Source organism: Toxotes jaculatrix, chromosome 21 (assembly GCF_017976425.1).
Source record: "Toxotes jaculatrix isolate fToxJac2 chromosome 21, fToxJac2.pri, whole genome shotgun sequence".
NCBI classification, from domain to species: Eukaryota; Metazoa; Chordata; class Actinopteri; family Toxotidae; genus Toxotes; species Toxotes jaculatrix.
In genome coordinates this window covers 3,930,755-3,984,811 of record NC_054414.1, presented here as the reverse complement: position 1 = coordinate 3,984,811, position 54,057 = coordinate 3,930,755, and the positions used below count along the sequence as shown (strand labels likewise).

The 54,057-nt window shown below is 43.8% G+C and overlaps 3 protein-coding genes and 1 long non-coding RNA gene across 4 annotated transcripts; all 4 read left to right on the top strand.

Annotated features, from left to right (window-relative positions):
- Positions 1-7,053: 7,053 nt before the first annotated feature.
- Positions 7,054-9,472, top strand: LOC121175607 (transmembrane protein 94-like). Its single transcript, XM_041029416.1, has 5 exons — positions 7,054-7,331; positions 7,473-7,785; positions 8,883-9,056; positions 9,183-9,285; positions 9,451-9,472. Exons 2-5 carry the CDS (start codon positions 7,482-7,484, stop codon positions 9,470-9,472), a joined length of 603 nt encoding a protein of 200 aa, XP_040885350.1. The 5' UTR covers positions 7,054-7,331; positions 7,473-7,481.
- Positions 9,473-9,568: 96 nt separating this feature from the next.
- LOC121201059 lies at positions 9,569-10,888 on the top strand. The gene is made up of 4 exons (XR_005896581.1): positions 9,569-9,619; positions 9,807-9,906; positions 10,198-10,306; positions 10,773-10,888. It is a non-coding gene; the product is annotated as an uncharacterized LOC121201059 (long non-coding RNA).
- An 11-nt stretch (positions 10,889-10,899) lies between these two features.
- On the top strand, positions 10,900-25,761 carry LOC121175606 (transmembrane protein 94-like). Its single transcript, XM_041029415.1, has 7 exons — positions 10,900-10,962; positions 11,053-11,130; positions 11,307-11,392; positions 11,483-11,564; positions 11,943-12,088; positions 25,208-25,281; positions 25,694-25,761. Exons 1-7 carry the CDS (start codon positions 10,942-10,944, stop codon positions 25,759-25,761), a joined length of 555 nt encoding a protein of 184 aa, XP_040885349.1. The 5' UTR covers positions 10,900-10,941.
- A 1,816-nt stretch (positions 25,762-27,577) lies between these two features.
- On the top strand, positions 27,578-52,709 carry LOC121175605 (transmembrane protein 94-like). The gene is made up of 18 exons (XM_041029414.1): positions 27,578-27,604; positions 30,449-30,604; positions 30,711-30,932; positions 31,074-31,386; positions 32,472-32,645; positions 32,888-32,990; positions 33,337-33,536; positions 33,647-33,828; positions 34,195-34,294; positions 34,574-34,682; positions 35,165-35,354; positions 35,444-35,521; positions 35,698-35,783; positions 35,858-35,939; positions 36,318-36,478; positions 36,606-36,700; positions 36,847-36,940; positions 52,677-52,709. Exons 1-18 carry the CDS (start codon positions 27,578-27,580, stop codon positions 52,693-52,695), a joined length of 2,391 nt encoding a protein of 796 aa, XP_040885348.1. The 3' UTR covers positions 52,696-52,709.
- Positions 52,710-54,057: the final 1,348 nt, after the last annotated feature.

Here is a 54,057-nt window from a genome sequence, read left to right as displayed (position 1 = left end):
CAGATTGTGCTTGGACAAAAGTCTTGTCGCATACAAAAATAATGTGCTTTACAAATTATTCTTTATTTTGAATACACAAACATGCTACAATAACATCAGAACATAAAGTCATGGTGCCTTGGAAAAAAGAATTAATATCGTGTATGACTCCCATGAGCTTGGAGGACTGCATCCATACGTCTCTGCAATGACTGAGATAGCTTATTGATAAAGTCATCTGGAATGGCAAAGAAAACAGTCTTGCAGGACTCCCACAGTTCATCCTCCAAGCCTCCTCCTTCATCTTACCCCAGACATGCTCAATGATGTTCATGTCTGGTGACTGGGCTGGCCAATCCTGGAGCACCTTGACCTGCTTCACTTTCAGGAACTTTGATGAGAAGGAGTGCCATCCTGCTGAAGAATTTGCCCTCTCTTGTGATTTGGAATGTGATGGGCAGCAAGAATTTCTTGATAGTTCAGGCTGTTGATGTTGCCATCCACTCTGCAGATCTCTTGCACACCCTTACTGGATGTAATCCCAAACCATGATTTTTCCTCCACCAAACTTGACTGTTTTCTGGTTGAATCTTGGGTCCATGTGGGTTCCATCAGATCTTCTGCAGTATTTGCAGCTATTGGGATGCAGTTAAAGGATAATTCATCAGAAAAATCAACTTTCTGCCACTTTTCCACTGTCCATCCTTTCTGCAAGGTATATGACTTTTCTTTGTTTACAGCCATCTGTGAGGACTGCCAGAGAGTAAATGTAGTTGTAATAATTTGAGTTTTAGGTCAATTTTTAGACAAATAGTTGATATGTAGATGAAACAGTGCAGGCTGTGCTGTGTGGATGTCAGATTCTCAGGCTTTAAACTGTGAGGTGTTAGATGCACCACTTAGACTTGATAGACTTTTAAAAACTCTGTCCTTTTCTTGTTTAAACAGACCAAACCTATGTTAGAGAGCTGTATGTTTTGGCTGTTGGCCTGTGGTGTCTGGGTGCCATAGTGTAAGAGTTTAAACTGTGAGGTGTTGGATGCAATAGTAAGACTTATAGGTAACCATTAGCTGTACCACTTTGACTTTAGACATGAATTAAATAAGTAGATGTGTGTAATAGTTGGCTTTATATGTCTGACTTGTTTGGTATGACCACATGTATGTTAGAGTTTGGCACTGTGACTTTTAGACTGTGGTGTGTGGACGCCAGGCTGAGTTTAAACCCAGATGTGATAGAGTGACAGATGTTCAGTGTTTTTACACATATCCATTAATGTCTCTCTCTTTCCAGCTGTATGTGGCTGAGTGGGGCTCTGGCTTGGATGAGGCCATATCCAGGGTGGAGCTCAGGTACGCCCCCTGCTGAATGTGGAAGTGTAGCAGAATGTTTCAAATAGGTTTGACTGTTTGTACCTGGATCTGATGTAGAGTGTGTTTGTCCTGTGCAGGATGGAGGAGCTGATCCAGAGGACCATGAGAAACAAGGTGAGAGAGAGCATGTTGGTCAGTGTTTCTACAGATATGCATGCATTCATTTCTCTGAGTGTGTCTGAGTGTGTGAGCATACACAACACATACAGCTGTTACGTGCCTGGATGGCCCGTGTGCTTTTTTTTCCTCTTTCTCCTCCCCTGCCCTGCTTCACAGTGTTCCAGGTGCAGATTGCCTTTTTCCTCTGGTGGCATCAGGCAGTAGAGTAAGTGTGGTGGGTGTTTGTGGACAGGTGAGTTTGGGGGACCCTGTACATTTAGCAGCATGTAGGAATTATTGTTGTATAAACACACTAGGGTTATTGGTTGGTGCCACCCCCCTGTATTTTGTTCTCTTTATCTTTTTAGCGAGCTCAGCCAGGTCTTTTGTTTCCTTTGTTTTCTCAGGTAGTCAGTAATCTAGGCCTGGTTTTATTGGAACTTTTTTGGTTTTGTTTGGCACAACCACTGGTCCACATCTCCCCCACTTTTTCCATTTTGTTCCATTTTGATGTTTTCAAATAAACTAACTGTAATGATGCCACCTACACTGACTCTGTTCATTTGCTTTGGTTGCTTGTGTTACAGACCTGAAATCCCGAGCTTCCACCAACTAAGGTTGGAACACAAGTGGGGTCTCCTCAGGGATACTTTTTCCCAGGGTCAATATAAACCAACCAAAGAATTTTGAAGAGTCCTTGTAGTTTCTGTCCAGAAAACTAGTCTTAAAAAGCAAATTCAAAACACAATAGTGGAAAAACTTGCTGAGTTGAAGGTTCTGCTTGTTCCTATTAACCCTGTTTCAGCTGAGTTAGGGGAGGAAGTTGTTGGTCCAAGTGTTTCCTCTCTTTCTGATGGTAAAAGGGAACAGGCTGTACATGATACACCCCGAGGTGCTAGGATTGAGAGTGAAGCTGTTCCAGCCACTTTTCCTCGCTTTGACCCTTTTTCCCCAGGGTCGTCTGGCTCCAGTTCAGATGCAAGGATCAAGGTCACAATCGCTCGTCTCCAGCTGGAAGCACAGGAAAAGGAGAGGGTACGTAGAGCGGATTATGACCTTAGACTACAAGTTTGCAAGTTGGAGATAGAGGCTGAAAAAGAGATTAAGTTACGCCAGCTTGAATTGGAGGCCATGAAAATTTCTTCTGTACAGATTTCACAAGGGTCTGACAATTCTGTATCTCCACTGGTCCTGACAAAGCCAAGCTTTGATGTGAGTAGGAATATATCCTTGGTGCCCACATTTTGGGAGGCGGAGGTTGACTCCTGTTTTACAGCATTTGAGAGGATTGCTACAGCACTAAAGTGGTCTGAGGAGATGTGGCCTGTCCTGCTTCATTGCAAGCTCATAGGTAAGGCACAGGAGGTTGTGTCTTCCTTGTCGTGAACAGATAACTTGTGTTATAATGTGCTTAAAGAATCCATACTGCGTGCTTATGAGCTGGTGATAAAATGTGTTTTTATCTTCTGTCCCAGACAAAGTTCCTATGTCACGCCCAGCGGGGTCTAGTTCTGGTCACCCTCCTGTTGAAAAGGTTGAAAAGGCTAGGGGTCCATGGTCACCTCCCCGTGTACATCCTGAGTGCTTCTACTGTCAGAAAAAAGCTCACTTGATAGCTGATTGCCTATCACTAAAGCATAAACAACCCTCTAATCTCCAACAGCATGAGGCTGTCGGACGTCCACGTCCAGACATCAGTTGAGGACAACAAGCCTGACCCCTGTTTTAAGCCTTTCATTTCTGAGGGCTTTGTTTCATTAAGTGGGGATCCAAAAGATCAGCAGCCAGTAAAAATCCTGACACACAGGTGGATCCCAGTCCATTATCCGTGAAGGCATTTTATCTTTGTCACCTATGTCATATTGTGGCTTGAGTGCAGCTGTTCAGGGTGTGGGGATGAAATTTGTCTCTGCTCCATTGCATAATATACATCTTCAGTCTCCTCTGGTCAGTGGGCTCTTTAAAGTTGCAGTCCTTCCAGCTTTACCAGTAAAAGGGATTGACTTTATTTTGTGGAATGATTTAGCTGGGGGTAAGGTTGTGCCTGATTGATTCAAGCCCAGGGACAGACATTGCCCAAGAATACCCTGAGATCTTCCCAGCATGTGTGGTTACCAGGGCCCCATCGAGGAATAATGACCTTGACCCGTCTGATTCTTTCCTAGTCACAGGGCAGTCCCCTGACAGCCACTTTACTGAGGCTGAGAGCCAGCCTGATCAGTCAGTGTCACCTCTCTCCACCTGAAAAGAGTTTATTTCAGCCCAAAACACTGATATAACTCTCTCAAAATGTCTCTCTTCTGTTGTTGAGCAGGAAGAGGCTCAGTAAAAGGAAGTGGCTTACCTTCTTGACGGTGGCTTGTTGATGCGTCGCTGGGCTGGTGAGGACTGGAGCGTGACCTACCAGGTGGTTGTGCCTACAGTCTACCATACACAGGTACTCTCTTTAGCTCATGACCACTCTTGGTCAGGACACATGGGCATTACAAAAACTTATCACAGAGTCCTTAAACATTTCTTTTGGCCAGGACTCAAGTCTGATGTTGTTAACTATTGTCGTTCCTGCCATGTATACCAGGTTGTTGGCAAACCAAACCAGGTGATCCCCCTGCTCCCTTGCATCCCATTCCAGTGACAGGTGAGCTGTTTGATAAAGTCCTCACTGATTGTGTGGGTCCACTGCCAAAAACTAAAGCTGGGAATCAACCATTATGTGTGCCTCCACTATTGGAGGCATACATAATTTTTTTGTTTTTTTTTTGTTTTTTTTTTTGTTCCTTTGTGTTCAGCAGGTAGCTGCATCTGGCTGAGTGGGGCTCCAGCTTAGATGAGTCTTTTGAGGTTTTTGCTGCAGGTGGGCAGAGCTGATCCAGAGGACCCTTTGAGACCAGGTGCATGAAGGCCACATTGTGCAGTGTTTCTACCAGTATGCATGCATCCATGACTGAGTGAGAGAATGTTTGTATTAAAATCAGAAAGAAGGAAGTGCCTGCTTTTGTCTTTAATGCACTTTAGATGGGACTTAGATTAGTTGGGGGAGCACTGGGGTCCAACTAGGTTTAGAGTAGGGGTGTGCCCGATTCATAGATTAATCGTGACGCGACACTTGACGATTCAGAATCGATTCATAAATGTTCAAAAATCGATTCTTTTAATAACGGAAGGAAAATGCAGCGGTCGGAACGAAAAAAAAGTAGCGCGTGCCCCCCGGACATATTATAGGGCCCTATGATTTGCGCGATCACTGAATCGCGGAATTGGATTAAAATCTATGAATATATTAAATCTGAATCTATTTTTAACGCGGAATTTGACATAATTTGAGTGCAATGCTGTTTTCGTGTGGAAGAGGAACGTGTGTCAGGGGAAAACTGCACGGAGGGAAGCAAATCTGGGTGGCACAACAGACTAAGCCCCTCCCCCTTCAAAACAATTCAAGCATGGCGAAGCGGCTGCCTACGGCTCTGTGTTCGTCGGCGAAAAAACTGCGAAACTCGACGCGAACTGCTCGGCTCTGTACTGAGGGGTTAGCGTCGAGTGTTGCTTATTCTGTCAACACTGTTGACTGGAAACGTAAGAATACGCGCAGTGACCGGATAGTGTCCAAAATCCTTATGAGAAACAATCTGACTGACATTCACATACAATAAGATTTAAAAGGATTACTTTCTGGACATGTAAATCAAGATATCAGATTGTAATAGAAGTGGAAATATTGTCAATTTCCTTTCCCTCTTTTTTCTTTTCTTTTTTAACAGATATTTTTTTCCTGTACATGTTCATAATAAAATAATCAAATCAGAATCATGTCAGTACAGCCACACAATATATATTTTTAGTATTATTATTATTGTTTTTAGAGGGATAAACGTGTTTTACTTCAATGAATAGATATGTAAAAATATACATTATTTTACAAGTAACTGAGAAACAAAGAAGGAAAAAAAGATTAATCGAGATGCATCGATAATCGGGGAATAATCGAATCGTAGCACTGTGAATCGTAATCGAATCGTGAGGTGACTGAGATGGCACACCCCTAGTTTAGAGTGTATGTTTGCTATTTCCAGGCTGTTGCACCAGTGTTGGTATGTGGAAGCACATTATGCAGTTGGGATCCGGACAGAACTGTATATGTGTGGAAGCCCATCAGCAGGTAGTGTTGGAAGCACAGGCTGTGTTGTGTAGTTTAGTGTTGTCAGGCTTAGTTGTGGGTATTTGTCACTATATGGATGGCACTGGGGTCAGTGTGGGTTTAGTGTGTGTGAGACATAGTTGCTGCTTGATGGAGAATAAAACTTATGCATGCATTAATGTCTCCTTCTTTCTTTCTGTGTGCAGCTGCTTGTGGCTGAGTGGCCATCCAACTTTGAGGCCATGGGCAATGTGGAGCTCAGGTAAGGCCCCTGCTGCAGCTGGAAGTCAAGCAAAATATTACAAGTTTAAGAACTGACTTGATTAGTATCCAAAACCAATGTCTTTGTGTTTTTCAGCAGGAGGGAGGAGCTGAGTGAGAGGACCATTTGAGACCAGGTGAGCAAGAGCCACATTGTAGTGTTTCTACACTTATGCATGCACTAATTTTAGTCCGTGTGTGTTGTAGGTCTATGTGAGGTGGAGCCAGTGAAGGTGCTGCTGGTGAGGATAGAGCGCCATCGTGTGGGAGTGAGGGACACACTGCAATTGTTCGTGTGTTGTCAGAGCTCTTTGTGGTAAGTGGATTCAAAAAAAAGAAAATCAAGGACTGATTCAAAGGTGGTTTGTGTGCTGATGCTTCCTGTTTGTGTTTCTCTTGCAGGATGGCAGAGCTTATTTGGAGGGTCATGAGAGACCAGGTGAGACGTTGCATGTTGGTTAACATTGTTTAGTGTTTCTACACATGCATGCATTCATTTCTGTGTGTGTGTGTGAGAGAGAGAGAGTGCTAGGGTGAGTGATGGAAGTGCAGGTCTGTTTTTTTTTACATTTTAATTATTGTCACTTTATTTATGACCAATGACTTATGACTAATAGGTATGAATTTTATGCATTTATTTATTCAGACATGTTTATCCTCTCTAGTATATTGTATTAAGCGGCTCTCTTGCTTACTATATATATCTGAGTGTGTATATGCACTCATTTATGCAGGAGATGCTACGTTGTGTGTGGAGACACCTGGTTGGCGTCTTAAAGGGAGAGTCTCAGACACTGTGCTACACTTCCAGCCTTTTACACACTCTACCATTGACTGGTGTAGCCCACGGCAACATTTGGGCCATAAAAAGCCAGAAACCCTCATTATGCCCATAGACATGGAAACCATTTTATAGACTTGTTGCTGAGTGGACAGTATGTGTCTAATTTGCAGATATTGTGTGTGTATGTGTAGGTGCTGTGTTGTGTGGACAAACAGGGTATCCTGTCGTGGCCTAACCCCAGTCCAGAGACCGTGCTGTTCTTCAGCGGACGGGTCGAACCACCTCACAACAGCCAGGATGATCTCAGAGACGACCTGTCCGTCAACTCCTACTGCCGAATGGAGACGGATGACGACAGGGATGAGTTGTGTGTTTGTGTTTTCTCTGGCACCTTTTAGCCTCACCAGCAGCCCCAATTCACCACCTGATAAGGCACAGTGTTGTATCCACTCCTGACTAACTGTGACTGCTGTACAGGCCCAGGAGGGGCAGGCTCTGCTCTGTCTACCGGCAGAGTCCTCCACCCAGCTGGGGGAGGGGCCCGAGCCGAGCGAGACCTCACACGACAGCATTCGCTCATCTGACACGGCCCGGCTTCGGCGTTCCTGCCAGCCCGCACACAGTCGCACCAAACACCACTCTGGATCCAACGTGAGCTTCAGCCACGACACTGAGGGAGGCGAGGACGAGCAGGCCCAGGTAAAGCTTAGACCTGAAACTGTACCAGCCGTTGTGAAAATAGGAAACATGCTATTGATTCAGTAAGCTGATATAACTTTACTATTCCTGCTATGTTGTGATGGGTTGGTCTTTTCATTTCTGCCCCTTATTTGTCTCCAGGACTTTGCAATGGGCTGCCCAGAGGCGGAGGCAGAGGACTTTGTGTGTGACTACCACCTGGAGATGCTGAGCCTGTCACAGGACCAGCAGAACCCAACCAGCATCCAGTTTGATCATCTCTCCTGGCAGTGCCACCTGCCCTCCCTCAAGCCACTGGGCCTCAACATCATGCTGAACCTCTGCAACGCCAGCGTCACCCAGCAGCTCTGCCGCTTCTCTGACCACCTGTCCAACCTGGCTCTGCAGGAGAGCCACGGCTCTGTACTGCCTGTCTACGTACCCTGGGGGCTCTGTGAGCTCTCCAGGCTCATAGGTGAGCTTGGAATGATGGTGCTGCTTTGACATCTGGTTGGTTTAGAGCCACCTGTTAATACCATGACCTGGTTTGTCTCATAGTTTGGCTTTTTGTTAGGTCATGTGAAAACACAGTGATCAGAGGTTCAGAGGATTTTCTTCAGTGGTAAAAGCTGATCTGGCTTTCATCCCACTCAGCATGAACTCCAGATTACATTTTACCCCAGAATAAAGTCCTGGCATAGATTAAATTTCCGAGCACTGTGAGAAGATCTATTTCTCACATGGTCTTCATGATAAATTAAGGCTACAAACAAGTTGCTGCTATGTTGGATTGATGGACTGGAGTGGGAGTAATGCACCTCGCTGAACTGAGAGTGAACCATAATTAAAAAATGGCCCTCAAGGGCCCTTCCTATAGAGAGCTGCGAATTCCTGAGTTCCTGCTCAAATCCAGTTTGCTGTCCAAGTGGACACCCAGGTTTTTGTTCTCCTGTACCACCTCCACCATCTGTCCCCTAATGAAAAGAGGAGTAGCAGGAGTCCTGGGTCTCCTGAAGTCCTCCACCAGCTGCTTTGTTTTGCTGATGCTGAGCTGCAGGTGGTTCAGCTCACACCAGTCCACAAAACCAGCCACCGCCCTCTGGTGACACATCCTCCCCCCTGATGCATCCAGCAGCTGCAGAGATCTGAGAGCTTCTGTAGGTGGCAGGTCAGAATTCCGTACCTGAAGTCAGGGACAGGGTAAAGGGGACAGGACAGTCCCCTGTGGAGCTCCCGTCAGCAGTGGCTGCAAGCAGCAGGTTGTAGCAATCACAATCATAGGTTTAAACAGCTGAGACTCAGCGTCTGTCCCACTCCTCACCAGATGATGGCAGTGATGTGCAGAGTTGTTGTTGGCCAGTAAAGACATTCATCCATTTCCCAATGTTTAGGTGTTTCACTGTAGGCAGAGGCTCCGGGTTGGTGTGAAACATCATTTAAACTGATCATCAGTATCAGATGATGTGCTGTTTGTGGGAAGAAAGAGAAGTTTTCAGAACCAAATTAGATGATGTCTTATTATCTATTACCCTCATCTTTTCCTTTGTGTGTCTGTTTGTGTTTGTGTGTCAGGATTCACTCCCGGTGCAAGGGAGCTGTTCAAACAGGAGAACCACTTGGCTCTGTACCAGCTGCCATCTGGAGAGAAAACCAAGGAGTTAACCTCCCGCCACCTTCATTACTTCACCAAACGCCAGCCTCCCATGTCCCACCTCATCTCTCTGCTCGTACGAGACTCCTCCTCCAGTAAGTCTATACACACTTCAGTCAACCTGTGTTGTTCCACTGCTCGTTAAAAAAAAAAAGGTGTTTGTGTATTTTCATGTCTGCTAATGTTATTCTCACTGTCTTTCTCTAACCTCTCTGTTGTAGATAACATCCAGATGCTGTCACATGGCTCGGCTGACCTCATCCTGGAAGCCTGCACTGACTTCTGGAATGGAACTGATATCTACCCCCTGTCGGGCTCAGACAGGTGCCGTCACACTGATCGCTCTTCTGTGGCTGTAAATCTTGAGTCAGACACAAGTATCAAAGTTTCATAAGCACAGCACAGGTGATATCATCCATATCTACACTCAGCTGCCACTTTATTATCCATGAAGCTCATCATGTTCAGGTTTTCTTCAAACTGTTTTAGAGACGTTGCTTCAACGTTCTGATCATTTTGGAGGCTGCAGTTTGTGATGCTGTTGAACTGTACAGTATATACAGAGGTGTTTCTGTTATTTAACCTGCCCTCACTGATATCAATAGATTTCCAGCCCACAGACAGTGATGTGCCCAGCTTCCTGGAGGACTGCAACAGGGTAACAATACCTTTTATTAAAACCACTCAAGCTACAATGGAGAAATATCAGTATCTGTTTTTCATGCAGCTGTATAATACAGACAGATTCCTCTGTCTTATGCTTTGGTAACCAGCAGGAAATTGTGCTTTGTTTTGAAATTATTTTACATTAGTCTGAATCATTTTCTCTCCCTGCCCTTTGTCAGGCCAAGCTACCTCGTGGGATCCACCAGGTCCGTCCTCATCTGAAGAACATTGATAATGTGCCTCTTTTGGTGCCACTCTTCACTGACTGCACCCCTGACAGTGAGTATTCTTTATGTGTTTTATAGAATGAATCACTCTCCTTATGGGTAATTCCACTTTTTTGGAAAACTTTTTCATCTTACTTTTTAAAGATGTCCTCTGACTCCATTGTCTTCCTCTGCTCCTCAAGGGTGAAACAGATTCTAATAAGGAAAAGCGATGATTAATAACCAACGAGGCTTATTTCAAGGAAAGAATGAAAGATCTGTGTCACTGTCTGTGTCTTCGATATACTCAGTGTTTGCTTTAGAGTACTGTAGACATTTACTTACAGTGGAGTTCTCTTCACAGCCATGTGTGAGATGATGAAGATCATGCAGGAGAACAGGGAGGTTACATGCTGTCTGGGAAGCTCCGCCAATTTCCGCAACAGCCGCCTGTTCCTACAGAGTGACATCAGGTATACACTCATTAATGAAGTACATCCTGTTTTTTCAAATTTGAAAATCAATGTTAATGAGACTAGATTTTCATTTTTATCACAATTAAAAGCAGTAAATGTTGAATTCTGAAGCAATATTTCTGCTATTAAAAAATGAAAACTCATAGTAATACTATCTAGCCATGCAGAGAGTTGTAGTCTTGTTTGTCAGGGTTCAGGGATACCTGTCACTGAGATTCCTACATCCATCCCAAAACTTATTGTCCAGTACAAATGCAATCCCTTTCACCTCCATTGTACTAGATGGAGACAGATACCTCACTACTAGAGGTAAATGGGAAAATATTTTCTAGTTTGTGTGTACTGACCCTTTAACAGCTTGCCATAGTCCAGCAACATTGTTTTGACTGATTATACAATAATTATGTAACAAACTACTTCTCATTCTCAGTCCACATGATTTTTCATCGTCCTCTCTCCACAGCATCGCTCTGGACCCTCTGTACCCGTCTCAGTGTTCGTGGGAGACATTTGGCTATGCCACCGGAGGAGGCTTCAACGGAGACGCTGAGGGTCTGTCTCCTCTGAGGCTCTCAGGACAGCTGAACAGTCTGGGCTGCTCTGTCACCTTCCACCAAGGAGAGAGCGTCAGCATGGTCAAGCTCATAGAGCAGGTTGGACACACACACACACACAGATACACTAAGTCAGAACGAGACACTTATATATGAATTCATTTGCTTTTTTGGGTGAATCTTTTCCAGGCGCGACACACGACCTATGGCATCCGCAAATGCTTCCTCTTCCTGCTGCAGTGTCAGCTCAGTCTGGTCATCATCCAGGTGAGAGAGCACTTCACAAACTCAGAGCATGTGGATTTATATGGATTTATATGTACAAATACATTTCTCTGTGTGTATCATTGCTAACAGGCTAAAAGGCTAAAGACCTAATTAATATTGTGATGTACATTTCTGAATAAATAAATGAAGGAAGTGCTTCTGGTGTTTGTCCGTAGTTCTTAGCCTGTCTGGCTCAGCTTCCTCCTCCAATGAACACCACTGACATCCTCTGGCTGTCCTGCTTCAGCTGCCCACTTCTAAGGTACACGCATAATAAAACACTGTGAACTGACAACACTGTGTTATTTCACTGTGTTTATACATTATAGTAATGGTCCATTTGTGTTCTCAGTGTGTCACTTCTGGGGAAGCCTCCAGACACTTCAGTCATGGCAGTTGCCACAGGGAAGAACCTAGATACCATTCCAAGAAAGGTGGGATCCTGCCTCTCAGATCTTCCACATCTACTGAACCTAGAAGCCTCACTTACTGGATTATTACTGCTAAAGCTTAGACAAACATTTATATAATATTAATTAGTAGCATTTAGTGTACATACTGTGTAGTGATATAGTGGAAACTTCTTCCAGTCAAATGAAGTCTCTAGAAAAATATTCCAGGAGAAAACTTTCATAAAAGCAGTAATGATAATGATAAATACCACAGACAACAAACAGCTGCTCTTTCTGCACCTTGTGTATTTACTGCATCTACACTTGGGGCCATTGATCAAACATGAATGACTAGTTATGTATACATGTACTTCTGTGTGCTTTTTAATCTCCTTTAAACTGTTACTCCTCTTTGACCAGACCCAGAACTACTTCCTTGGCTGTTTCCTGTTGAAGTTTGCTCTGACAGTGTGTGCCTACCTGTTGGTCTTTGGGTTTACACTGCAGGAGGTCTGCCTAAGCAGAGGCAACAACACCACCATCACCTGCCACATACTCACAGCCAGGTAAAGAGAAGCACTGTCTCTAACTGTCCCACTGTCCTAAGTACACCAGCTGTACCAGCTGTGAGAACAGACACACTAGAATCGATGAGCTGATGAATAAAGTAACAGTTTTCCTGTGTGACTGCAGCTCTTCAGACGAGGCTCCTCAGTGGTTCAGTGAGCTGTCTAATGGCCTGCTGCTGACTCAGAAGGTCATGGCAGGGTTCCTCGTCTTACACACAGGTAGGAACTCTCTCTGTCATATTGAATACTGTACTGTAAGCTGTGGTCAAGCTTACTCGTGTCTTTTTATATGAGCCTCTGTGGAGAAAGAGTCCGTTCAGCAATACCTGGTGGTGTCTCACTGTACCTGTGGTGTAAGTTAGCACATCATTTGTATGCTCTATGGTTCATCTGTGCTTAAGCCAGTTTAGCTCTTACATCCTCAACTGTCCTGCTGTAACTGTAAGAGATTTTAATTTAGAACTCTGTGTCAGATATCACCCACTGCAGCACCACACAGAGTCGCTAAGTAGAAAGTTCTAGAGTGATCATCAGAAGAAAGACATCTTCATGTAGCTTGTTTCACAGTTCAGTGACTGACTAATAAAAGTGAAATCAAGTGAGCTCTTCCTACTGAGAGCTCACTCTGTGTGTATGTGTGGAACAAAAACATACCTGGAGATTTTGCTGAGTAGTTGTGATGGGAACGACCATGGGAGAGACCACGTGGGCAAAGGGGGAATGTGTGCTGCTGTTAATTCATCATGGTACACACGTGCTTTTTCAACTTTTGCACAGGACTTTTGCAGGAAATGCATCATTTGTGCAGCCAACAATACATCAGGGGCTCTTCATATGCCACCTGCTGGTCATCCACCTCCTGACAAACCCTTTGAACATTTAATGATGGATTTCATTGAACTAACACCAAGTGAAGGGAAAAGACACTGTCTTGTAATTGTTGACATGTTCAGCAAATGGGTTGAAGTTTTCCCCTCTTCCAAACAGGATGCTGGAGCTGTGGCTAAAGCACTGCTAACTGAAATTATTCCTAGGTGGGGAATTCCTTCAGTCATCAGCAGTGACAATGGACCAGGTTTTGTCAACCAAGCCCTGAAAGAAGTGTCAGACTATCTTGGGTTTGACAGACGTCATCATTGTTCATATCATCCAGTAGGTCCAGTTAGGCGCCCTCCCCTTACCACAGGTGCATGTGATGATGCTATGTTGAGATACTGTGCCAACTTGTCTACAACCTTATCAGCATTACATTCACAGGTGAAAAGTGCCCTGCCATCTGCAGCCACAGCAGTCCTCCACAACTTACAGCCTGGAGATTGGGTTCTCATCAAAGACCACAGACGCCGTCACTGGAAACCAAGGTGTTTCCAGGGCCAGGTTCTGCTGACCACTGAGACAGCTGGAAAGGTTGCAGAGAAGGCCACATGGGTACACGCCAGCCACTGCAAACGGGTTCCTGAACCAAAGGCCGACAGCCAGCCACCAGAGAATCAAAGCAAAGGAGGCCACATAAATTCTTTAGACCCAGAATAATGGTCTAGGGAAAACTGACTCATCCAGACGGTGAGGAAGACAACTGGGGTGCACGCCGTGCGCTGCCCCTAACCTGCAGCTGCGGTGGTCTGCAATATAAGAGTGAGGGGTGAAAGAGCGCCCTCCTCCACCAGTAGCATGCCAAGCTCCAACCAAGTGACTACAGAGTAAAGCTCTGTGTCACCAACAAGAGCAACAATGTAAGGTCTATTGATAGGTCAGTCACACACCAGATGGCCTCTCTGGCTGAGACTTGTGATGATGATGATATTGATGTTTTGACTGTTTGTATTTTTCCCAGCTTGCTATCAACCTAAGGACGTCTGTGTCCTACAAAAACAGCTAAATGCATATTTTAACATTTATCAGCTAATGATGTGTTTACTTAAACCCAAAGGAATGTAGTCACTGATCATATGATCAATTTGTATATACTTTGGTGTGGCCATTTTATGGCCAAAGGGGGAATTGTAATGCCAATTTATCATATAACCATATACTCTTTTATCAAGTATTCGTATATTCTCATGAACTCGTATATTCAATTCTGGGTGAAGTACATATAACATGACCTGTAGTGGCCTAATGTACTTTGTTTACTGTACTTTGTGAAGACACCTGTTATGTCTCCGGTGCCTCCGAGCACAACTTATCTCTATTTTTTGACCTTCAGATTATTTTGTCTCCCTGCCATCCTTGCCATGCTGGTATGTGAGAAACAGGCATAAGTACTCTTGTAACTTGTAACCTGGGGTCAGACCTCTGTAGCATTTGATGCTGCGTGAGCTCTGTCCTTTCTGCACAAATGGATTACTCTGTAAACCTTATTTTATAATAAAGCATCAAAAGACAATAACTGTCTAAAGAATTCTATTTCACTTCTCCAAAGGAGGAAAGTATTTTACCACCACATATACGTTGGATTTCCGACTGTGATTGGTTCACACAGTTAACGTGGACCCTCAGCAGCAGACGTCTGTATCACTGTTTTTTCAATCAGACCAGCCGTCTGTGTGGTGCTGTCATTATTTCAGATGGACATGAATTGAACATTGCTCCTGTGTACATGTGGGTTGGTGGTATTTCTTGGTAGTGCATTCATTTAGAACTAAATACCAGCTGTTTTTACACATATGGAAAGTCATTGTTGTCAGTGCTGGATTAGCCTTGTGGGGCAAAAATGAGCCTTGGGGCCCCAAGTGATTCATTTTATTTATTTCCAAAAAATGTTTTACATCCCAATATATAACCTCATTGAAATATAAAATTATATATATATTGTAATGTTATTCTTTTTTTTTTTTTTAACTTTTATTACGCTAGCATCAAATGACGTTCACATATTACATGTCGTAAGTTTACCTGAGGTTTTAAAATATTTCCCCCCGAAAAGAAATAATTGTCACTGTGGATTTTCTCCATATCACTCACAGCTGTTTCTAAACAAACCTGTAGTCCATCAAGTGATCGACACAATGAACCTGGAGCATTTGGGGGACGCTGAAGTTCTGAGGTCTGTCCAGCCTGGACTGTTTTCTCTATTGTTTTTGCTGGGGATTTGGAGGGTCTAAGCTCTGTGGATTTCACAACTAAAAACAAACTCTTCATTGATATTTTACAGGGTGATTCCAGGGTTCAGCATTTCCCCAGCAGAATTTAATCTCTGGTACTGTGGAGGTTTTGGAACTAAATCCAAATGCTTGTTGCAACATTCAAATTTACAGACAATATAAGTGAATGGTTAACTCCATGTATTTTTATTTTTTTAATTTTTAATTTATTTATTTTTTTAACGGTTTGTGGTGGGGAGACTTGGACTTCTGACCTCAGCCCTGTTTAGCCTGTGTGCTGGCTTTTGTGTGTGTGTGTGTGTGTGTGTGTGTGTGTGCGTGCGTGTGCCTGCTTCAGTTATTCCACGGCTACAAACGCTCTCTACAGTCACACCTTTAAAGTGGGGCTGTACGTGAATAGGTACTATTAGATTTTCTGGTTTTACAGCACTGAAGTACTCATGATCACTTTGTGGCTGAAACTACTGAAGATGGTTGTTAGACAAACATTACAATGCAAGAGAGCATTTCTCATTTCATTTTTTCTTTGCCCTGTTTTCTTCTTTATCGGTTTACATCATGACAAACATATGTGCTATGCTGCATGAAGAAGACCCAGGTGAATGCTCTGTCTTAATCAGTGTACTTGTTATCTATAGTTCTACTGTTTTATTCATTACACAGCATGGATACTTCACACTGTGTGTTAAAGCATGTGCCTCTGGTACAGCCTGCAGAGTCCATGCTAACATCCTGATAACATTACCATGCATAGGCTCGGAGCTGATGCCTCGTTAATTGTCACTTGATTTGTATGGTGGGCTGTTGGCTGATGGACTGTGATATAGCTGTTCACAAGATACAAGAAATGTATATAAGTGTAAGTGTCTATGTTCAGGACTTTTGACAAATTTGTTTGTGTATTGATTATGTCATGTTAATAAATATGTTCTTTTATTTACAGTCCTGCTCAAAGTTATTGGCACTGCTGAATTTTAAGTAGAGTTTAGAATAGCTTCAGAAATAAATGGAAATCAAGCAGTTTTGTAGAATCACAATATTTAATAAAATGTCCAGAGTTATTGAACAACAACAAAAATGCTTCCATATAGTGAAATCAAATTTACATACATAAAACATATGATGGACATAATTATTGGCATCCATTTGTTTTCATCTTCTTTTTCACAACCAAACCAAAATGTCTTTGGAACCTCACAGATTATTTTAGCCACGGCTAAACAAGGCCTTTCTTCTACAGAAATCTCTGCACGAATTTCACTAGAAAGCAGGACCAGAAGAGGATTTTCTGCAAGAAATATCTGAAAACTTTGTGCTGCAGTTTAATGGGACTGCCCGACACGCATTTGGAGTTGGAGGTGGTGAAAGCCATAGCTGAGGTTTGAACCTCGTCGTGCTACAGATGTCATTTTATGCCCATTCATTGCTACTGCAAGGAATCACTGGTATCCTTATTGGTGCGAGCGTGTTCAGTCTGATTGGATGTTGTATTATTCCCTGCATTAGAAGTGTCACTGATTGGATTCCTCCTCTTTATGATGATGATGTTTAGGTTTTGAGTGTTTGTATTTTCCCCCAGCTTGCTATCAACCTAAGGACGTCTGTGTCCTACAAAAACAGCTAAATGCATATTTTCACATATATCAGCGAATGATGTGTCTACTTAAACCTAAAGGAATGTAGTCACTGATCATATGATCAATTTGTATACTTTAGTGTGACGGACAGTTACTGCCTAAAGAATTTTATTTCACTTCTCATCAGGAAGAAAGTATATTTCCACCACACTTACATACATGTCGTCTGTGATAAAGGATATGAGAAAGCTTTGTAGATTCCAACAAAAGGGTTTTATTAAAGCTCAAGGTCTTAGATACATCACACTAAAACAGCATTTGTTTCTCAACAGCAGCCGTCCAGATTTTCAAGAAAAGATCACTCGCATAATAATTTTAACACAGTGTAGACTCCATCATTTTGTTCTGTCTTGTATATTCAGGCAGTAGTGTGGCCTTTTGGGCCAAAAGGGAGAAGCCTGCACCTTCAGAACTGAGCTTTTCCACCGGCGCTTCATGTTTGACATGTGGTCTGGCAGGAGCCAATCACCGCTACGTTTGGTGCAGTTGTCCAATCACCTCCTTGTCCTGGCGGAGTTTATTTGCATTCATGACCTTACGCATCTGAATATAATCGATCAGCTCTTCACGCAGATAAGAAGAGGAGCGTGTTCGTAATACGTGGTTGGTTGAAGTTTATATGATAATGTTTCAGTTTATATTACAAATATCAAAACTCTGTGACTCTACAATATCAACATACAGAGACAAAAGGGTCCGTGTATCTTCTGGGATTTTAATTTTCCTTCAAACGCTGATATTTAAAAAAATAAAATAAAGTGCTTATTTGATTTTCGTTTTAAAATACAAAAAACATTTTACTTTTTTGTGGGTCTTAAGGGAATCCTCGAAATTGAAAAATAACTTAGATTTTCTTTCTCTACTTAGCGTAACAAAATACAAAATCACAAAGAAGCAGAAACAAAGGACCGTTTTCTCGTGCCCACAGACCGGATGTTGTCATTGTTTTCTTCTTCTTTTGTTTAACGGAGACCTGCTGCTGCTACCGGCTGCAGGATTTTCGCCACCTACTGTTCTTTATTTATAATAATCTCGCGTTTGGGCGAACGGCAGAATCCAGCGGCCAGGAAGAAGGAGATAGCCTGGTTCCTGTCAGAGCGGCGCGCCCAACCAAAATGTCCCTGGAACCTTACAGCCAGATTATTTTAGCCACGGCTAAACAAGGCCTTTCTTCTACAGAAATCTTTGCACGAATTTAACAAGAAAGCGGGACCAGAAGAGGATTTTCTGCAAGAAATATCTGAAAAGTTTGTGCTGCAGTTTAATGGGACTGCCCGACACGCATTTGGAGTTGGAGGTGGTGAAAAGTCGTAGCTGAGGTTTGAACCTCGTCGTGCTACAGATGTCATTTTATGCCCATTCATCACTACTGCAAGGAATCACTGGTATCCTTATTGGTGCGAGCGTGTTCAGTCTGATTGGATGTTGTATTATTCCCTGCATTAGAAGTGTCATTGTAAGGTCTATAGGTCAATCACACACCAGATGGCCTCTCTGGCTGAGACTTGTCTTCTGTCAGATGTTGAAAACCCAACTGATTTATTTACTGATTGGATTCCTCCTCTTTATGATGATGATGATGATGATGATGATGTTTAGGTTTTGAGTTTTTGTATTTTCCCCCAGCTTGCTATCAACCTAAGGATGTCTGTGTCCTACAAAAACAGCTAAATGCATATTTTCACATATATCAGCTAATGATGTGTCTGATGTACTCACTGATCATATGATCAATTTGTATTCTTTAGTGTGACAGTTACTGTTTAGTTGTGGACTGGTCTGGTCTAACATTTCATTTGTCCATGTTTTTTCTCTCTCCCACAGGATCCTACTCTTCACCCCTCCAACATCATGTAAATTAGCATATTGTATAGTTTTTACTGTTTTTGTATTTTGTGTACTGTTTTTTTGTAAGTTTACTTAATTTTTTCTTTAGATTGTGATTGTATGATGTCTTTTAATGAGACTTTATTTGTTTTGAGGTCTTTATTATGTGTGTAAAAGTCCAAATAAACTCTGTTGTGTTGCCTCTTTTGATATTTCTTAACTCTTTTGCAGACACATTTCCCAATAAGGACTGTTGAATGGATTTGACAGTTTTACTGTGCATGAACTGAAACAATAAGACATGCCTCATGAACCTTAAACACTAAGTAAAATCAAGTGAGCTCTTCCTACTGAGGAGCAAAAACATAACTGGAGATTTTGCTGAGTAGTTGTGATGGGAAGGCCACAGGTGTCACACACCTTTGAAAGAAATTTAAGTAGGGAGCTTTTGGTAAACTGTTGATACTACTTCATATTGTAACATGGTTATAATGACCATGTTGGAAGACAATTGACAGAAGATTCACTGGTTGACTTTGCTTTTGAACATACCTTATATAACATCTATATCTATCTATATCTATCTATACCTATATATCTATATATCTATCTATATCTATATCTATATATATATGTTTTTGTGTGTATGCATAAATCTGGCCAATAAAACTGATTCAGATTGAAGTCTTTAATGCATAAAGCCATGGAGTCAGACTGAAAGTGAACCCCTGGTAATCTGTGCTCATTCCAAACACCTGTTCTGTGTTGGACCCCCATTCAGACGTTACTGCTGCTTTATGAGGGCAGTCACCGCAGGTCCCTCCTACCACTTCACTCATTAGTCCCGTCCAATCAGAGTCCAGTTTGAGCCGCGCCAAAACTCAGTCGCACCTGTTGCCCCTGCGCTAATCAAACCCATGTGACCGGGGAGGAGAGGGCTCAGCCAATAGCAGGGCAGAATCTTATGTTGTGCAGCTTATAAGGCGTTGGGGTAACACTTGCTCGATTTTGCTGTGGAATACAGGATGCATCCGTGATGTTCTGTTTTGTTGAAGCTCTTTTTCTGGTTAGTGGAGCGAACTGAACTCGTTACCTGTAGACAGAAGAAGCCTGTGTGTTCATGTTTAGCAGGTTATTTGTTATTGTGCTTCCTGGTGCACAGTGAAAGCTGTGGCTGAGAGCAGAGAGACGATTCAGGCCTAGTGGAGCTGGAACTTCGGCGTGAGCCCGAGACAGGAGGTTCACTGTCCGGAGCAGTCCAGAGGAAAAATGGCGGACGTGGAGGCCAGGTAAGGCCCACGCAGAACATTTAAAATGCAGAGCTTGAGTTGATTTGTGACCAGAGGCTAATATGTTTGATTATGTGTGTGTGTTTCCGCAGGACGAACGAAGGTATTCAGCGGAGCAGCCGAGACCATTTGGGAGATCTAAGTGTTGAAGTGCAGGCTTGTGTCTTTAGCTCGGTTGAGATGGGCTTTGTAACCAGTATAGCCGCTTAGGAGTTTGGGACTGGCCAAGTGTTGGCAAGGCTTAGTTGTGGATGGATTCAGTGTGTGGAAGAAACTCGGCCTGCATAGGTTTGGAGCGCGCGTTTGCTTTTGCTGGGCCGTTGCGTCGGTGTTGTCGGTAGGTGGAAGCATATATGCAGTTGTGGTCTGGACATAATTGTGTATATATGGAAGCCTATTGGCAGATAGTAGTGATGGCTCCGGCAACAGCGATGCGTCGGCGCATGCGTCGAACTCAGTGCAAAACCCGTGTCGGTGCGCTTATCGTTTAAATAAAGTCACATGACTGATATAGGAACTGACACTGACGCGCAAAACTGTTTATAAAGAAGCGCATATGTTAACGGGATGCAGCTGCCAAAAGAATCTCTGATCTTTTGCGGTTCATTGTCAAATTAATCAACAATTATGGAGCAGCCTCAAGCCAAAAGAAAGGTTTCCACCGTGTGGGACCATTTTGATCTCATATCGGATCCTCATCTGTTCCGTGTGAGCGGGTGTTTTCTACAGCTGGAGAAGTTGTATCAACAAAGTGTAACAGACTGAATTTCAAAACGGTTTTTTTTTTAATAAAAATTTGTTAAAAAAAAGAAAATCCCAGTCCACAAGCATCCTCATTCACAACATGTTCACTTAGATTTTCATGTTATGATACATGTTCACATTATTTATTGACTGTATCTAAAAATATCAAAGATTTTAAATTTAAATGAAGATATGAAAAAATACAATATAAAATACAATGACTTAAATTATATTATTGTATATACTAGGTTATCAAATCAGTGTCATTTGAGTCTGTCAACTAGGTTGCCTGTAGGGATTTTTAAGGTCCAGCAGGTGTCAGTATTCAGTGACACAGGATCGACACAGTATCAATACAGTTTGACAATGTGTCATGACGCCTCATCTACCCATCACTAGCAGATAGTGTTGGCAGCATGGGTTGAGTTGCATGTCTTGTTGCCAGGCTTAATTGTGGGTAACTGTTGGTGTGGATGGCCTTGGGTTAGGTGTAGGGTGTGTGTTCAGCAGTGTGGATGAGGCCATGGCCAGGGTAGGCCCTCAGCTGCACCTTGAAGTGTTGCTGAATGTTGAAAATTCCAGGTTAAATATCCAAAGCCTGTGTGTGCATGTGCCTTCTCTGCAGGAAGGATGAGCTGCTCTAGAGAATCATCAGAGGGTAAGAGAAAGCACATAAGTCAACATTGCTCAGTGTTTCTACATTTAAACATGTATTTGTGTGTGGAGCCCAGGTACGCCCCCTGCTGCCTGTGGAAGTGTTGTAAGATGTTTTAACTTCCAGAGTTTGACTTGCCTAGCACCTGTGGCTAATGTTGAGTGTGTTTCTTTGTGTGTTGTGCAGGATTGAGGAGCTGCTGATCCAGAGAGTCATGAGGATGAATGTTGGCCAATACTGCTCAGTGTTTCTACACTGAAGGATTCATTTGTGTACACTCCCCAGCAACCGTGTGTGCCCATCAGCAGGTAGTGTTGGAAGCACAGGCTGTGTTGTGTAGTTTAGTGTTGTCAGGCTTAGTTGTGGCTATTTGTCACTATATGGATGGCACTGGGGTCAGTGTGGGTTTAGTGTGTGTGAGACATAGTTGCTGCTTGATGGAGAATAAAACTTATGCATGCATTAATGTCTCCTTCTTTCTTTCTGTGTGCGGCTGCTTCTGGCTGAGTGGCCATCCAACTTTGAGGCCATGGGCAATGTGGAGCTCAGGTAAGGCCCCTGCTGCAGCTGGAAGTCAAGCAAAATATTACACGTTCAAGGACTGACTTGATTAGTATCCAAAACCAATGTCTTTGTGTTTTTCAGCAGGAGGGAGGAGCTGAGTGAGAGAGAGAGAGAGTGCTAGGGTGAGTGTTGGAAGTGCAGGCCTGTCTTCAGCTCAGTTTAGATGGGCTTTGTTCTGTATCCAGGTGCATTGGAGTATGGGTCTGGCTGAGTATTGTCAGGGCTCAGTTGTGGATGGATTCAGTGAGTGTGAAAAGCATTGAGGTCGGTGTAGGTTTAGAGTCTTTGTGCTTGTGTCAGTGTCGTCTGTAGGTGGAAGCATATATAGGGTTTTATTTTTTCCCAAATTCCGTTTTATTTTTTCCCCAAATTCCGTTTTTTCCGTTTTAATTTTGGGGAATTATGTTTTTTCCATTATAGTTTTTGGGAATCTACCCAAAACAGTGTGTTTTTAATATAAATGACTAAAATGTACACAAGTTAAATAGAAATTAAGTTAAATTTATTGAGATGACGGACAAGTATGCTTTCAGACAGTGGGCGGCATTATCTGTGACCACTGCCCAGACATCATTCAGATCCAGACTATTGTTATGGAGGGAGGCTAGTATGGCTTGGGAGACTGTTGAGCAGTTGCATCTATCCATGAAGACAACATCCACAAGAAAGTATTATTTCAGCTCTATTTGGACACTATATGGTCACTGTGCGTATTCTTACTTTTCCAGTCAACGGAGTGTTGCCAGAATATGCAACACTCAACGCTAACCCCTCAGTACAGAGCCGAGCAGTTCGTGTCGAGTTTCGCAGTTTAAATCCTTCGGGAAGACAGAGCCGTAAGCAGCCGCTTCGCTATGCATACATGGGCTTTGTTCTGTATCCAGGTGCATTGGAGTTTGGGTCTGGCTGAGTATTGTCAGGGCTCAGTTGTGGATGGATTCAGTGTGTGTGAAAAGCATTGAGGTCGGTGTAGGTTTACAGTGTTTATGCTTCTGTCAGTGTCGTCTGTAGGTGGAAGCATATATGCAGTTGTGATCTGGACACAACTGTGTATATGTGAAAGCCTATGAGTGTGTAGCTCTGTGTTGTGTATGTGGCTGTGGGTAGTTGTGTATGTGGCTATGGGTAGTTGTCAATGTGTGGAGGTCGCATGGGTCAGTGTGTGTGTGTGTGTGTGTGTTAGATGTAGCTGGCTCTTGATGTAGAAGCTGCCAATAGTTGTGTATTGTTGATGGAGCTGTGTGGCTCGGTGTTTAGGTGCTGTGCTTGGGCCTGTAGGTGTGAGTCTGTGTGTGGCTGTGTTTAACAGGTTCTGGTGGAGTCGGGCTCCAATTGTGGCGTGGGTCTGCAGGCTTGTCTTGATGAAGATTGGCATGAAGGTCATGGAGGAGGTCACAGTCAAAGTGGAGCTCAGGTAGGCCTCCTGCTGCATCTGGAGGTTTTGCTAAATGTTTCAAAATGCAAGGTTAGACTTTCTTTCTCCCTGTGGCTCATGTTTACTTTCTTTGTGCAGGATGGAGCAGCTGATGGAGAGGACCACGAGAGACAAGGTAAGAGCAAGCATGTTGCTCAACATCGCTCAGTCTTTTTTTTTTTTTTTCTTTTTTTTAAACACTTAGGGGTTCATTTGTGTCTCACTGTCTCTGTTTCTGTCTTCAATTCAGATAGTGTTGGATCAGAGACAGTTGGTGTGTGTCCTGGGACATGAAGAGGAAGAATTGTATAGAGCTTTGTCTCCTGTTGGTGTTGCGGACGGTGTGTTTGCAAATAAAGGATTGATTTGTACCCAGTGGCAGTTGTCTGTTGGTTGTGCTTACTTTGTGATGTACACACTGATTTCAAGGCTGCATGGACCTTGGAGAATGTGTCATGTTTAAACTTGACTGGCTCCACACTTTAGGTTAACATTTCAATGTTAGGTTTAAGACTTTTAGTTAATTCTTTGTTTAAATGGTTAGAGTCATCTGTGAGGACTGTCAGAGAGTAAATGTAATTGTAACATTTTCAGTTGAAGGTAACAGAAAATTTTTAGACAAATAGTTAATATGTAGATGAAACAGCGCAGGCTGTGCTGTGTGGATGCCAGATTCTCAGGCTTTAAACTGTGAGGTGTTAGATGCACCACTTAGACTTGATAGAGTTTTAAAAACTCTGTCCTTTTCTTGTTTAAACAGACCAAACCTATGTTAGAGAGCTGTATGTTTTGGCTGTTGGCCTGTGGTGTCTGGGTGCCATCGTGTAAGAGTTTAAACTGTGAGCTGTTGGATGCAATAGTAAGACTTATAGGTAACCATTAGCTGTACCACTTTGACTTTAGACATGAATTAAATAAGTAGATGTGTGTGTAATAGTTGGCTTTATATGTCTGACTTGTTTGGTATGACCACATGTATGTTAGAGTTTGGCACTGTGACTTTTAGACTGTGGTGTGTGGACGCCAGGCTGAGTTCAAACCCAGATGTGACAGAGTGACAGATGTTCAGTGTTTTTACACATATCCATTAATGTCTCTCTCTTTCCAGGTGTATGTGGCTGAGTGGGGCTCCAACATCCAAGTTGGATGAGGCCATATCCAGGGTGGAGCTCAGGTACGCCCCCTGCTGAATGTGGAAGTGTAGCAGAATGTTTCAAATAGGTTTGACTGTTTGTACCTGGATCTGATGTAGAGTGTGTTTGTCCTGTGCAGGATGGAGGAGCTGATCCAGAGGACCATGAGAAACAAGGTGAGAGAGAGCATGTTGGTCAGTGTTTCTACAGATATGCATGCATTCATTTCTCTGTGTGTGTCTGAGTGTGTGAGCATACACAACACATACAGCTGTAATGTGCCTGGATGGCCTGTGTGTGTGTTTTTTTCCTCTTTCTCCTCCCCTGCCCTGCTTCACAGTGTTCCAGTGCAGATTGCCTTTTTCCTCTGGTGGCATCAGGCAGTAGAGTAAGTGTGGTGGGTGTTTGTGGACAGGTGAGTTTGGGGGACCCTGTACATTTAGCAGCATGTAGGAATTATTGTTGTATAAACACACTAGGGTTATTGGTTGGTGCCACCCCCCTGTATTTTGTTCTCTTTATCTTTTTAGCGAGCTCAGCCAGGTCTTTTGTTTCCTTTGTTTTCTCAGGTAGTCAGTAATCTAGGCCTGGTTTTATTGGAACTTTTTTGGTTTTGTTTGGCACAACCACTGGTCCACATCTCCCCCACTTTTTCCATTTTGTTCCATTTTGATGTTTTCAAATAAACTAACTGTAATGATGCCACCTACACTGACTCTGTTCATTTGCTTTGGTTGCTTGTGTTACAGACCTGAAATCCAGAGCTTCCACCAACTAAGGTTGGAACACAAGTGGGGTCTCCTCAGGGATACTTTTTCCCAGGGTCAGTACAAACCAACCAAAGAATTTTCAAGAGTCCTTGTAGTTTGGTATTTGTGTAAGAAGGATGTTTGACTTGCAGGACTTCATTGATAATCCTTGCATTGAAAAAGTTCATTCATGTGGTAAAGATGATTTGCTTTGTATAACAGCTCATTATGGCATCCCTGTCCAGAAAACTAGTCTTAAAAAGGAAATTCAAAACACAATAGTGGAAAAACTTGCTGAGTTGAAGGTTCTGCTTGTTCCTATTAACCCTGTTTCAGCTGAGTTAGGGGAGGAAGTTGTTGGTCCAAGTGTTTCCTCTCTTTCTGATGGTAAAAGGGAACAGGCTGTACATGATACACTCCGAGGTGCTAGGATTGAGAGTGAAGCTGTTCCAGCCACTTTTCCTCGCTTTGACCCTTTTTCCCCAGGGTCGTCTGGCTCCAGTTCAGATGCAAGGATCAAGGTCAGAATCGCTCGTCTCCAGCTGGAAGCATAGGAAAAGGAGAGGGTACGTAGAGCGGATTATGACCTTAGATTACAAGTTTGCAAGTTGGAGATAGAGGCTGAAAAAGAGATTAAGTTACGCCAGCTTGAATTGGAGGCCATGAAAATTTCTTCTGTACAGATTTCACAAGGGTCTGACAATTCTGTATCTCCACTGGTCCTGACAAAGCCAAGCTTTGATGTGAGTAGGAATATATCCTTGGTGCCCACATTTTGGGAGGCGGAGGTTGACTCCTGTTTTACAGCATTTGAGAGGATTGCTACAGCACTAAAGTGGCCTGAGGAGATGTGGCCTGTCCTGCTTCATTGCAAGCTCATAGGTAAGACACAGGAGGTTGTGTCTTCCTTGTCGTTAACAGATAGCTTGTGTTATAATGTGCTTAAAGAATCCATACTGCGTGCTTATGAGCTGGTGATAAAATGTGTTTTTATCTTCTCGCCCAGACAAAGTTCCTATGTCACGCCCAGCGGGGTCTAGTTCTGGTCTCCCTCCTGTTGAAAAGGTTGAAAAGGCTAGGGCTCCATGGTCACCTCCCCGTGTACATCCTGAGTGCTTCTACTGTCAGAAAAAAGCTCACTTGATAGCTGATTGCCTATCACTAAAGCATAAACAACCCTCTAATCTCCAACAGCATGAGGCTGTCGGACGTCCACGTCCAGACAGCAGTTGAGGACAACAAGCCTGACCCCTGTTTTAAGCCTTTCATTTCTGAGGGCTTTGTTTCATTAAGTGGGGATCCAAAAGATCAGCAGCCAGTAAAAATCCTGACACACAGGTGGATCCCAGTCCATTATCCATGAAGGCATTTTATCTTTGTCACCTATGTCATATTGTGGCTTGAGTGCAGCTGTTCAGGGTGTGGGGATGAAATTTGTCTCTGCTCCATTGCATAATATACATCTTCAGTCTCCTCTGGTCAGTGGGCTCTTTAAAGTTGCAGTCCTTCCAGCTTTACCAGTAAAAGGGATTGACTTTATTTTGTGGAATGATTTAGCTGGGGGTAAGGTTGTGCCTGATTGATTCAAGCCCAGGGACAGACATTGCCCAACAATACCCTGAGATCTTCCCAGCATGTGTGGTTACCAGGGCCCCATCGAGGAATAATGACCTTGACCCGTCTGATTCTTTCTTAGTCACAGGGCAGTCCCCTGACAGCCACTTTACTGAGGCCGAGAGCCAGCCTGATCAGTCAGGGTCACCTCTCTCCACCTGAAAAGAGTTTATTTCAGCCCAAAACACTGATATAACTCTCTCAAAAATGTCTCTCTTCTGTTGTTGAGCAGGAAGAGGCTCAGAAAAAGAAAGTGGCTTACCTTCTTGACGGTGGCTTGTTGATGCGTCGCTGATGCTGGTGAGGACTGGAGCGTGACCTTACAGGTTGTTGTCCCTACAGTCTACCACACACAGGTACTCTCTTTAGCTCATGACCACTCTTGGTCAGGACACATGGGCATTACAAAAATTTATCACAGAGTCCTTAAACATTTCTTTTGGCCAGGACTCAAGTCTGATGTTGTTAACTATTGTTGTTCCTGCCATGTATACCAGGTTGTTGGCAAACCAAACCAGGTGATCCCCCTGCTCCCTTGCATCCCATTCCAGTGACAGGTGAGCCGTTTGATAAAGTCCTCACTGATTGTGTGGGTCCACTGCCAAAAACTAAAGCTGGGAATCAACCATTATGTGTGCCTCCACTATTGGAGGCACATATCATTTTTTTTATTGTTTTTTTATTGTTGTTTTTTTTGTTGTTGTTCCTTTGTGTTCAGCAGGTAGCTGCATCTGGCTGAGTGGGACTCCAACTTAGATGAGTCTTTTGAGGCTTTTGCTGCAGGTGGGCAGAGCTGATCCAGAGGACCCTTTGAGACCAGGTGCATGAAGGCCACATTGTGCAGTGTTTCTACCAGTATGCATGCATCCATGTCTGAGTGAGAGAATGTTTGTATTAAAATCAGAAAGAAGGAAGTGCCTGCTTTTGTCTTTAATGCACTTTAGATGGGACTTAGATTAGTTGGGGGGGCACTGGGGTCCAACTAGGTTTAGAGTAGGGGTGTGCCCGATTCATAGATTAATCGTGACGCGACACTTGACGATTCAGAATCGATTCATAAATGTTCAAAAATCGATTCTTTTAATAACGGAAGGAAAATGCAGCGGTCGGAACGAAAAAAAAGTAGCGCGTGCCCCCCGGACATATTATAGGGCCCTGTGATTTCCGCGATCACTGAATCGCGGAATTGGATTAAAACCTATTAATCTATTAAATCTGAATCTATTTTTAACGCGGAATATCGCGGAATTTGACATAATTTGAGTGCAATGCTGTTTTCGTGTGGAAGAGGAACGTGTGTCAGGGGAAAACTGCACGGAGGGAAGCAAATCTGGGTGGCACAACAAGCCCCTTCCACAGACTAAGCCCGCCCCCCTTCAAAACAATTCAAGCATGGCGAAGCGGCTGCCTACGGCTCTGTGTTCGTCGGCGAAAAAACTGCGAAACTCGACGCGAACTGCTCGGCTCTGTACTGAGGGGTTAGCGTCGAGTGTTGCATATTCTGTCAACACTGTTGACTGGAAACGTAAGAATACGTGCAGTGACCGGATAGTGTCCAAAATCCTTATAAGAAACAATCTGACTGACATGCACATACAATAAGATTTAAAAGGATTACTTTCTGGACATGTAAATCAAGATATCAGATTGTAATAGAAGTGGAAATATTGTCAATTTCCTTTCCCTATTTTTTCTTTTCTTTTTTTAACAGATATTTTTTTCATGTACATGTTCATAATAAAATAATCAAATCAGAATCATGTCAGTACAGCCACATAATATATATTTTTAGTATTATTATTATTGTTTTTAGAGAGATAAACGTGTTTTACTTCAATGAATCGATATGTAAAAATATACATTATTTTACAAGTAACTGAGAAAAGAAACATTCTATGTGGGGAAAAAAAGATTAATCGAGATGCATCGATAATCGGGGAATAATCGAATCGTAGCACTGTGAATCGTAATCGAATCGTGAGGTGACTGAGATGGCACACCCCTAGTTTAGAGTGTATGTTTGCTATTTCCAGGCTGTTGCACCAGTGTTGGTATGTGGAAGCACATTATGCAGTTGAGATCCGGACACAGCTGTATATGTGTGGAAGCCCATCAGCAGGTAGTGTTGGAAGCACAGGCTCTGTTGTGTAGTTTAGTGTTGTCAGGCTTAGTTGTGGCTATTTGTCACTATATGGATGGCACTGGGGTCAGTGTGGGTTTAGTGTGTGTGAGACATAGTTGCTGCTTGATGGAGAGTAAAACTTATGCATGCATTAATGTCTCCTTCTTTCTTTCTGTGTGCAGCTGCTTGTGGCTGAGTGGCCATCCAACTTTGAGGCCATGGGCAATGTGGAGCTCAGGTAAGGCCCCTGCTGCAGCTGGAAGTCAAGCAAAATATTACAAGTTCAAGGACTGACTTGATTAGTATCCAAAACCAATGTCTTTGTGTTTTTCAGCAGGAGGGAGGAGCTGAGTGAGAGGACCATTTGAGACCAGGTGAGCAAGAGCCACATTGTAGTGTTTCTACACTTATACATGCACTAATTTTAGTGAGTGAGTGTGTGTTGTAGGTGTATGTGAGGTGGAGCCAGTGAAGGTGCTGCTGGTGAGGAAAGAGCGCCATCGTGTGGGAGTGAGGGACACACTGCAATTGTTCGTGTGTTGTCAGAGCTCTTTGTGGTAAGTGGATAAAAAAAAAAGAAAATCAAGGGCTGTTTCAAAGGTGGTTTGTGTGCTGATGCTTCCTGTTTGTGTTTCTCTTGCAGGATGGCAGAGCTTATTTGGAGGGTCATGAGAGACCAGGTGAGACGTTGCATGTTGGTTAACATTGTTTAGTGTTTCTACACATGCATGCATTCATTTCTGTGTGTGTGTGTGTGAGAGAGAGAGAGAGAGAGTGCTAGGGTGAGTGTTGGAAGTGCAGGCCTGTCTTCAGCTCAGTTTAGATGGGCTTTGTTCTGTATCCAGGTGCATTGGAGTTTGGGTCTGGCTGAGTATTGTCAGGGCTCAGTTGTGGATGGATTCAGTGTGTGTGAAAAGCATTGAGGTCAGTGTAAGTTTAGAGTCTTTGTTTGTGTCAGTGTCGTCTGTAGGTGGAAGCATACAGACATTTATCTGTTTTAGAGCTGGTTTGGGCTTTTTAGGCAGAGCTATAAATTCAGCTTCTTCCTTATTACTTCAAGCTATTTTTTTTTACATTTTAATTATTGTCACTTTATTTATGACCAATGACTTATGACTAATAGGTATGAATTTTATGCATTTATTTATTCAGACATGTTTATCCTCTCTAATATATTGTATTAAGCAGCTCTCTTGCTTACTATATATATCTGAGTGTGTATATGCACTCATTTATGCAGGAGATGCTACGTTGTGTGTGGAGACACCTGGTTGGCGTCTTAAAGGGAGAGTCTCAGACACTGTGCTACACTTCCAGCCTTTTACACACTCTACCATTGACTGGTGTAGCCCACGGCAACATTTGGGCCATAAAAAGCCAGAAACCCTCATTATGCCCATAGACATGGAAACCATTTTATAGACTTGTTGCTGAGTGGACAGTATGTGTCTAATTTGCAGATATTGTGTGTGTATGTGTAGGTGCTGTGTTGTGTGGACAAACAGGGTATCCTGTCGTGGCCTAACCCCAGTCCAGAGACCGTGCTGTTCTTCAGCGGACGGGTCGAACCACCTCACAACAGCCAGGATGATCTCAGAGACGACCTGTCCGTCAACTCCTACTGCCGAATGGAGACGGATGACGACAGGGATGAGTTGTGTGTTTGTGTTTTCTCTGGCACCTTTTAGCCTCACCAGCAGCCCCAATTCACCACCTGATAAGGCACAGTGTTGTATCCACTCCTGACTAACTGTGACTGCTGTACAGGCCCAGGAGGGGCAGGCTCTGCTCTGTCTACCGGCAGAGTCCTCCACCCAGCTGGGGGAGGGGCCCGAGCCGAGCGAGACCTCACACGACAGCATTCGCTCATCTGACACGGCCCGGCTTCGGCGTTCCTGCCAGCCCGCACACAGTCGCACCAAACACCACTCTGGATCCAACGTGAGCTTCAGCCATGACACTGAGGGAGGCGAGGACGACCAGGCCCAGGTAAAGCTTAGACCTGAAACTGTACCAGCCGTTGTGAAAATAGGAAACATGCTATTGATTCAGTAAGCTGATGTAACTTTAATATTCCTGCTATGTTGTGATGGGTTGGTCTTTTCATTTCTGCCCCTTATTTGTCTCCAGGACTTTGCAATGGGCTGCCCAGAGGTGGAGGCAGAGGACTTTGTGTGTGACTACCACCTGGAGATGCTGAGCCTGTCACAGGACCAGCAGAACCCAACCAGCATCCAGTTTGATCATCTCTCCTGGCAGTGCCACCTGCCCTCCCTCAAGCCACTGGGCCTCAACATCATGCTGAACCTCTGCAACGCCAGCGTCACCCAGCAGCTCTGCCGCTTCTCTGACCACCTGTCCAACCTGGCTCTGCAGGAGAGCCACGGCTCTGTACTGCCTGTCTACGTACCCTGGGGACTCTGTGAGCTCTCCAGGCTCATAGGTGAGCTTGGAATGATGGTGCTGCTTTGACATCTGGTTGGTTTAGAGCCACCTGTTAATACCATGACCTAGTTTGTCTCATAGTTTGGCTTTTTGTTAGGTCATGTGAGAACACAGTGATCAGAGGTTCAGAGGATTTTTCTTCAGAGGTAAAAGCTGATCTGGCTTTCATCCCACTCAGCATGAACTCCAGATTACATTTTACCCCAGAATAAAGTCCTTGCATAGATTACATTTCCGAGCACTGTGAGAAGATCTATTTCTCACATGGTCTTCATGATAAATTAAGGCTACAAGCAAGTTGCTGCTATGTTGGATTGATGGACTGGAGTGGGAGTACTACACCTGGCTGAACTGCAAGTCAACCATAATTAAAAAATGGCCCTGAAGGGCCCTTCCTATAGCGAGCTGCGAGTTCCTGCTCAAATCCAGTTTGCTGTCCAAGTGGACACCCAGGTATTTGTTCTCGTGTACCTCCACCATCTGTCCCCTAATGAAAAGAGGAGTAGCAGGAGTCCTGGGTCTCCTGAAGTCCTCCACCAGCTGCTTTGTTTTGCTGATGCTGAGCTGCAGGTGGTTCAGCTCACACCAGTCCACAAAACCAGCCACCGCCCTCTGGTGACACATCCTCCCCCCTGATGCATCCAGCAGCTGCAGAGATCTGAGAGCTTCTGTAGGTGGCAGGTCAGAATGCCGTACCTGAAGTCCGAGGTGGACAGGGTAAAGGGGACAGGACAGTCCCCTGTGGAGCTCCCGTCAGCAGTGGCTGGAAGCAGCAGGTTGTAGCAATCACAATCATAGGTTTAAACAGCTGAGACTCAGCGTCTGTCCCACTCCTCACCAGATGATGGCAGTGATGTGCAGAGTTGTTGTTGGCCAGTAAAGACATTCAGCCATTTCCCAATGTTGAGGTGTTTCACTGTAGGCAGAGGCTCCGGGTTGGTGTGAAACATCATTTAAACTGATCATCAGTATCAGATGATGTGCTGTTTGTGGGAAGAAAGAGAAGTTTTCAGAACCAAATTAGATCATGTCTTATTATCTATTACCCTCATCTTTTCCTTTCTGTGTCTGTTTGTGTGTCAGGATTCACTCCCGGTGCAAGGGAGCTGTTCAAACAGGAGAACCACTTGGCTCTGTACCAGCTGCCATCTGGAGAGAAAACCAAGGAGTTAACCTCCCGCCACCTTCATTACTTCACCAAACGCCAGCCTCCCATGTCCCACCTCATCTCTCTGTTCGTACGAGACTCCTCCTCCAGTAAGTCTATACACACTTCAGTCAACCTGTGTCGTTCTACTGCTCTGTTTTCTTTTATTTTACAGTTTTTAATGAAAAGAGCTGATTTTTTTCTTATATGTACTTGGTGCATTTTGCTGTTACTTGTCCTTTGTCTGTCTCTTCACCAAATAGATGAGCAAGTTAAAAAAAAAAACGTGTTTGTGTATTTTCATGTCTGCTAATGTTATTCTCACTGTCTTTCTCTAACCTCTCTGTTGTAGATAACATCCAGATGCTGTCACATGGCTCGGCTGACCTCATCCTGGAAGCCTGCACTGACTTCTGGGATGGAACTGATATCTACCCCCTGTCGGGCTCAGACAGGTGCCGTCACACTGATCGCTCTTCTGTGGCTGTAAATCTTGAGTCAGACACAAGTATCAAAGTTTCATAAGCACAGCACAGGTGATATCATCCATATCTACACTCAGCTGCCACTTTATTATCCATGAAGCTCATCATGTTCAGGTTTTCTTCAAACTGTTTTAGAGACGTTGCTTCAACGTTCTGATCATTTTGGAGGCTGCAGTTTGTGATGCTGTTGAACTGTACAGTATATACAGAGGTGTTTCTGTTATTTAACCTGCCCTCACTGATATCAATAGGGTGGACAAAATAATAGAAGCTGCCACCTGAGTGTTTATTTCTACACTCTGCTCTTGTGTTACAGAAAGAAGGTCCTGGACTTCTACCAGCGGGCCTGTCTGTCAGGTTACTGCTCAGCCTTTGCCTACAAACCCATGCAAGTGTCACTGTCAAGCCAACTCAATGGGAAGTGTGTAGAACTGGCCCCCGGTCCCAGCCTCTTCTCTGGAGTGGAGCTGCCCTCCACCAAATACAACTCCTGTAGGAACAGCTGGAGCTCAGATGGTAAGAGTTAGTGACGGAGGGACGGATTAATTCAAGTAATAAAACAGTAATAACACAACTCATTTTCCTGTCTCTTTTCCTTTGATTGTCTTCCCTTGTCATGTGTGCAGAGGGTATAGGTGAGGGGGTGGAGCGTGAGGACTGCGTCCAGGCCCTGAGTGGGCAGATCTTCATGGGAATGGTGTCGTCTCAGTTCCAGGCGAGGCTGGACACAGTCCGGCTTATCGATGCCCTGGTCACAGCTTGCATCCGCTTTGTTTACTTTTCTATGGAGGATGAGCTCCGCAGCAAGGTGAACACACACAAGCTCCAATAAACATTTGATAGTATCTAGTTTATGTTGGATGAAGTGATCAAGGTATAGTACTCTTTCATTTGGACAATAAATGGACTCCTTAATCTGATGTCTCTCTGTGTCTCTGCTGACAGCACATTGTTTTTTCTAGTCCACACTGGGTGAACTGCAACAGGGTAACAATACCTTTTATTAAAACCACTCAAGCTACAATGGAGAAATATCAGTATCTGTTTTTCATGCAGCTGTATAATACAGACAGATTCCTCTGTCTTATGCTTTGGTAACCAGCAGGAAATTGTGCTTTGTTTTGAAATTATTTTACATTAGTCTGAATCATTTTCTCTCCCTGCCCTTTGTCAGGCCAAGCTACCTCGTGGGATCCACCAGGTCCGTCCTCATCTGAAGAACATTGATAATGTGCCTCTTTTGGTGCCACTCTTCACTGACTGCACCCCTGACAGTGAGTATTCTTTATGTGTTTTATAGAATGAGTCACTCTGCTTATGGGTAATTCCACTTTTTTGGAAAACTTTTTCATCTTACTTTTTAAAGATGTCCTCTGACTCCATTGTCTTCCTCTGCCCCTCAAGGGTGAAACAGATTCTAATAAGGAAAAGCGATGATTAATAACCAACGAGGCTTATTTCAAGGAAAGAATGAAAGATCTGTGTCTTCGATATACTCAGTGTTTGCTTTAGAGTACTGTAGACATTTACTTACAGTGGAGTTCTCTTCACAGCCATGTGTGAGATGATGAAGATCATGCAGGAGAACAGGGAGGTTACATGCTGTCTGGGAAGCTCCGCCAATTTCCGCATCAGCCGCCTGTTCCTACAGAGTGACATCAGGTATACACTCATTAATGAAGCACATCCTGTTTTTTCAAATTTGAAAATCAATGTTAATGAGACTAGGGCTTGGTTGAAAATAGTTGATTTTCATTTTTATCACAATTAAAACCAGTAAAAATTCTGAAGCAATATTTCTGCTATTAAAAAAATGAAAACTCATAGTAATACTATCTAGCCATGCAGAGAGTTGTAGTCTTGTTTGTCAGGGTTCAGGGATACCTGTCACTGAGATTTCTACTTCCATCCCAAAACTTATTGTCCAGTACAAATGCAATTCCTTTCACCTCCATTGTACTAGCTGGAGACAGATACCTCACTACTAGAGGTAAATGGGAAAATATTTTCTAGTTTGTGTGTACTGACCCTTTAACAGCTTGCCATAGTCCGGCAACATTGTTTTGACTGATTATACAATAATTATGTAACAAACTACTTCTCATTCTCAGTCCACATAATTTTTCATCGTCCTCTCTCCACAGCATCGCTCTGGACCCTCTGTACCCGTCTCAGTGTTTGTGGGAGACGTTTGGCTATGCCACCGGAGGAGGCTTCAACGGAGACGCTGAGGGTCTGTCTCCTCTGAGGCTCTCAGGACAGCTCAACAGTCTGGGCTGCTCTGTCACCTTCCACCAAGGAGAGAGCGTCAGCATGGTCAAGCTCATAGAGCAGGTTGGACACACACACACACACAGATACACTAAGTCAGAACGAGACACTTCTATATGAATTCATTTGCTTTTTGGGTGAATCTTTTCCAGGCGCGACACACGACCTATGGCATCCGCAAATGCTTCCTCTTCCTGCTGCAGTGTCAGCTCAGTCTGGTCATCATCCAGGTGAGAGAGCACTTCACAAACTCAGAGCATGTGGATTTATATGGATTTATATGTACAAATACATTTCTCTGTGTGTATCATTGCTAACAGGCTAAAAGACTAAAGACCTAATTAATATTGTGATGTACATTTCTGAATAAATAAATGAAGGAAGTGCTTCTGGTGTTTGTCCGTAGTTCTTAGCCTGTCTGGCTCAGCTTCCTCCTCCAATGAACACCACTGACATCCTCTGGCTGTCCTGCTTCAGCTGCCCACTTCTAAGGTACACACATAATAAAACACTGTGTTATTTCACTGTGTTTATACATTATAGTAATGGTCCATTTGTGTTCTCAGTGTGTCACTTCTGGGGAAGCCTCCAGACAGTTCAGTCATGGCAGTTGCCACAGGGAAGAACCTAGATTTCATTCCAAGAAAGGTGGGATCCTGCCTCTCAGATCTTCCAAATCTACTCAACCTAGAAGCCTCACTTACTGGATTATTACTGCTAAAGCTTAGACAAACATTTATATAATGTTAATTAGTAGCATTTAGTGTACATACTGTGTAGTGATATAGTGGAAACTTCTTCCAGTCAAATGAAGTCTCTAGAAAAATATTCCAGGAGAAATCTTTCATAAAAGCAGTAATGATAATGATAAATACCACAGACAACAAACAGCTGCTCTTTCTGCACCTTGTGTATTTACTGCATCTACACTTGGGGCCATTGATCAAACATGAATGACTAGTTATGTATACATGTACTTCTGTGTGCTTTTTAATCTCCTTTAAACTGTTACTCCTCTTTGACCAGACCCAGAACTACTTCCTTGGCTGTTTCCTGTTGAAGTTTGCTCTGACAGTGTGTGCCTACCTGTTGGCCTTTGGGTTTACGCTGCAGGAGGTCTGCCTAAGCAGAGGCAACAACACCTTAGCTGACAACACCACCATCACCTGCCACATACTCACAGCCAGGTAAAGAGAAGCACTGTCTCTAACTGTCCCACTGTCCTAAGTACACCAGCTGTACCAGCTGTGAGAACAGACACACAAGAATCGATGAGCTGATGAATGAAGTAACAGTTTTCCTGTGTGACTGCAGCTCTTCAGACGAGGCTCCTCAGTGGTTCAGTGAGCTGTCTAATGGCCTGCTGCCGACTCAGAAGGTCATGGCAGGGTTCCTCGTCTTACACACAGGTAGGAACTCTCTCTGTCATATTGAATACTGTACTGTAAGCTGTGGTCAAGCTTACTCGTGTCTTTTTATATGATTCAAACCAATCCCTTTCTTCTGTTGCTCACATTGTTGTTCACATTCTCTTGTTGCTGACCTTATTTTCCAGTGGTGATCTCCCTCAGCTACGTCCACCGCTCTCAGCCTCTGTGGAGAAAGAGTCCGTTCAGCAATACCTGGTGGTGTCTCACTGTACCTGTGGTGTAAGTTAGCACATCATTTGTATGCTCTATGGTTCATCTGTGTTTAAGCCAGTTTAGCTCTTACATCCTCAACGGTCCTGCTGTAACTGTAAGAGATTTTAATTTAGAACTCTGTGTCAGATATCACCCACTGCAGCACCACACAGAGTCGCTAAGTAGAAAGTTCTAGAGTGATCATCAGAAGAAAGACATCTTCATGTAGCTTGTTCCACAGTTCAGTGACTGACTAATAAAAGTAAAATCAAGTGAGCTCTTCCTACTGAGAGCTCACTCTGTGTGTATGTGTGGAACAAAAACATACCTGGAGATTTTGCTGAGTAGTTGTGATGGGAAGGCCACAGGTGACACACACCTTTGAAGGAAATTTAAGTAGGAAGCTTTTGGTAAACTGTTGATACTACTTCATATTGTAACATGGTTATAATGACCATGTTGGAAGACAATTAACAGCAGATTCACTGGTTGACTTTGTTTGAACATACCTTAAATGACACACACATATATATATATATATATATGTATGTAGTTTGCATTATCCAGATTCAGACTGACCCACTGCACTTTTGGTATTTGTGGAAAAAAAGTAGTTGTGTTATTGTTCTGTAGTGCCTGAGAGCAAAGGAAAACCAAAGTCAGATTCCTTGTGTGTATGCATAAATCTGGTCAATAAAACTGATTCTGATTGAAGTCTTTAATGCATAAAGCCATGGAGTCAGACTGAAAGTGAACCCCTGGTAATCTGTGCTCATTCCAAACACCTGTTCTGTGTTGGACCCCCATTCAGACGTTGCTGCTGCTTTATGAGGGCAGTCACCGCAGGTCCCTCCTACCACTTCACCCATTAGTCCCGTCCAATCAGAGTCCAGTTTGAGCCACGCCAAAAATCAGTCGTACCTGTTGCCCATGCGCTAAACAAACCCATGTGACAGGGAAGGAGAGGGCTCAGCCAATAGCAGGGCAGAATGATTTTTTTTTTTTTTTTTTTTTGCAGGTGAGGGGTGACGCTGGCTCTTTTTCTGGTTAGTGGAGCGAACTGAACTCGTTACCTGTAGACAGAAGAAGCCTGTGTGTTCATGTTTAACGGGTTATTTGTTATTGTACGTTCTGGTGTACAGTGAAAGCTGTGGCTGAGAGCAGAGAGTCGATTCAGAATCAGAATCAGATTTGTTGGCCAAGTTTGTACATACAAACAAGGAATTTGACTCCGGTTTTTCTTGCTCTCATGCAGTACAACAACAAAACAACAACACACAACCAACGGAACAACAATTTTATTTCATTTTATTTATTTATTTATTTATTTTCCCCAGTTACTAATGGTGCAATGGGTCAGTCTGAATGTGGGTAGTGCAAAAAGATAACTATATAACTATTTACATATATATAAATATATATATATTCAGACGATTCAGGCCTGGTGGAGCTAGAACTTAAGCATACACTTATGTATGTGTGAGAGAGATCTGAGTGTTGAAGTGCAGGCTTGTGTCTTTAGCTCGGTTGAGATGGGCTTTGTAATAGTGCTGCACGATTTGATGAAAATGTGCGATTGCGATTATTGTGGACAATATTGCGATTACGATATTCTAAATGAATGGTGTCATGAGTCCACTTGCTTGAATATCAGGGACAACACAGAATAATGATAGTTTGTGTATTTCTCAACTCAAAACATACACGACACACACAAAAATACAAAACCTGAAGATTACAGACTGTTTGTTCCAAATAACTTAATATCAAAAAATAAAAAAAAGTTTGAAAATAAAGATATTTTCAAAATGTATCCGTGATAGTACGTTGTGGTTCTTTCAGGCGGTTTTCACTTTTATCTTTCACGTTACTTGGTTGGGCTTTTATTTGCATGCGCTCATCGAATTTTTCTGTTGTCTCAAATGTTGATAGAGATTGGTCGTATTACCTGGAGACGTAGCGACTTTAGCTTTGCAGGTTTTACACAGCACGTCTTGCTGTTCAGGGTCGTGATACCTGAATCCAAAGTATCGCCATACAACAGAAGTAGCATTTTTTTTCCCTACCAGCTCTGCTTGTCCCTCATGTTCCTCCTCAGCGTCCATGTCGTTCACTACTGTTTGCCGAAAGCCGGGTAGTCACGTGACCATACCTGCGGCTGCCCACAGCGTGTGGATGTGCCGTCAATTACTCCACATTGCTTTACATTGAACATGACATTAAATCGCAGTCTTTTATGCGGTTACGTAATCGCACAGCGTGACATCGCGATTGCGATTAGATTAATTGTGCAGCACTACTTTGTAACCAGTATAGCCGCTTTGGAGTTTGGGACTGGCCAAGTGTTGGCAAGGCTTAGTTGTGGATGGATTCAGTGTGTGGAAGAAACTCGGGCATCCGTAGTTTTGGAGCACGCGTTTGCTGTTGCTGGGCTGTTGCGTCGGTGTTGTCTGTAAGTGGAAGCATATATGCAGTTGAGATCTGGACACAACTGTGTATATGTGGAAGCCTATCAGCAGATAGTGTTGGCAGCATGGGTTGAGTTGGGGGTCCTGTTGTCAGGCTTAATTGTGGGTAACTTGGTGTGGATGGCCCTGGGTTGGGTATAGGGTGCGTGTTCAGCAGTGTGGGTGAGGCCATGGCCAGTGTAGGCCCTCAGCTGCACCTTGAATTGTTGCTGAATGTTGAAAATTCTAGTTTTAATATCAAAAGTGTGTGTGTGCATGTGCCTTCTCTGCAGGAAGGATGAGCTGCTCTAGAGAATCACCAGAGGGTAAGAGAAAGCACATAAGTCAACATTGCTCAGTGTTTCTACATTTAAACATGTATTTGTCTGTGTGTGTTTAGCAGGTAGCTGCATCTGTCTGAGTGGGACTCCAGCTTGGATGAGGCCATGGCCAGTGTGGAGCCCAGGTACGCCCCCTGCTGCATGTGGAAATGTTGTAAGATGTTTGACTTGCCTAGCACCTGTGGCTAATGTTGAGTGTGTTTCTTTGTGTGTTGTGCAGGATGGAGGAGCTGCTGATCCAGAGATCAGCAGCTCCTCTGTAGCATTTGATGCTGCGTGAGCTCTGTCCTTTCTGCAGAAATGGATTACTCTGTAAACCTTATCTTATAATAAAGTATCAAAAGACAATAACTGTCTAAAGAATTCTATTTCACTTCTCATCAGGAGTAAAGTATTTTTCCACCACAAACGTGGCGACGAGGATGGGATTGGACGTGTGATCTGGACTCTGTTGGAAAGACAGAAAATCCAGCTGCAAAGAAAGATTCCTCCCTGTGGGTGAGAAGCTGTCCTCAGACAGAGCCCGGTCATCGCTCCAATCCCGAAGGATTTAAGGGGAAAGAATCACACACGGTGAGAAGTGTCTTGATGTTGCTTGTGAAAGTTTGCAGAGTTAATCAGGGAATTAAACCGGTATATCTCGCATAAGCACTTGCAGACAGACGTGTCTTGGTTATTATTGTAGTATTTGAGGATTTCTGGTGTATCTGCTTGAAAAAGTGGAGCAGTTTATTCTGTGAATACAAGAGACAAAATAATCAGAGATAAAGGATGGGTAAAAGTCAGAGTAAGGTGAGGTAAGGTGAAGTCCAAAGTGGAGCCAACTCCCAAAATCCTCCCACCAATAATAAAACTGATGATGGAGAAAAATCCTGGAAGCATGAATCAGTTCAAACAATGGGTTGATTTGGGGTTTCCAGGAAATGGCAGCTTTAGCCTGAGACAATTGAATCAATTGAAGACATGTTTGGAGGCAAAAGGAAAAAAAAAGTGCAGAGCAGCATGCAGCGTTGTCCAAACGTAAACCAGAGAAGCATGAACAGTTTAAAGCAGACTGGAAGGTATATAGCATGTGGAGAAAAGAAGCAGAGGAGAGGGAAAGAAGGAGAAGATTAAGAGCACAAACACGAAAAAAGGACAAAAAACAATCTGGACACACTAGCACGTTGTATACTTCTTTGGAGATTGAAAAGAACAAAAAAGCAATGAAAGTGTGGATAGAGGAAGCAGTAGGGAAAAGAAACAAACACAAAAGTACATGACATTCCTTATGGAAAAAAAAACTAATACACCTTGTCCTTCTGTTCTCTGTGAGTCAATATGTCAAGGTGGATCGTGACCTCAACTCCTGCCCTCCGACCGCACCTCCACTGCCACATGAGCCTGGTGGGGATCTGGGAACAGGAAGGATCCTCCAGACGTCTAACAGAAACTTCATCACCTCCACCAACATCATCCTCATCCCCTGATTCAACCACATCTAAACCTGATGCTTTACAGACCAGGACTGTGTCACAGCAGAGAGAAGAACTCCCACAGCTGGGTGAGAACACATCTGGCAATAAGGGACAAAGCTTGATTAAATGATCTCAGACAACACGCTGTACATGCTGAGACCACTATCAACAGAGGAGAAAGACAGACAAAGTCAACGAGGACCTACACACAGCAGCCTTGACCATGTACAGGGGTGTTCAACCTGTGGCTGGCGGACAAGGATGTGGCCACGGCCGGCCACATGGAGGTCGGGGACGAGAACGTGAATACGGTGGAGATGGACACTGGCGATATGACCCCAACATCTGTTTTGACTGTCATCAGCAAGGACACTGGGCTAAAGACTGTCCTCAGAAGAATGGCTCTGTGCAGACTACAGCTGCTGCAAAGTGAGGGCGGGACGGGGCGGGAGGAGAGGAGCAATCTGACCACAGCAACACTGACTCACAGACTACAGGAGGTAACACACACACATTAACACACACACACACACTGCTTGCAATGAAGACCAGCTTTGCTCACACACTACAGGACATATCACCTGATTCACTACACTGCACAGCACATGTTTCAGAAGGGTCAGGTGAAAGGTTTGAGAAAGTTTGGAACAGAAAGCCACTTGAAGTGGAGAAATTGAATATGACATGTATTTATTGGACAAAGAAGGCTGCTGCTGTCTCTGTATCTGTCTCTCGTTCACAAGATGAACTGTTTGATGGTGCGTCTCCACACGTGTCGCTGGCAAAACCTGCCCACTGGACATGGCAGGATATGGGACCATGGCTCCGCAGACAACAGACCCTCTCTGATTTCAGGCCCATGAATGGGGATCCCAGAACACTGTACAGTGAAAGGGCTGATGTATAGAAAACAAAACTTCCATCTACTGCCTTTGTTGACAGAACCATTTGTTTGATTCCTAATACACACACCACACCTTGCATGCTTTTACATGACACATCAGTTGACATGGCTGAACTATCTGAGGTGCCGCCCTGTTTGTGGGCGTGTCACAAATATGACGTGGGGCTTATTGAGGGAGCCACACCTCTTGTAGTTCACCCAAAATCAGAGTACAGACCATGCATGAGACAATATCCATTGAAACCAGAAGCACTAAAAGGTATCAGGTCTGTTTTTGATTCACTTTTAAAGGCTGGAGTTATAGTTCCGTGCGATGACTCCCCTGTCAGAACACCAATTTTTCCGGTTAAGAAAATCCCAGACGCAGATCAACCCACTGAGTGGCGACTTGTGCAAGATTTGCAAGCAGTAAATGCTGCAATACATCCGCACGTGCCTCAAGTTTCAAATCCACATACAATTCTGTCATTAATTCCACCTAATGCTGCTCATTTCTCTGTCATTGATCTCACAAATGCTTTTTTCTCCGTTCCCGTTCATCCAGACAGTCAATTCTGCTTTGCGTTTTCTTTTGATGGTAAGGGCTACACTTGGACTCGCTGTCCACAGGGATATTCAGAAAGTCCTGGAGTATTCCACAGTGCACTGCGTGACAGTTTACAGAGCCTCCATTTGCCTTTAGGTTCTGTCTTGTTACAGTATGTTGATGATTTGTAGTCCATCACAGGAAGCATGTAAAACAGATACAATAGCATTGCTAAAACACCTAGCAAACAATGGCCATAAAGCTAGCTTGTCAAAACTGCAGTTTGTTCAGACTTGTGTTACATATTTGGGACATGTGATCACAGCAGAGGGCAAATCTCTCTCTCACAAACGTATTGAAGCAGTTCAATCTGTACCAAAACCAATCACCAAAAAGCAAATGATGAGTTTCTTAGGCATGACGTCATATGGCAGACAGTGGATACTAAATTATTCAGAGAGAGGCAGCTCTCTCTTCCATGATTCATGGAAACAATCTTTGTGCACATGACAAACTGACCTGGACTGACCAAACTGACAAAGGCTGCTCCCACACTGGGACTGCCAAACCCTGACCTTCCCTTTACTCAATTTGTTGTCCAGAAGGACGGATACATGTCCTCTGTTTTGACACAGGAACATGGGGGTAGACTGAGAGCTGTAGCTTATTTTTCCACCAAGCTTGATGCTGTTGCCGCTGGTCTCCCTCTCTGTCTGTGTGCTGTAGCTGCAGCAGAGAAGGCTGTGGTTGCATCACGTGATATTGTAGGTTATGGAGATTTGACTCTTATGGTTCCTCATGCTGTTGCTCACATTCTGCACACACAGAAGACCTCTCATCTCTCTGCACAGCGCTGGTTAAGATATCACACTACTTTGCTTGATATGCCTAACATTACTGTTAAAAGATGCAGTGTACTTAATCCAGCAACTCTCCTCCCAACTGCAGCAGATGGAGAAGCACATGACTGTCTTCATATTCTTGATGAAGTTTGCACACCCACACCAGATCTTTCCACTCAGCCCATACCAAATGCAGACATGGAGCTGTTTGTGGACGGTTCGGCGTCTCGCAACGTGGACCCAGGTGCTGCTCCAGTGGGTTTTGCAATAGTGACACCACATGACATTTTGCTCAGTGGCAAACTGCCACCACACTTTTCAGCACAAGCTGCAGAACTTGTAGCTCTGACTGAAGCCTGTAAACTGGCTTCAGGTAAAACTGTGAATATTTACACAGACTCGCGTTATGCGTTTGGAGTGGTGCACGATTGTGGGGCCCTCTGGCCACATAGAGGATTTCTTACATCTTCTGGCAAGCCCATCTCACACCATAAACTTGTGTCTGCATTGCTAGATGCCATCCTCCTTCCAGCATCCATCTCTGTGATCAAATGTGAAGCTCACACTAACAGTTCTGACTCTATTTCTACAGGAAATGCTGCAGCAGATGCAGCCGCTAAAGCTGCTGCATTGTCTGCTTCACCTTTCACGGTTAACTGTTTGATGTTGTCTAACACTCCTGACACCTGCTCACCTGCTGATGTTTCTGTTCTGCAGTCTCTTTCCACCATGTGGTCAAAATCAGGTGCCACATTTAAAGACTCAGTGTGGATGGGTCCAGATAACAAACCTTGTTTGCCACGTGCTCTTTTCCACTGTTATGCTAAACTGTCCCATGGGAGAGACCATGTGGGCAAAGGGGGAATGTGTGCTGCTGTTAATTCATCATGGTACACACGTGCTTTTTCAACTTTTGCACAGGACTTTTGCAGGAAATGCATCATTTGTGCAGCCAACAATGCATCAGGGGCTCTTCATATGCCACCTGCTGGTCATCCACCTCCTGACAAACCCTTTGGTCATTTAATGATGGATTTCATTGAACAAACACCAAGTGAAGGGAAAAGACACTGTCTTGTAATTGTTGACATGTTCAGCAAATGGGTTGAAGTTTTCCCCTCTTCCAAACAGGATGCTGGAGCTGTGGCTAAAGCACTGCTAACTGAAATTATTCCTAGGTGGGGAATTCCTTCAGTCATCAGCAGTGACAATGGACCAGGTTTTGTCAACCAAGCCCTGAAAGAAGTGTCAGACTATCTTGGGTTTGACAGACGTCATCATTGTTCATATCATCCAGTAGGTCCAGTTAGGCGCCCTCCCCTTACCACAGGTGCATGTGATGATGCTATGTTGAGATACTGTGCCAACTTGTCTACAACCTTATCAGCATTACATTCACAGGTGAAAAGTGCCCTGCCATCTGCAGCCACAGCAGTCCTCCACAACTTACAGCCTGGAGATTGGGTTCTCATCAAAGACCACAGACGCCGTCACTGGAAACCAAGGCGATTCCAGGGCCCGTTCCAGGTTCTGCTGACCACTGAGACAGCTGGAAAGGTTGCGGAGAAGGCCGCATGGGTACACGCCAGCCACTGCAAACGGGTTCCTGAACCAAAGGCCGACAACCAGCCACCAGAGAATCAAAGCAAAGGAGGCCACATAAATTCTTTAGACCCAGAATAACGGTCTAGGGAAAACTGACTCATCCAGACGGTGAGGAAGACAACTGGGGTGCACGCCGTGCGCTGCCCCTAACCTGCAGCTGCGGTGGAACCGTCTGCAATATAAGAGTGAGGGGTGAAAGAGCGCCCTCCTCCACCAGTAGCATGCCAAGCTCCAACCAAGTGACTACAGAGTAAAGCTCTGTGTCACCAACAAGAGCAACAATGTAAGGTCTATTGATAGGTCAGTCACACACCAGATGGCCTCTCTGGCTGAGACTTGTGATGATGATGATATTGATGTTTTGACTGTTTGTATTTTTCCCAGCTTGCTATCAACCTAAGGACGTCTGTGTCCTACAAAAACAGCTAAATGCATATTTTAACATTTATAAGCTAATGATGTGTTTACTTAAACCCAAAGGAATGTAGTCACTGATCATATGATCAATTTGTATATACTTTGGTGTGGCCATTTTATGGCCAAAGGGGGAATTGTAATGTCAATTTATCATATAACCATATACTCTTTTATCAAGTATTCGTATATTCCCATGAACTCGTATATTCAATTCTGGGTGAAGTACATATAACATGACCTGTAGTGGCCTAATGTACTTTGTTTACTGTACTTTGTGAGGACACCTGTTATGTCTCCGGTGTCTCCGAGCACAACTTATCTCTATTTGTTGACCTTCAGATTATTTTGTCTCCCTGCCATCCTTGCCATGCTGGTATGTGAGAAACAGGCATAAGTACTCTTGGAACTTGTAACCTGGGGTCAGACCTCTGTAGCATTTGATGCTGCGTGAGCTCTGTCCTTTCTGCACAAATGGATTACTCTGTAAACCTTATTTTATAATAAAGCATCAAAAGACAATAACTGTCTAAAGAATTCTATTTCACTTCTCCAAAGGAGGAAAGTATTTTTCCACCACATATACGTTGGATTTCCGACTGTGATTGGTTCACACAGTTAACGTGGACCCTCAGCAGCAGACGTCTGTATCACTGTTTTTTCAATCAGACCAGCCGTCTGTGTGGTGCTGTCATTATTTCAGATGGACATGAATTGAACATTGCTCCTGTGTACATGTGGGTTGGTGGTATTTCTTGGTAGTGCATTCATTTAGAACTAAATACCAGCTGTTTTTACACATATGGAAAGTCATTGTTGTCAGTGCTGGATTAGCCTTGTGGGGCAAAAATGAGCCTTGGGGCCCCAAGTGATTCATTTTATTTATTTCCAAAAAATGTTTTACATCCCAATATATAACCTCATTGAAATATAAAATTATATATATATTGTAATGTTATTCTTTTTTTTTTTTTTTTACTTTTATTACGCTGGCATCAAATGACGTTCACATATTACATGTCGTAAGTTTACCTGAGGTTTTAAAATATTTCCCCCCTAAAAGAAATAATTGTCAGTGTGGATTTTCTCCATATCACTCACAGCTGTTTCTAAACAAACCTGTAGTCCATCAAGTGATCGACACCATGAACCTGGGCATTTGGGGGACGCTGAAGTTCTGAGGTCTGTCCAGCCTGGACTGTTTTCTCTATTGTTTTTGCTGGGGATTTGGAGGGTCTAACCTCTGTGGATTTCACAACTAAAAACAAACTCTTCATTGATATTTTACAGGGTGATTCCAGGGTTCAGCATTTCCCCAGCAGAATTGAATCTCTGGTAGTGTGGAGGTTTTGGAACTAAATCCAAATGCTTGTTGCAACATTCAAATTTACAGACAATATAAGTGAATGGTTAACTCCATGTATTTTTATTTTTTTAATTTTTAATTAATTTATTTTTTTAACGGTTTGTGGTGGGGAGACTTGGTCTTCTGACCTCAGCCCTGTTTAGCCTGTGTGCTGGCTTTTGTGTGTGTGTGTGCCTGCTTCAGTTATTCCACGGCTACAAACGCTCTCTACAGTCACACCTTTAAAGTGGGGCTGTATGTGAATAGGTACTATTAGATTTTCTGCTTTTACAGCACTGAAGTACTCATGATCACTTTGTGGCTGAAACTACTGAAGATGGTTCTTAGACAAACATTACAATGCAAGAGAACATTTCTCATTTCATTTTTTCTTTGCCCTGTTTTCTTCTTTATTGGTTTACATCATGACAAACATATGTGCTATGCTGCATGAAGAAGACCCAGGTGAATGCTCTGTCTTAATCAGTGTACTTGTTATCTATAGTTCTACTGTTTTATTCACTACACAGCATGGATACTTCACACTGTGTGTTAAAGCATGTGCCTCTGGTACAGCCTGCAGAGTCCATGCTAACATCCTGATAACATTACCATGCATAGGCTCGGAGCTGATGCCTCGTTAATTGTCACTTGATTTGTATGGTGGGCTGTTGGCTGATGGACTGTGATATAGCTGTTCACAAGATACAAGAAATGTATATTTTGGATTTTTTGAAAGTGTCTATGTTCAGGACTTTTGACAAATTTGTTTGTGTATTGATTATGTCATGTTAATAAATATGTTCTTTTATTTACAGTCCTGCTCAAAGTTATTGGCACTGCTGAATTTTAAGTAGAGTTTAGAATAGCTTCAGAAATAAATGGAAATCAAGCAGTTTTGTAGAATCAGAATATTTAATAAAATGTCCAGAGTTATTGAACAACAACAAAAATGCTTCCATATAGTGAAATAAAATTTACAGACATAAAACATATGATGGACATAATTATTGGCATCCATTTGTTTTCATCTTCTTTTTCACAAGCAAACCAAAATGTCTTTGGAACCTCACAGATTATTTTAGCCACGGCTAAACAAGGCCTTTCTTCTACAGAAATCTCTGCACGAATTTCACTAGAAAGCAGGACCAGAAGAGGATTTTCTGCAAGAAATATCCCAGGCTGAGGGGGGCCTGCAGTGGGTAAACGACTTGAACCATCACTTCACTCGGTTTGACCAGCCACCCACTACTCCCCCCATGCAGCTGCCCCACACCTCGTCAACTGGACAATGCCCCAGGCATGCAGCCCTTCACACCTCCAGCTCAACTGGACAATGCCCCACTCCTACTGCCCCCCACACCCCTTTGTCTCACACCTCTTGCTCACACCTCACTACTCCTTCACTGCCCCATGGACTCAGCAGCCCCCCCAGCCCTCCACTGTCCTTCACACCTGCCCAGGTGAGGAGAGAGTTGAGGAGAATCAAGGCACGAAAGGCAGCTGGACCAGACGGCATCAGCTCCAGGCTCCTGAAATCCTGTGCAGAGGAACTGTGTGGGATTATGGGGCAAGTCTTCAACCTGAGCCTAAAGCTGAGGATGGTACCACAGCTATGGAAGACCTCCTGTGTGGTACCAGTGCCTAAAACACCGCATGCTAGGGATCCTAACAGCTTCAGGCCGGTTGCCCTCACATCACATCTGATGAAGACACTGGAGAGATTGGTCCTGGGTCACCTCCGGGCTGAGGTGAGCTCAGCGATGGACCCACTGCAGTTCGCCTACCGACCCGGGATCGGAGCGGAGGACGCTGTGATCTTCCTGCTGCACCGTGCCCTGACTCACCTGGAGAAGCCTGGCAGCGCTGTGAGGATTCTATTCTTTGATTTCTCCAGCGCATTCAACACCATTCAGCCTGTGCTTCTGAGGGACAAGCTGGTGCAGTCTGGAGTGGACTCACAGCTGGCAGAGTGGGTCCTGGACTACCTCACAAACAGGCCCCAGTTTGTGAGAGCTCGGGACTGTGTGTCTGACCCCCTGACCTGCAGTGTGGGTGTTCCCCAGGGCACGGTGCTTGCGCCCTTCCTCTTCACCCTCTACACTGCAGACTTCAGACACAACACGGACGGCTGTGTCCTGCTCAAGTTCTCTGATGACTCTGCTATCGTCGGCCTGATCAGTGATGACGATGATGCAGAGTACAGAGTACAGAGGGGTGACGCAGGACTTTGTGGACTGGTGTCGGCCAAACCACCTCCTCATCAACGCAGGGAAGACCAAGGAGATGGCGGTGGATTTCCGCAGACACCAGTCTGCCCCCTCACCGGTGAACATCCAGGGAATGGACATTGTGAGAGTGGACTCTTGTAAGTACCTGGGTGTTCACCTAAACCACAAACTTGACTGGTCTAACAACACTGACGCACTGTACAGGAAAGGGCAGAGCAGGCTCTACCTCCTGAGGAGACTGCGGTCTTTTGGTGTGCAGGGGACACTCCTAAAGACCTTCTATGACTCTGTGGTGGCTTCAGCCATCCTGTACGGTGTCGTCTGCTGGAGCAGCAGCATAACCGAGAAGGAGAGGAAGAAGCTGGACAAAGTCATCAGGAAGTCCAGCTCTGTCCTGGGCTGTCCTCTGGGCTGTCCTCTGGACTCAGTGCGAGAGGTCGGGGACAGAAGGGTCCTAGCAAAACTGTCATCTATGCTGGACCATGAGTCCCACCCCCTGCAGGACGTCCTGTCAGCTCTGCAGAGCAGCTTCAGTGACAGACTGCTCCACCCTCGGTGTGTGAAGGAGAGATTTAGAAGATCTTTCCTTCCTGCTGCTGTCAGACTCTATAATGAGCATTAACACACGAACATGATAACAATTCCGAAACTCCAGTGAAATATCAGTGCAATATCAATGTGCAAATTCAATTATTAGTGCAATATCATGTGCAACATTAATCCTCATCTCATAACTATGCCCATCTCATATTTATGTATGTACATACTACAGATCTTTCTTAGTTTTAGTTCTTAGTTATTCTGTTATTGGAATAGTGCCTATTTAATCTTGTTCCAGCCATATTGGCCTCTTACTTATATTTACTTACTGTACTGTACCCCTGCTGTTGCTGAATGCAATTTCCCCACTGAGGGACTAATAAAGGATTTCTTATCTTATCTTATCTTATCTTAAAACTTTGTGCTGCAGTTTAATGGGACTGCCCGACACGCATTTGGAGTTGGAGGTGGTGAAAGCCATAGCTGAGGTTTGAATCTTGTCGTGCTACAGATGTCATTTTATGCCCATTCATTGCTACTGCAAGGAATCACTGGTATCCTTATTGGTGCGAGTGTGTTCAGTCTGATTGGATGTTGTATTATTCCCTGCATTAGAAGTGTCATTGTAAGGTCTATAGGTCAATCACACACCAGATGGCCTCTCTGGCTGAGACTCGTCTTCTGTCAGATGTTGAAAACCCAACTGATTTATTTACTGATTGGATTCCTCCTCTTTATGATGATGATGATGATGATGATGATGTTGATGTTTAGGTTTTGAGTTTTTGTATTTTCCCCCAGCTTGCTATCAACCTAAGGACGTCTGTGTCCTACAAAAACAGCTAAATGCATATTTTCACATATATCAGCTAATGATGTGTCTGATGTAGTCACTGATCATATGATCAATTTGTATTCTTTAGTGTGACAATTACTGTTTAGTTGTGGACTGGTCTGGTCTAACATTTCATTTGTCCATGTTTTTTCTCTCTCCCACAGGATCCTACTCTTCACCCCTCCAACATCATGTAAATTAGCATATTGTATAGTTTTTACTGTGTGTATTTTGTGTACTGTTTTTTTGTAAGTTTACTTCATTTTTTCTTTAGATTGTGATTGTATGATGTCTTTTAATGAGACTTTATTTGTTTTGAGGTCTTTATTATGTGTGTAAAAGTCCAAATAAACTCTGTTGTGTTGCCTCTTTTGATATTTCTTAACTCTTTTGCAGACACATTTCCCAATGAGGACTGTTGAATGGATTTGACAGTTTTACTGTGCATGAACTGAAACAATAAGACATGCCTCATGAACCTTAAACACTAATAAAAGTAAAATCAAGTGAGCTCTTCCTACTGAGAGCTCACTCTGTGTGTATGTGTGGAGCAAAAACATAACTGGAGATTTTGCTGAGTAGTTGTGATGGGAAGGCCACAGGTGACACACACCTTTGAAAGAAATTTAAGTAGGGAGCTTTTGGTAAACTGTTGATACTACTTCATATTGTAACATGGTTATAATGACCATGTTGGAAGACAATTAACAGCAGATTCACTGGTTGACGTTGTTTGCTTTTGAACACACCTTATATGATATATGATATATATGATATACATACATACATACACATATACACACACACACACACACACACACACACACACACACACACACACACACACATATATATATATATAGTTTGCATTATCCAGATTCAGACTGACCCACTACACTATTGGTATTTGTGGGGGAAAAAAAAAAAGAAGTTGTTCTGTTGTTTGTGTTGTTCTGCAGTTCCAGAGAGCAAAGGAAAGCCGAAGTCCAATTCCTTTTTTGTTTTTGTGTATATGCATAAATCTGGCCAATAAAACTGATTCTGGTTGGATGGAGTCAGACTGAAAATGAACCCCTGGCAACCTGTGACCATTTCAAACACCTGTTCTGTGTTGGACTCCCATTCAGACGTTACTGCTGCTTTAAGAGGGCAGTCACCGCAGGTCCCTCCTACCACTTCCGCCATTAGTCCCGTCCAATCAGAGTCCAGTTTGAGCCGCGCCAAAAATCCGTTGCACCTTTTGCCCATGCGCAAATCACACCCATGTGACCGGGGAGGAGAGGGCTCAGCCAATAGCAGGGCAGAATTTTATGTAGTGGGGCTTAAAAGGCGTTGGGGTAACACTTGCTCGAGTTTCTCGGGTGAATACGCGATACGTTCGTGTGGCTCTGTTTTGTCGAAGCTCTTTTTCTGGTTAGTGGACCGAACTGAACTCGTTACCAGTAGACAGAAGAAGCCTGTGTGTTCATGTTTAACGGGTTATTTGTTATTGTGCTTTGTGGTGCACAGTGAAAGCTGTGGCTGAGAGAAGAGAGACGATTCAGGCCTAGTGGAGCTGGAACTTCAGCGTGAGCCCGAGAAATGAGGTTCACATGTCCGGAGCAGTCCAGAGGAAAAATGGCGGACGTGGAGGCCAGGTAAGGCCCACACAGAACGTTTAAAATGCAGAGCTTGAGTTGATTTGTGACCAGAGGCTAACATGTTTGTTTATGTGCTGCGCTTGGCGGGAGAAAGCGCCGCGCTTGGCGGGAGAAATCGCCGCTCATCGGCCCTACGCTTATGCGTGTGTGATCTGAGTGTTGCAAGTGCAGGCTTGTGTCTTTAGCTCGGTTGAGATGGGCTTTGTAACCAGTATAGGCGCTTTGGAGTTTGGGACTGGCCAAGTGTTTGCAAGGCTTAGTTGCGGATGGATTCAGTGTGTGGAAGGAACTCGGGCCTCCATAGTTTTGGAGCGTGTTTGCTTTTGCTGGGCCGTTGCGTCGGTGTTGTCTGTAAGTGGAAGCATATATGCAGTTGAGATCTGGACACAACTGTGTATATGTGGAAGCCTATCAGCAGATAGTGTTGGGTTGAGTTGAGTTGGGGGTCCTGTTGTCAGGCTTAATTGTGGGTAACTTGGTGTGGATGGCCCTGGGTTCGGTATAGGGTGTGTGTCCAGCAGTGTGGGTGAGGCCATGGCCAGTGTGGGCCCTCAGCTGCACTTTGAAGTGTTGCTGAATGTTGAAAATTCTAGTTTTAATATCAAAAGTGTGTGTGTGCATGTGCCTTCTCGGCAGGAAGGATGAGCTGCTCTAGGGAATCACCAGAGGGTAAGAGAAAGCACATAAGTCAACATTGCTCTGTTTATTGTATTTCTCTAATGTTTATATTTATTTCTTCTATTCTAATGCCCTTATATTTATATTTTGCTCTTGTTGATGGCTTAAAACTGGGACCTGAGTACCAATTTTGTACCATAACATGCAAATGTCCTGGTATGACAATAAAGTTCCTTGATCCTTGATCCTTGCTCAGTGTTTCTACATTTTAACATGTATTTGTCTGTGTGCGTTTAGCAGGTAGCTGCATCTGTCTGAGTGGGACTCCAGCTTGGATGAGGCCATGGCCAGTGTGGAGCCCAGGTACGCCCCCTGCTGCATGTGGAAATGTAAGATGTTTGACTTGCCTAGCACCTGTGGCTAATGTTGAGTGAGTTTCTTTGTGTGTTGTGCAGGATGGAGGAGCTGCTGATCCAGAGATCAGCAGCTTGGCTTTGGCTTCAAAAGATGGATACTGTGTCGAGCATAACATCACTAGTTGTGCAGGAAGGAGGAGCTGATCAAGAGGACCATGAGAAGATGCATGTTAGCAAACATTGCTCAATATTTCTGCATTGAACGATTCTGTTATATCTTGCTGGTTGTTTGTTGTGGGGTTTCTTTTATAGTTTTTTTTGTTCCTTTGTGTTCAGCAGGTGCCTGCATCTGGCTGAGTGGGGCTCCAGCTTAGATGAAGCTTTTGAGGCTTTTGCTGCAGGTGGGCGGAGCTGATCCAGAGGACCCTTTGAGACCAGGTGCATGAAGGCCACATTGTGCAGTGTTTCTACCAGTATGCATGCATCCATGTCTGAGTGAGAGAATGTTTGTATTAAAATCAGAAAGAAGGAAGTGCCTGCTTTTGTCTTTAATGCACTTTAGATGGGACTTAGATTAGTTTGGGGGGGCACTGGGATCCAACTAGGTTTAGAGTGTATGTTTGCTATTTCCAGGCTGTTGCACCAGTGTTGGTATGTGGAAGCACATTATGCAGTTGTGATCCGGACACAGCTGTATATGTGTGGAAGCCCATCAGCAGGTAGTGTTGGAAGCACAGGCTGTGTTGTGTAGTTTAGTGTTGTCAGGCTTAGTTGTGGGTATTTGTCACTATATGGATGGCACTGGGGTCAGTGTGGGTTTAGTGTGTGTGAGACATAGTTGCTGCTTGATGGAGAATAAAACTTATGCATGCATTAATGTCTCCTCCTTTCTTTCTGTGTGCAGCTGCTTCTGGCTGAGTGGCCATCCAACTTTGAGGCCATGGGCAATGTGGAGCTCAGGTAAGGCCCCTGCTGCAGCTGGAAGTCAAGCAAAATATTACAAGTTCAAGGACTGACTTGATTAGTATCCAAAACCAATGTCT

Excerpts from the sequence above, each read along its gene's own strand:
- LOC121175607 (XM_041029416.1), top strand. The coding sequence starts at position 7,482 with ATGGGCTGCCCAGAGGCGGAGGCAGAGGACTTTGTGTGTGACTACCAC. Across the intron at positions 7,786-8,882 it reads TGAGCTCTCCAGGCTCATAG|GATTCACTCCCGGTGCAAGG; the intron begins GTGAGCTTGGAA and ends TTTGTGTGTCAG. Across the intron at positions 9,057-9,182 it reads CGTACGAGACTCCTCCTCCA|ATAACATCCAGATGCTGTCA; the intron begins GTAAGTCTATAC and ends TCTCTGTTGTAG.
- LOC121175606 (XM_041029415.1), top strand. The coding sequence starts at position 10,942 with ATGGTCAAGCTCATAGAGCAG. Across the intron at positions 11,131-11,306 it reads TCAGTCTGGTCATCATCCAG|TTCTTAGCCTGTCTGGCTCA; the intron begins GTGAGAGAGCAC and ends GTTTGTCCGTAG. Across the intron at positions 11,565-11,942 it reads TAGATACCATTCCAAGAAAG|ACCCAGAACTACTTCCTTGG; the intron begins GTGGGATCCTGC and ends CTCTTTGACCAG.
- LOC121175605 (XM_041029414.1), top strand. The coding sequence starts at position 27,578 with ATGAGTCTTTTGAGGCTTTTGCTGCAG. Across the intron at positions 34,295-34,573 it reads CACTGACTGCACCCCTGACA|CCATGTGTGAGATGATGAAG; the intron begins GTGAGTATTCTT and ends TTCTCTTCACAG. Across the intron at positions 35,940-36,317 it reads TAGATTTCATTCCAAGAAAG|ACCCAGAACTACTTCCTTGG; the intron begins GTGGGATCCTGC and ends CTCTTTGACCAG.